The sequence below is a fragment of the Pseudophryne corroboree genome, chromosome 4 (assembly GCF_028390025.1).
Source record: "Pseudophryne corroboree isolate aPseCor3 chromosome 4, aPseCor3.hap2, whole genome shotgun sequence".
Classification (NCBI taxonomy): domain Eukaryota; kingdom Metazoa; phylum Chordata; class Amphibia; order Anura; family Myobatrachidae; genus Pseudophryne; species Pseudophryne corroboree.
Window position 1 is genome coordinate 168,727,547 of NC_086447.1, and position 72,089 is coordinate 168,799,635.

At 47.5% G+C, this 72,089-nt stretch overlaps 1 long non-coding RNA gene across 1 annotated transcript; it reads left to right on the forward strand.

The window, feature by feature from the left end:
* The first annotated feature begins 18,504 nt into the window (after positions 1-18,504).
* Positions 18,505-21,742, forward strand: LOC134911213 (uncharacterized). Its single transcript, XR_010176407.1, has 3 exons — positions 18,505-18,828; positions 19,847-20,488; positions 21,626-21,742. It is a non-coding gene; the product is annotated as an uncharacterized LOC134911213 (long non-coding RNA).
* The last annotated feature ends 50,347 nt before the right edge of the window (positions 21,743-72,089 follow it).

Below are 72,089 nucleotides of genomic sequence, written 5' to 3' on the forward strand. Positions count from 1 at the left end.
GTTTGGACCCCCACCAAAAAAGAAGCAATTAATCTCTCCTTGCACAAACTGGCTCTACAGAGGCAAGATGTCCACCTCATCATCATCCTCCGATTCATCACCGTGTACATCCCCCTCCTCACAGATTATCAATTCGTCCCCACTGGAATCCACCATCTCAGCTCCCTGTGTACTTTGTGGAGGCAATTGCTGCTGGTCAATGTCTCCACGGAGGAATTGATTATAATTCATTTTAATGAACATCATTTTCTCCACATTTTCTGGAAGTAACCTCGTACGCCGATTGCTGACAAGGTGAGCGGCGGCACTAAACACTCTTTCGGAATACACACTTGTGGGAGGGCAACTTAGGTAGAATAAAGCCAGTTTGTGCAAAAGCCTCCAAATTGCCTCTTTTTCCTGCCAGTATACGTACGGACTGTCTGACGTGCCTACTTGGATGCGGTCACTCATATAATCCTCCACCATTCTTTCAATGGTGAGAGAATCATATGCAGTGACAGTAGACGACATGTCCGTAATCGTTGTCAGGTCCTTCAGTCCGGACCAGATGTCAGCATCAGCAGTCGCTCCAGACTGCCCTGCATCACCGCCAGCGGGTGGGCTCGGAATTCTGAGCCTTTTCCTCGCACCCCCAATTGCGGGAGAATGTGAAGGAGGAGCTGTTGACCGATCAAGTTCCACTTGACTTGATAATTTTCTCACCAGCAGGTCTTTGAACCCCTGCAGACTTGTGTCTGCCGGAAAGAGAGATACAACATAGGTTTTAAATCTAGGATCGAGCACGGTGGCCAAAATGTAGTGCTCTGATTTCAACAGATTGACCACCCGTGAATCCTGGTTAAGCGAATGAAGGACTCCATCCACAAGTCCCACATGCCTAGCGGAATTGCTCTTTCTTAGCTCCTCCTTCAATGTCTCCAGCTTCTTCTGCTAAAGCCTGATGAGGGGAATGACCTGACTCAGGCTGGCAGTGTCTGAATTGACTTCACGTGTGGTAAGTTCAAAAGGTTGCAGAACCTTGCACAACGTTGAAATCATTCTCCACTGCGCTTGAGACAGGTGCATTCCACCTCCTTTGCCTATATCGTGGCCAGATGTATAGGCTTGAATGGCCTTTTGCTGCTCCTCCAACCTCTGAAGCATATAGAGGGTTGAATTCCACCTCGTTACTTACCACTTCTTGCTTCAGATGATGGCAGGGCAGGTTCAGGCGTTTTTGGTGTTGCTCCAGTCTTCTGTACGTGGTGCCTGTACGCCGAAAGTGTCCCACAATTCTTCTGGCCACCGACAGCATCTCTTGCACGCCCCTGTCGTTTTTTAAATAATTCTGCACCACCAAATTCAAGGTATGTGCAAAACATGGGACGTGCTGGAATTTGCCCAGATATAATGCACGCACAATATTGCTGGCGTTGTCCGATGCCACAAATTCACAGGAGAGTCCAATTGGGGTAAGCCATTCTGCGATGATCTTCCTCAGTTGCCGTAAGAGGTTTTCAGCTGTGTGCGTATTCTGGAAAGCGGTGATACAAAGCGTAGCCTGCCTAGGAAAGAGTTGGCGTTTGCGAGATGCTGCTACTGGTGCCGCCGCTGCTGTTCTTGCGGCGGGAGTCAATACATCTACCCAGTGGGCTGTCACAGTCATATAGTCCTGAGTCTGCCCTGCTCCACTTGTCCACATGTCCGTGGTTAAGTGGACATTGGGTACAACTGCATTTTTTAGGACACTGGTGAGTCTTTTTCTGAGGTCTGTGTACATTTTCGGTATCGCCTGCCTAGAGAAATGGAACCTAGATGGTATTTGGTACCGGGTACACAGTACCTCAAACAAGTCTATAGTTGGCTCTGCAGTAATGATGGATACCGGAAACCACGTTTCTCACCGCCCAGGATGCCAAGGCCTCAGTTATCCGCTTTGCAGCAGGATGACTGCTGTGATATTTCATATTCCTCGCAAAGGACTGTTGGACAGTCAATTGCTTGGTGGAAGTAGTAAAAGTGGTCTTACGACTTCCCCTCTGGGATGACCATCGACTCCCAGCAGCAACAACAGCAGCGCCAGCAGCAGTAGGCGTTACACTCAAGGATGCATCGGAGGAATCCCAGGCAGGAGAGGACTCGTCAGAATTGCCAGTGACATGGCCTGCAGGACTATTGGCATTCCTGGGGAAGGAGGAAATTGACACTGAGGGAGTTGGTGGGGTGGTTTGCGTGAGCTTGGTTACAAGAGGAAGGGATTTACTGGTCAGTGGACTGCTTCCGCTGTCGCCCAAAGTTTTTGAACTTGTCACTGACTTATGATGAATGCGCTGCAGGTGACGTATAAGGGAGGATGTTCCGAGGTGGTTAACGTCCTTACCCCTACTTATTACAGCTTGACAAAGGCAACACACGGCTTGACACCTGTTGTCCGCATTTCTGTTGAAATACTTCCACACCGAAGAGCTGATTTTTTTTGTATTTTCACCAGGCATGTCAATGGCCATATTCCTCCCACGGACAACAGGTGTCTCCCCGGGTGCCTGACTTAAACAAACCACCTCACCATCAGAATCCTATAACCCGTGTAAAAAGGCTGAAGTTCGGGGGGGTTCGGATTCCGAGGAACCGAACCCGCTCATCTCTAGTTCCTGATAGTCAGATTGAAGATGTCATTGTTGAAGTACACCAGGATGAGGAGGATATGGGTGTTGCTGGCGCTGGGGAGGAAATTGACAAGGAGGATTCTGATGGTGAAGTGGTTTGTTTAAGTCAGGCACCCGGGGAGACACCTGTTGTCCGTGGGAGGAATATGGCCATTGACATGCCTGGTGAAAATACCAAAAAAATCAGCTCTTCGGTGTGGAAGTATTTCAACAGAAATGCGGACAACAGGTGTCAAGCCGTGTGTTGCCTTTGTCAAGCTGTAATAAGTAGGGGTAAGGACGTTAACCACCTCGGAACATCCTCCCTTATACGTCACCTGCAGCGCATTCATCATAAGTCAGTGACAAGTTCAAATACTTTGGGCGACAGTGGAAGCAGTCCACTGACCAGTAAATCCCTTCCTCTTGTAACCAAGCTCACGCAAACCACCCCACCAACTCCCTCAGTGTCAATTTCCTCCTTCCCCAGGAATGCCAATAGTCCTGCAGGCCATGTCACTGGCAATTCTGACGAGTCCTCTCCTGCCTGGGATTCCTCCGATGCATCCTTGAGTGTAATGTCTACTGCTGCTGGCGCTGCTGTTGTTGCTGCTGGGAGTCGATGGTCATCCCAGAGGGGAAGTCGTAAGACCACTTTTACTACTTCCACCAAGCAATTGACTGTCCAACAGTCCTTTGCGAGGAAGATGAAATATCACAGCAGTCATCCTGCTGCAAAGCGGAAAACTGAGGCCTTGGCATCCTGGGCGGTGAGAAACGTGGTTCCGGTATCCATCATTACTGCAGAGCCAACTATAGACTTGTTTGAGGTACTGTGTCCCCGGTACCAAATACCATCTAGGTTCCATTTCTCTAGGCAGGCGATACCGAAAATGTACACAGACCTCAGAAAAAGACTCACCAGTGTCCTAAAAAATGCAGTTGTACCCAATGTCCACTTAACCACGGACATGTGGACAAGTGGAGCAGGGCAGACTCAGAACTATATGACTGTGACAGCCCACTGGGTAGATGTATTGACTCCCGCCGCAAGAACAGCAGCGGCGGCACCAGTAGCAGCATCTCGCAAACGCCAACTCTTTCCTAGGCAGGCTACGCTTTGTATCACCGCTTTCTAGAATACGCACACAGCTGAAAACCTCTTACGGCAACTGAGGAAGATCATCGCAGAATGGCTTACCCCAATTGGACTCTCCTGTGGATTTGTGGCATCGGACAACGCCAGCAATATTGTGTGTGCATTAAATCTGGGCAAATTCCAGCACGTCCCATGTTTTGCACATACCTTGAATTTGGTGGTGCAGAATTATTTAAAAAACGACAGGGGCGTGCAAGAGATGCTGTCGGTGGCCAGAAGAATTGCGGGACACTTTCAGCGTACAGGCACCACGAACAGAAGACTGGAGCAACACCAAAAACGCTTGAACCTGCCCTGCCATCATCTGAAGCAAGAAGTGGTAACGAGGTGGAATTCAACCCTCTATATGCTTCAGAGGTTGGAGGAGCAGCAAAAGGCCATTCAAGCCTATACAACTGACCATGATATAGGAGGTGGAATGCACCTGTCTCAAGCGCAGTGGAGAATGATTTCAACGTTGTGCAAGGTTCTGCAACCTTTTGAACTTGCCACACGTGAAGTCAGTTCTGACACTGCCAGCCTGAGTCAGGTCATTCCCCTCATAAGGCTTTTGCAGAAGAAGCTGGAGACATTGAAGGAGGAGCTAACACAGAGCGATTCCGCTAGGCATGTGGGACTTGTGGATGGAGCCCTTAATTCGCTTAACAAGGATTCACGAGTGGTCAATCTGTTGAAATCAGAGCACTACATTTTGGCCACCGTGCTTGATCCTAGATTTAAAACCTACGTTGTATCTCTCTTTCCGGCAGACACAAGTCTGCAGGGGTTCAAAGAACTGCTGGTGAGAAAATTGTCAAGTCAAGCGGAACGCGACCTGTCAACATCTCCTCCTTCACATTCTCCCGCAACTGGGGGTGCGAGGAAAAGGCTCAGAATTCCGAGCCCACCCGCTGGCGGTGATGCAGGGCAGTCTGGAGCGACTGCTGATGCTGACATCTGGTCCGGACTGAAGGACCTGCCAACGATTACGGACATGTCGCTACTGTCACTGCATATGATTCTCTCACCATTGAAAGAATGGTGGAGGATTATATGAGTGACCGCATCCAAGTAGGCACGTCAGACAGTCCGTACGTATACTGGCAGGAAAAAGAGGCAATTTGGAGGCCCTTGCACAAACTGGCTTTATTCTACCTAAGTTGCCCTCCCACAAGTGTGTACTCCGAAAGAGTGTTTAGTGCCGCCGCTCACCTTGTCAGCAATCGGCGTACGAGGTTACTTCCAGAAAATGTGGAGAAGATGATGTTCATTAAAATGAATTATAATCAATTCCTCCGTGGAGACATTCACCAGCAGCAATTGCCTCCACAAAGTACACAGGGAGCTGTGATGGTGGATTCCAGTGGGGACGAATTGATAATCTGTGAGGAGGGGGATGTACACGGTGATGAATCGGAGGATGATGATGAGGTGGACATCTTGCCTCTGTAGAGCCAGTTTGTGCAAGGAGAGATTAATTGCTTCTTTTTTGGTGGGGGTCCAAACCAACCCGTAATTTCAGTCACATTCGTGTGGCAGACCCTGTCACTGAAATGATGGGTTGGTTAAAGTGTGCATGTCCTGTTTATACAACATAAGGGTGGGTGGGAGGGCCCAAGGACAATTCCATCTTGCACCTCTTTTTTCTTTCATTTTTCTTTGCGACATGTGCTGTTTGGGGAGTGTTTTTTGGAAGGGCCATCCTGCGTGACACTGCAGTGCCACTCCTAGATGGGCCAGGTGTTTGTGTCGGCCACTAGGGTCGCTTATCTTAGTCACACAGCTACCTCATTGCGCCTCTTTTTTTTCTTCTTTGCGTCATGTGCTGTTTGGGGAGTATTTTTTGGAAGGGACATCCGGCCTGACACTGCAGTGCCACTCCTAGATGGGCCAGGTGTTTGTGTCGGCCACTAGGGTCGCTTAGCTTACTCACACAGCTACCTCATTGCGCCTCTTTTTTTCTTTGCGTCATGTGCTGTTTGGGGGGTGTTTTTTGGAAGGGCCATCCTGCGTGACACTGCAGTGCCACTCCTAGATGGGCCAGGTGTTTGTGTCGGCCACTTGGGTCGCTGAGCTTAGTCATCCAGCGACCTCGGTGCAAATTTTAAGACTAAAAATAATATTGTGAGGTGTTCGGTGTTCAGAATAGACTGAAAATGAGTGGAAATTATGGTTATTGAGGTTAATAATACTTTGGGATCAAAATGACCCCCAAATTCTATGATTTAAGCTGTTTTTTAGGGTTTTTTGAAAAAAAACACCCGAATCCAAAACACACCCGAATCCGACAAAAAAAATTTGGTGAGGTTTTGCCAAAACGCGTTCGAACCCAAAACACGGCCGCGGAACCGAACCCAAAACCAAAACACAAAACCCAAAAAATTTCCGGTGCACATCTCTATCAGGAACTGTACTGCGGGTGCTCCTTCCAGCACTTGCAGGGGGCGTGCAAATGGTGGAAGGCGCATGCTCTTCACGTCCAGTGTTGGGAAGGTCAGGCATCGCAACCGACACAATTGGACTCTCCTTGTGGATTTGTTATTTCGAAGAACGCACAGTTCTTTGCTGTGCTTTTGCCAGCTTAAGTCTTTTCATTTTTCTAGCGAGAGGCTGAGTGCTTCCATCCTCATGTGAAGCTGAACCACTAGCCATGAACATAGGCCAGGGTCTCAGCCGTTCCTTGCCACTCCGTGTGGTAAATGGCATATTGCCAAGTTTACGCATCTCCGACGACGATTTTATTTTAGATTTTTGAGTCCTTTTTTTACTGATATTTTGTGTTTTGGATTTTACATGCTCTGTACTATGACATTGGGCATCGGCCTTGGCAGACGACGTTGATGGAATTTCATCGTCTCGGCCATGACTAGTGGCAGCAGCTTCAGCACGAGGTGGAAGTGGATCTTGATCTTTCCCTATTTTTGGAACCTCAACATTTTTGTTCTCCATATTTTAATAGGCACAACTAAAAGGCACCTCAGGTAAACAATGGAGATGGATGGATACTAGTATACTTATGGATGACGAGTGACTGACGACACAGAGGTAGCTACAGCCGTGGACTACCGTACTGCGTCTGCTAGTATAGAGATGATAATGATATAAAAATATATATCACTACTGCAGGTATATATATATAATATATAATGACGGACCTGCTGGACGCTGTCAGCAGACTGCTGAACTACTAGTATGAAGAAGATAGAAAAAAAAACCCCCACCACAGGTAGGTATACAATTATGGACGAACACTGACGACACAGAGGTAGCCACAGCCGTGGACTACCGTACTGCGTCTGCTAATATAGAGATGATAATGATATAAAAAATATATATATATCACTACTGCAGGTATATATATATAATATATAATGACGGACCTGCTGGACGCTGTCAGCAGACTGCTGAACTACTAGTATGAAGAAGATAGAAAAAAAAAACCCCCACCACAGGTAGGTATACAATTATGGACGAACACTGACGACACAGAGGTAGCCACAGCCGTGGACTACCGTACTGCGTCTGCTAATATAGAGATGATAATGATATAAAAAATATATATATATCACTACTGCAGGTATATATATATAATATATAATGACGGACCTGCTGGACGCTGTCAGCAGACTGCTGAACTACTAGTATGAAGAAGATAGAAAAAAAAAAAACCCACCACAGGTTGGTATACAATTATGGACGAGCACTGACGACACAGAGGTAGCCACAGCCGTGGACTACCGTACTGCGTCTGCTAATATAGAGATGATAATGATATAAAAAATATATATATATCACTACTGCAGGTATATATATATAATATATAATGACAGACCTGCTGGACGCTGTCAGCAGACTGCTGAACTACTAGTATGAAGAAGATAGAAAAAAAAAACCCCACCACAGGTAGGTATACAATTATGGACGAGCACTGACGACACAGAGGTAGCCACAGCCGTGGACTACCGTACTGCGTCTGCTAATATAGAGATGATAATGATATAAAAAAATATATATATATCACTACTGCAGGTATATATAATATATAATGACAGACCTGCTGGACGCTGTCAGCAGACTGCTGAACTACTAGTATGAATAAGATAGAAAAAAAAAACACCCACCACAGGTAGGTATACAATTATGGACGAGCACTGACGACACAGAGGTAGCTACAGCCGTGGACTACCGTACTGCGTCTGCTAATATGGAGATGATAAAGATGATAGAGATAAACAAAAAATATATAACACTACTGCAGGTAAATATTTATATAATATAATGAATGACGGACCTGCTGGACACTGTCAGCAGAATGCGTTTATAGAATAAAAAAAAAAAACACCACAGGAGTGTTTAACTTTTTCAGGCAGACAATATACTGGTGGTCAGTGGTCACACTGGCAGCAAAAGTGTGCACTGTACTCCTGCTATAACTGCTCCCCAGTCTCCCCCACAATTAAGCTGTGTGAGCAGCACTGGCAGTGAGCACTCAGCACAGTCAGATATAATACATACATAGATGATATATTATCATGATCATATTATCATGCAGCACACTGAGGCTGAGCACAGATATGGTATGTGACTGTGTATCGTTTTTTTTCAGGCAGAGAACCGATTAAAATTAAACTGGTGGTCACACTATCAGTATCAGCAAAACTCTGCTGCACTGTACTGAGTACTCCTCCTAATGCTCCCCAAATTAGTAAATCAACTCAAGTGTCTCTGACTCTCTAATCTAATCTAAACGGAGAGGACGCCAGCCACGTCCTCTCCCTATCAATCTCAATGCACGTGTGAAAATGGCGGCGACGCGCGGCTCCTTATATAGAATCCGAGTCTCGCGAGAATCCGACAGCGGGATGATGACGTTCGGGCGCGCTCGGGTTAACCGAGCAAGGCGGGAGGATCCGAGTCTGCTCGGACCCGTGCAAAAAAAGGCTGAAGTTCGGGGGGGTTCGGATTCCGAGGAACCGAACCCGCTCATCTCTAGTATATATCTGTGTATAATATGTGTGTGTTTATGTATGTATGTGCCCAAATGTGTTATAATCTATATATATATATGTATGTATGTATGTATGTATGTATGTATGTATGTGTGGTGGTGGTGGTTGTGGGTGGGGGCACCGTGACATGACCCTTCTCTGGGTTTCATGTCTCCAACAACGCTACGCCTCTGACTCCATGCATCAAGCATACTGTATAACATACCTCCCAACTTTCCCAATTTCAGCAGGATAGTCCAATTATTCTGGGATGGTACCACTGTCCAACCCATGGGCCTCACGGTCCTGCAGGCGAGGGGTAGTTGGGAGTGGTGGCATTCTGACACAGCTACAGAACAGTGGAGAATGGATGACCGGCACATGCGCCCATCATCCACACACACTGTGCAGACTCTGAAGAGAGGCTGAGGGTGTCTAGCAACTCCCGGAGGGCTGGGCAAGCCAACAGCATGATGAAACAAGATCAGTATGATGACTGATGGGATCCCGGCGGTGGTAATATTAACGCTAGAATCCCAACAGCCAGAATCCCAACCTCGAGCGCAGCGTGTCCCCTCATGGGTTCGCTACGCTCGCCGCGCTTTTGGCCTGGTGGCGACCAAGGTTCTATTCCACCTCGGGTGGTGGAGTGGACCACCACCCAAGTGGGGTTTCTGGCCGGTGGTCAGGATTCTGACCATCGGCATTTCAATGGCTGTCGGGATTTTGGCACCAGGATTTCAACCGCTGGGATCCTGACAGCCGGGAATATAACTGCATATCGATGAAACCATGGGCAAGGCTCACTGATTCAGCATTCCTGTGAGCAGAGGTGCCACTTACTATAGGTACACCCGGTGTGGCGCTGGGAAAAGGGAGCGGGGCTTCACAGAAAAGGGAAGGGGCTTTGTGGGATGGGGCGTGGTGTCGAGTCCTGATCCCCATTTTTTCGGCACTCTGGGGGTTCAGCAGGGGGTCTGCCCGCAGGGGAGTGCTGTAGCTGCAGTGACAGCTCCTACACAGTGCCAGGAGCCGAATGCTGCACATAATGTAACAGTGCAGCACTTGGGTCCTGTCATTGAGCACCCCCCTGCGTGACGCCACTGCCTCTGAGGCCCCATACCCTTGTCACTAAACCATGATACCTAATTTTAGGCCCACCCACTACAGAAAAGTTGGGAAGTTGGCAAATGACGGGTAAAAATGCTAGTTTGTTTGCATTATTGTGGGACACTGGCACAAGAAGGAAAATTAGTGAGAGGTGAGAAAAATGTGACATAACAATTACATCATCAACAATGTAATATGGCGCAATATGAAGTGGATGCACTATAGTGTGGCACAGTATGAACTGAGGCACTATAATGTGGCACAATATGAACTGGGGCACTGTAACTTGGCACAATATGAAGTGGAGTCACTATAGTGTGGCATGATATGAACTGGTGATATTGTAATGTGGCATAATATGAACTAGGGACACTGTATGTTACAATACGAAATGAGGGTACTCTGTTGCATAATGGACCTCAATCAGGTCCGGTTGTTCTTGCGCTCTGATGCGCAAAGTACCTATGTTCAGTACTTTGCGCATGCACAGGAATCTTTCTGTGCATGTGTGAACGGGTCCTGCAACGAAGGACAGAAGGACAGCATCAGACTGTCAGTGCTTGATAGTTTGATGCTGTGTGTGGGTGCGAAAGGAGTGGTGACAGTCTCCGTTTATAAAAATGGAGGCATGTTACCACCGTTTATGGGGAAAGAAGAGGCCAGGGATCTCCATCGCTGCACAGAAATTTTTTGCCCACTGTGATGAGCCAGCTTCGCAAGCCACCCGATGGTGCCAGGGAAGATCTGATACTGCATCCTTCAGATCAGTAATGAAGCAGGGAGCATGATGCCTCCTGCTGCATTACCATAGTAATCTCTGCTGCTTCCACTTAAGCAGCAATGATATCAACTCAAACCAGGGCCAGATTAAGACTTTGGGGGCACCTAAGATGGCGGGAGACCCGGGGAAAAAGGGGGGTATATATTGTTATGTGCATACTTCCCAACATGACCAATTCCAGAAGGGACAAAATGCTCTCTACCTAGACTACCCTCTTAATGTATGATTGGTGTCACCTGAATTGAACTATTTATTTGATAAGAAAGGTATTTTAACACAAGTGATTGCAATCATAAATTAAGAGGGAAGTCCAGGTAGAGAGCATTTTGTCCCTCCTGGAATGGGTCATGTTGGGAGGTATGGATTGTGCATATTAAATTTAAACCAATGGTGTATATTAGATTTAAACTAATACTGTAGTTTAATAATGCCTGGGTACTGTTTATAGCAACCCCTATTTGCGAGACAATTATTTTAGAAAGTTTTCTTGTAGTGGAACAAAGACAATTTAAACAACCTTACAATACACATAGAAAAATGAAATCTATAATGTATCTTGTCACATACAAGTATAGCAGCAGCCTCTGTATTACTTACACACTGGGACAGGACTTAGGAGAACTACCTGTGTGTGTTTCTTTCTCTGAAACCTGATACTCACTTTGTCTCTACCTGCACTGCATACTGTCCTGTTTGCATTCTGTCTGCCTAGTTCTGCTTCTGCACAACAGGTAGAGCTATTGTGCTCCGGCTGGGGGGGGGGGGGTGCTTGCTGACAGAGGGGGGCACTTGGGTACAGTATGACCTTTGCCCCCCCCCCCCCCCCCTTTAATCTGGCTATGACTCCAACCACATCTGAATTAGCCCCATTGTGTACTGGCAGCCCTACAACATGACATAATGTGAACTAAGGCACTTCTATGGTGCATAACATTAAAAGTAGGCACTACAGGGTGATTCAAAAGTCATAGTACACTCTTTTGTTTCAACATCTGTGCAGGAAATGGAAAAACTGAATACTCCAGTAAGGTATGGGTGAGCTGGGCTATCTTTTAGGGCATATACCGAACATGCGCGCCATCTTGAAATCTCCCATCTTGAATCTAAGTCAGTTTTCATGTCAAACAACATTAGATTTTGCTGAAAAGTTTATTGCTGCAAACAGATTTGAAATAGCAGTTATGGTTCAAAAGTTACAACACTTTTTTGTTGCAGGTAACTGAAGATGGCTTTGACAAAAGAGGAGAGAATTGAGGTTATTTTGATGTCTGGAGAATTAATTTTCTGTGTCATAGCTGCAGATTTTAACAACTGGCACCTAGAAAGGCCTCCAATTTCACATAACACTGTCAGGTGCCTCATTTCCAAATTCCGCGAAGCTGGGACTGTGGCTGACAAGTCACGGAGTGGTCGTCCAAAAAGTGCTACTGGTCTTTCTGGGTGCCGATTGTTAAAATCTGCAGCTATGATATTACTATGAAGCCCACATACTGTAGTCCTGGCTACACCCCTGTATATGGTAAAATCAGATAATATAATATTACATTATATAATCAGAGAGGGGAGACCTTGACATGCTTTCCTTGCTAGTGCAACATAGTCTCAAGCCTACAGTGCCATAGTGCCAGCACTATTAGTAACTTAGGGCCTAATTGTTTGTAAGTCAAGCAAAAAAAAAAAATAAAGTAACTTTGTGTCTGTAACAAACCATGTTGCCATGCAAGGGGAGCAAATACATTTATATTTTTTCTGTGCATTGTAAATACTGGCTGCTTTTGCATGTAGCCTACAAATGTTAGCTTTACTTTTACGCTGCAATTTAGATTTCAGTTTGGACATACCCCACCCAAATCTAACTCTCTCCCATCTGCAGTGCTGCATGGTTTTGCTCAGTTGCTTCTGTTTTTGCTTTACTTACAACATGAATTAGGTGATGCCATGGTGTATAACGCACTCATGTTTGCACTCAAAAAAATTCAAAGATATCCTCTTCCTAAAGATCCACTGTTACAGAGCATTACTCAATGCTGGTTAGTGTACTCCTTATTGCAGGCATGGGTTCTAAATAACTGACAGCTCTGTAGAAAATGGCAATGAAGAAAAATAAACATGTTTAATCTCAATTGCAATGTTTTTTTGCTGTCTAAATCCTGAAGCTAATACATAAATTATAACAATATTCCCTCAAATGCAGTAGCATTTCACTAACCCACCCTCTTCTTGGTTGGTGGCACTTGGAAGTAATTCCCAGTGTATTGTGTGCTATCCCATTCCACCTGCAGTAATTATTAACTGACCTCTTCTCTTGCGGTCAGTGTAATGATCAATAGAGTACCCTTCTGTGCTGGGGAAACTATGGCCCTCATTCCGAGTTGATCGCTAAGAGTCTTCGCAACGCAAATGTACGAAATGTAAGTATCTGCGCATGCGCAAATGCGTGATTACGCATGCGCGAGTATATACGTACGACAACTGGGCAAAATTACTCAGAAAAAAAAAAGCCGTAACTGGCAAACGAAAACGAGGAGTGGCGTGGGCGTGGCGGAGGCGAGACTTCGCAATGCTCCGACATGGGCGTGAAAGTGGGCGTACAGTGTGGGAGTATGCAACTCGCAATGGGCGTGTTTTTCGCAAATAAACATTGTCGCTGTTAAAACTAACATAGGAAACCGTAGCAACATTCACGCAGCAGCCGAGTAGGTCTGCAGTTACTCTACATTTGCGAAGTACTGGTACAAGTGTGTATGCAGTAATTAGCAGTTAATTGGATATCACATTCATCTGATGTCCAATTACTTGTTAATTAATGAGCAGATGAAAGTTACCAACCAGCAATTGTCTGAACACACATCACATGTTTATTCTACTCACATATAAATCTCACACACTGCCAAATAAGGGTGTGATTTTTGTTGAATTTGTTGTGTAAGCATTTGTAAAACTTGTTTTAATGTGTGTAAGACTCCCAAATACAAGCAAGTGAAAATATTTGTGAAAGTGTTTGAAATCTGCAACATTTTTTACAAATAAACCAACACCCACATAATGCAGCATACACTTTAATTTAGTCTTAAAAGTCACAATAATATTTGATTATAATATCTGACAATGTTTGAAATGATGTCCTGTTGACCATAGATATTTATAAAAAGCGTCGTGTCTGTTTACTTAATATGGACATTAAAGTGTGGTGCAAAGCATACCTTTTTTTTGTTTTTATTTTCAATTTTTAAGGAGAATTAGCAGATTGGTCTACAAGTGTCTATATGCTGACCTAATCTTTCTTGAACTGCATTACCTTGAAGAAACTGCTCAAATTTTTTAAATATATTTTTTATTACTATAATAATATTTCACAACATTTAAACATGGCTCCACGTGAGTCGCACAGGCAGAGATGGACCAAGCAGCAAGCAGATGGCACTGACAATCATTAGATAGCAGAACTCAGTACTCTGCAAAATTCTGCTTCTGACAAAAGTATATTTTTAAAGCATAAATAAAACATGACACACCCTGCCACACACAAATTTTAAACCAAATGAGAAAGAATTAGGATCCACCACACAAACACAACAATACATAGCACACTAGTAAGAGGAAGATGGCTCTGGTGTTTATACACATAAACTCACAGGCTACAATACATCCAAACAGAAAGAATACATTTCACTAAGAGGGAGTTATCCATTCTGGTCACACAAGCCAACTCCAAAAATACATAGAGGCAACATCAAAAACATGGGTGCTGCCCATCTGGAGAGACATCATTTTCTTCTTTTTCTCCCCGCCTGAGGCTGTTCTTCTTTGGAAGGTCTGCGGAGCGACCTTCGTTGGGCCTGCCCAGTGGGCTGTTCTTCCTGGGCAGGGGCAGGGGAGGGAGCCGATGTGGGTGGCTCTCTGCCACTGTGGGCAAGGGAGACAGCGATGGCCTGGAGCCCTTGCAAGATGTTATTTGCAAGGGTTTGGAATGAGGAGGCAAGTTGTTCTTGGCCCTGCCTGATCTCTGCCAGACCTTGGCAGAGTTGAGCAACACCTTGCTCAACACAGGTTCGGTGCTCAGTGAGCCGGACAGCTATCTGGCTTACCTCCCGGATGACCCCGTCTTGAAACCGATTTAGGCTCTCACCATACCTAGCGATTTCAAGCAGGATCTCCGGGATAGCAGAGGGTTGGGTGGGGGGGCCAGTAGGAACCTGCAGAGGTGGGATTTGTTGGCCCACACTGCCAGACTCACTAGGTCCCTCCACCTCAGCCTCAACCACATAACCGTCCTGTGACTCAAACGGATCACCCCCCTGTGCTGTGTTTTGTGGCAAGCAAATAGAAGAATGTGTGGGAAAAAAGTAGGATACAAAATTAGTTTATTATTATAAATACTGTCAAAATTACAGACAACTAAATGTGTAAACTTACCTTCCAAGTCATGTCCCGTCAGGATCTCAGGCAGGTCCGTGTCCATATGAGACACCCCTTGGCCCTCCTCATAACTGACACAGGGCATCGCCATCTCCTCCAAGTCAGTATACTCCACAGCGACAGGTGCTCCTCCACCTGTAGCCCTTGAGGCATTCCACTCCGCAGCCCTCTTTGCCTTCAGGCGGGATTTGAAGTCGGCCCACCTACATATGTATTGTGAAAGAGGGACAAAGTAGAGTCTTATTATTTGTCTAAGCTAATATATAGGACACGTGTTCTGCTTGTGTTTGCTAGACATAACATCACATGTAACTACATTTTTTAGTCAACTTAGCACAGAAAAAGGACTGTCAATATGCACTTACCGTCGTCTCACTTCCTGTGATGTTCTGACGACAGAGCCAACTTCATTCACAGATTTTGTGATGTCTCTCCAGATTCGTTCTTTTGAAGCAGCCCCCATGTTTTTTGGCCCTCTATGGATTTTGGACATGGCCTGCGTGACCAAGACACGCAACTCCCTCTTAGTGAATGCAGGCTGTCTTTTCTTCCGTCTGGAGGTAGCCTGTGAGGTTTCTTCTTGTTGGTCATCACCATCTTCCTCCTCACTAGCAGCTTCTGTCTGTTGTGTTTGTGTGGCTAAAGCCAATTCTCCCTCAGTTTGGTCACTTTGTGTGTGTGGCAGGGTATCCCCAGTCAATTGTTGTGGTTCAGAAGCAGACATTTGCAGAGTACTAGGTCCTGCCTCTTCAACATCCGCAGAGGCGGATTCCAACATGCGCCTTTGGCAATCTAGGCGTCTTTTCCGCAATGCCATCTCCTGCTCTGCAATGCGGTCCATCTCTGCTGCGATTTGCTCACGAGAAGCCATGTTTGTGATGACGTGTGTACGCCGAGGTGTGTGCTTATATACCTACGTGCGTAGCGTTAATTCACACAGGTGTACACTGTTAATCTGATTAATGATTGCACTGCTTATTTAAGGGCCTACTTTGCACGCTGTGAGTGTAGGTAGTTTGGAGTTTCACTTGAGTTTGTTGGCTTGTGCGTGAAGGTGCTATAGGAATTTTCAGAGTGAGTAATTGTCAAGCATACATTTGTCCTTTCGTTTGCGTTTAGAATATAGTCAGTGTAGCATTTTGTCTGCGATTTTTCGTTTGTGAGTATTCTGGAATTCGTCTTGTTGTTCATTTTTTGATTTCAAAGTGTTTATTTTATGTTGATTGTTTGTTATTCTTTTTTACACATATATATTTAGCTAGTCCATTTTTGCAAATAAACCTGTGCTTAATTGCTTTTACTGACATTTTTGTTCTCTTGTAGGAGATTTTTTTGGGGAGACGTAACCCTAGTTGATTTTGTTTCTTTGGTGTGCTGTATAACACAGAGTTCCTTTCTTTATTTTGGATCAGGTAAGTTCCCTGGGCCTGTGTTGGTGCCTGTTTTGTTTATTGGTCTGTATGTTGTTTTTGACTGTCATATTTGCTCTCTTGTAGGAGTTTTTTTTTGGGTGACGTAACCCTAGTTGATTTTGTTTCTTTGGTGTGCTGTATAACACAGAGTTCCTTTCTTTATTTTGGATCAGGTAAGTTCCCTGGGCCTGTGTTGGTGCCTGTTTTGTTTATTGGTCTGTATGTTGTTTTTGACTGTCATATTTGCTCTCTTGTAGGAGTTTTTTTTTGGGTGACGTAACCCTAGTTGATTTTGTTTCTTTGGTGTGCTGTATAACACAAAGAGTTCCTTTCTTTATTTTGGATCAGGTAAGTTCCCTGGGCCTGTGTTGGTGCCTGTTTGTGTTTGTTCAAAGTGTTTTGATTATGTTTGTTTTCCATCTTGATAATAAATGTTATGTTTTGTACCGGGATTGATCAGCAAAGTAGTGTTGTTCTTGGCTGGGCTAGCTACTAAAGGGCTAACTTTTTTTTTTTATAATTTAATTTTTTTTAACCAATTATTCTTAATTTTGTAGTAGTTGTTTGTGATGTGTTTGATGTTCTGTTTTTTTAAATAATAGTATTTTTAACAATTACAATTTAACATATGTAGCTTTCATTATAAATTTTTTTTTTTTTTATAATATTCTTTTTGGTCCTGAATTGAACCCAGAAAAAATGTCTTACGCTCCTGCAGTAAGTTGACACACCCTTTTTGTAATAATTTTTTGTTTGCATATTTTTTGGACTTTGTTTTTGTCTTATTCAATTTTTTTTTTGTTTTTATAAAAGTGTGTGATGTCTATATTTATCGCAGCAGAAGCCCTACCTCCCCAACCCACGCCAGCACTCCCACCCCAACCGCCAGCCCCACAACCACAACCGGCTCCTCATCAACCAAGGCAACGGAGGCGTGCTAGGCCACCAATTTTCCGACCCCGTGTCCTACTTTTTGGGATGCCAGATGATGTGGTTGTACGTAGATACAGGCTGCCACCACATCTAATCCTAGACACTCTCTCCATAATAGAGAGTGATCTGGAGTCTGAAATTCGGTATCCTACAGCAATACCACCATTGACACAATTCCTTGCTGTGTTACATTTTTTGGCAACAGGGTCTTACCAGCATGTGGTTGGAGACCTGGTTGGCATGTCGCAGGGCCAGTTCAGTAAGGTCCTGCGGCGTGTCTGCCAGGCTTTCCTCAAGCGTGTGAAGCAATTTATTGCTATGCCTTTGGATGTTGGTGCCCTAGATGTGGTGAAGCGGCAATTTGCGGAAGGTGGTAGTCGCTTCCCACATGTTATTGGGGTTGTGGATGGCACACATGTAGCTATTCAGCCACCAAAACATAATGAAGAAATTTATAGAAACAGGAAACTGTTTCATTCTCTGAATGTAATGGTTGTTTGTGGGCCATCCCTCCAGATCCTTTCCCTGAACGCAAAGTTTACTGGAAGTTCCCATGATGCGTATGTCATTAGACAATCAGGGATATGGCACAGATTAAGATCAAGTCAACGAGCAGACATGTGGTTATTGGGTGAGTTGTTGCACATATTTTGTTCTTAATTTTGTATATTTTTCCAAATTGACTATTTCTATTTTTTTTTTTTTGCCTCAAACAGGAGACCGTGGATATCCTTGCACCCCCTGGCTCATGACTCCTTACCGTAATCCCAGGCCAGGACCACAGACGGCATTTAACTCCACGCTTACTGCCACTAGGCAGCTGGTGGAGCGCACAATTGGGGTCCTTAAAGGGCGGTTTCGTGTGCTCCACCGCACTGGTGGCGACATCATGTATTCGCCGGAGATGGCAAGTAAAATAGTGGTCCTGTGCGCTATACTCCACAATATCGCGGTAAGGAGTAGCGTAGAGCTTCCTCAGACAGAGGAATTGCCTGATGAGGAGCCAGGGGTTGTCCGACACTTCGGTGGGGGGAGTGTTACAAGGAGGGGGAGCCAAGTCAGGGCAAGCATTGTTGCGGAATTTTTCAGGTATAGTGTTTTTTTTTACTCTATTGTTACCAAAATAAAAGCACAGTATGCATCATTTTGTATTTAAATGTAGAAATTGTGTTTGCTATTGTAAGGTCATTGTGTAATGCTTTTTGTGTGTTTGAATCTGTTTTTTTTTTTAACTTCAAAAAACAATAACACGTTAAGCTGACAATTTAATTTTGTGTCAAACAATACTGTGATGTTGCTAAATAGTGTCCTTATTTTTTTACTATTCTAACATCATGATTATTTAAACAAAAACACAAACAAATGAAACTGAATGTTGCCCACTTTGTGAATGTCCAGCTGAAAGACCACACAAACTGAGGTGAGTACTCAGATATGTTTATAAATTGATCTAAAACTGTGTGTGTGTCTGTGTCTGTGTTTTTTTGTTTTAAATTTTATGGTTGTGTTTTGCTTAAAATTTGCTTATGCGAATGCGTAGTTCCGCTCGTGCGAAATAACACTCTGCTCTTCACAGCATTGCAAAGATCAATAAAGTTATTATAAATGACATATGACAGCATAGATTGTGGACCAATCACATGCTAACAGACATTATAAATATATGCCCAAATAAGGAAAACGCCATTGCCATGATGCGTGCGGCACCTTTCACCAGGCGGGAGCTCCGCGTCCTGGTTGCGGTGATGGACCGCCGCGTAGGCCGCGTTGGGCGATTCATCCCCAATCGTGTTAAGCGCGAGGCCTACGCGGAGGTCCGTCGCCTGCTGCGGTCTCGCGTCCGCAGCAGGCGGACCATCATCCAGTTAGAGCGGAGATGGAGTGATCTCCGAAGGAGGACTCCAGAGCTGTTGGCGGAGATCCGCCAGCAAATCCGCACTATGCATGCACGCAGTAAGTAACATTACATAAGATTATTAGCATAAATAGTGCAAATTTTCACTAAGTGGTAGGCTAATTGCAACACTGAGTGAACATTTTGAAAAAATTGGACAGTGTGTGTGGTTAGGGCAAACATTACTGACTGTAGCAAAGTGTCCCTAAACAAGTGCATGTTTTACATAATTAGTAACCAGGCAGGAAACTGTACCAAAAAACTTGATCAGTGCTGTCTATATAATAAGGTAGCTTGAATAGTGATCTGGTGATGTTGGCTAGACAAATCAATATGTCTCAATGAAATAGATACAGGAATGACCGACAAAATTTTTAAAATTCATAATTTTGTTTGCAGTGGGCAACATGAAGAGGTTTGAATAATTATTTTTTTAAAATTCTTACAAAAACTTTCTTTTACATGGAACCGAACAGTGAAAATTACAATTGATTAGTATGTAATTTAACATGCAAATTGAAATATATTTTACCAATCATTCTAGGACGACCACAACGGCAAGCACCACATGATGCACCAGCTCAGCACCCTTCCCCTTCTCACTCCCCCTCCACTTCCCAGTCCCCCTCCCCTTCTCACTCCCCCTCCCCTTCTCACTCCCCCTCCCCTTCTCACTCCCCCTCAGCTTCCCAATCCCCCTCAGCTTCCCAATCACCCTCAGCTTCACAATCCACCTCAGCTTCCCAGTCACCCTCAGCTTCCCAGGCCCCCTCAGCTTCCCAGGCCCCCTCAGCTTCCCAGGCCCACTCCACTTTCCACTCCCCTTCTCAGCCAACCTCTCCTTCTCTTTCTGTGACCCCTTCTCCTCCTTCCCATACCCCTTCTCCTTCTACTTCCAACTCACCTTCTCAGCCCCCCTCACCCTCTATTGGCCTAACATTTTCACCGCCCCCCTCGCCCTCTCAATCAGACCCACCCTCTGAAATTACATCCCCAATCCAACCTCCTTCCCCCATCCAGCCTCCTTCCCCCATCCAGCCTCCTTCCCCCATCCAGCCTCCTTCCCCAATCCCTCCTCCTTCCCCCATCCAGCCGCCTTCCCCCATCCAGCCGCCATCCCCACCCAGTGAATGGGCAGAGGAAGCCCCTGAAGACAGTTCAGGGAGTCTTCATGTTGCCGAGGAAAGTAAGTGTTTTAACATTTTGTTAAAAATGATTACCTACTTACACTTACAATGACAAAACATGCAGTGTTGTACTGTTGGAATTCTTGTACCAAGGAAAATTAAATGTGTTTTTCTTCATGGTGTACATGTTGCATTTACATTTATTTGAGTGTCATTATATGTCCAGTGTTTATGTGTGCCATGTTTTGTGTGTCCACTCTAGGTCGACACTCATTAGGTCAACAGGGTTGGCAGGACAACAGGGTTTATATGTGTTAGGTTTTCTGGGAAACAGTTAGACCTGAGTGGAGTTTAGTATGTTGTTGTTCTTTTACACTTGTGCCTGTGTATTCTTAATATTTACACTTACAAATCACATGCTTCACTTTGTTAGGCAGCCTAACGACCCAATGATTTGTGGTGTGAAAGTTACACTCACAAAATGATTATTGGATAAAGTCAAACCTGTTTGACCTTATTTAGTAAGGGCAGCTTTCATGGAGTGTGGGCATGCTAGGATATGTTGTCCTTCTGAAGATGTTGATATGCAGTGTGATGATGCAGGACCAACACCCTAAAAAAAAAAAAAACAATAAAAAAAAAACCAAATGGGAATGAATGCCAACATGGTGTAACATTGACGAAGATGGTAGTTATCTTTAACATGGGATGTCGGCCATAGCAACCAATAAGATTATACTTTAAAAATTGGGAACCACTTCTACAATATAATAATCATATTTTTGCTTGTTTGCTATGGGCAACGTTCCATCTTAAATATAACTCACATAGTAGTAAATGTAACCCATGGTCTGGAACACTTTAAAATCTTAAAAAAAGGCTGAGCAGGCTTGTGTGTTGTTCTGCTAATGATTGTACCATAAAACAGGCAGGATGTAGTAACTTTGCCATTAAAGCAGGCCTGTCCAAACTGCGGCCCTACAACTGTTGAGAAACTACACATCCCAGCATGCCCTGACACAGCTTTGGCATTCCCTGACCACAAAACTGTGTCAAGGCATGCTGGTATATGTAGTTTCACAACAGCTGGAGTCCAGCAGTTTGGACATGCCTGCATTTAAGTGTGCTTTGCGCCTTGCTTGGATAATAAGTAATGTAATTAAGTTATTAATGTTTGTGTTGCATCTTAATTTCAGATGTTGCAGTTGGAGATCCTACAAGTTTTGGAGGCATCCTTTACACCATGCGCCAACACCTGCAAGGATTAATGCATTGTGTTGAAAATTTGCAAAAATTTGCATGATTTTGTTTATTTTAAGATAAAAAAAAATGATTTATTTTAAAAAATAAAATAAAAAAAGTTGATTAAAGTTAACCGGGTGTTGTGCTTATTAATGCAAAAAAGGATCAGCTGATTGGCAGGCAGAAATTGTTTGCAAAAAACATTACACACATCTTACGTTAGATTATTAACAAAAAAAACAGGAGATTATTGTGTTAAGAAACATGTAAACACCTTCATTCACAAACAACACCTTTAAAAACAAACAAAGGGGAAAAAAAAAAATATACACTTTTACATGTTGATGGGCAATTATGGCAACAAAGTGTTAATCTGGTTTGTTTTGCAGACTTAATTGTTTAGGAACATTATCAATCATTACACTAATTGGATTCGTTATTGAAAAGGGCTTGTTGACTTTAAAAGGAATGGTGTAATTTCACTTAATAGCTTTAAAAAAACATTTTTGAGCGTTTTTCCTTAAAAGTGTGCACTTTTACGGTAAAATGTGTAAATCTACTAAAACTTAGTATTTTTACGATTAAGTATGTGTTATTGCGATGGATTCGCAATGCTGCGATGGTTTCGCATTACTGCGATGTCATTTGGCGTACGCCCACTTTATGTAATACTGCGTACGAATGTGCAAAAATACGTTGGGGGCGGAGGTTCGCATATTTACTACATTAACGCAACTTTGCGAATATGTTGTGCGACCGAAAAACTTAGCGATCAACTCGGAATGAGGGCCCATATATTTATAGATATGACTTATACATTAAAGGGGGTAAGTACCCATTAGTTCGTCCCTGTTAAAGTAATATGGTGCCAGAGTTGCGTTCCTGTGTTGAGTACCTGTTGTTCAGCATTGGATAGTGGCACTGTTGGATAATGTCATAAACCTCCTAATGATAATGTGTGCACCCTTATTCAAAAAGTAAAGCATTCAATACCTTTAATACCAAGAAATAATGACACAGAGACTTGAATTTGGCAGAAAATTGTTAGCTATTTATTGTACCCTAACCATTAGAAAAAACCTGTAAAGTAAAATTTAAGTTAACATGCCGATTCAGCCGGCATATGGTGGCAGAAAATAGAACGGCTATAGTCCACTGACGATAACCTCAAAAAACATTAAAACCCAAACGATCCTAATTTATCACAAACCATACATAGGTAATAGGTGCCCGACTCAGACCTCCACGCTGACTGCCCACCCTGATGGGTGATGACGCTGCCCCCTGATGGGTGATCTAGCGGCCTTAAAAGTCAATGGAGGTGAGTGCACCTAAACCACACCAATACTGATAAACAACTGTAACTAACAAGTCAAACTACAACCTGCCGTTCTTTTCCGCCAACAAATAGCCAACGATAAACCACAACTAACAATTTAGAGCCAAGGCACTCCGTGCCAAAAGCTCTACCAAATGGGGTGGGAGGGCGGAAAGGCAAACCAGCAGCAAGAGAGACTTAGCTAGCCTATACATCCCTATATATACAGATCCCTCCCCTCTCTACCATTGGCTGTACTTTTCACAACAGTTAGGTCCACCCCTCACAGGAGGTTTAACTCTCTCCATTCCTATGCCTGTCATTTCGCTCTCCTAAACCTCCTAATGATAATGTGTGTACCCTTATTCAAAAAGTAAAGCATTCAATACCTTTAATACCAAGAAATAATGACACAGAGACTTGAATTTGGCAGAAAATTGTTAGCTATTTATTGTACCCTAACCATTAGAAAAAACCTGTAAAGTAAAATTTAAGTTAACATGCCGATTCAGCCGGCATATGGTGGCAGAAAAAAGAACGGCTATATTCCACTGACGATAACCTCAAAAAACATTAAAACCCAAACGATCCTAATTTACCACAAACCATACATAGGTAATAGGTGCCCGACTCAGACCTCCACGCTGACTGCCCACCCTGATGGGTGATGACGCTGCCCCTTGATGGGTGATCTAGTGGCCTTAAAAGTCAATGGAGGTGAGTGCACCTAAACCACACCAATACTGATAAACAACTGTAACTAACAAGTCAAACTACAACCTGTCGTTCTTTTCCGCCAACAGCGAAATACTCTTCCCCACAGTCTTCGCACCGCCACCATACCCTCAACCTAACTCCTGCAACACCAGAAACAGATCCTCCAGGAAAAACAACATCCCTTCCTTGGACAGATGCACACCATCAGGCCGAAAAAGGTGACTGGCACGAAACCGAATACTAGGGTGGCGAACCACTTTCCCTCCGTGAGCCAACACCCACTTCGCCACCGCCGCATTCACCTTTTGCCTGGCCTCATCAATCGGCAACCGTCCGCCACTCTTCGCCAACGCAACCTTGGCACAATCATAGAGAACACCAAAACACAATTGGGCCACGCTGCGGCCACACTGGCCAGATCCTCCATCATGGCCCATCGCAGCTCCAAAGATGCCCTCTTCCCCAGATCGTTGCCACCCAAATGGACAACCAGCACCCTAGGGACTCCATGCTCGCTGACCTGAGTGACCAATCTACTCTTCAGATCTTGCCACATCATCCCCCGCCAACCAAGCCAATGAACGCCATGAGCCCAAGGAAAAAACTGCGCTCCCTCCGAGGCCAAAAACCTGGCTGCCCAGTAAACATAAGAGTGGCCAACTACCCAGATTGCCAAATCGTCTTCTACCCAACCTGAAGAGAAGGAAAGGAGTAAAAATCGGTTAATAAGTATCCTAACATAAGCTTATTGAATGCATTAACCTGAAGGATCTGCCAAAAGAAAAAAGGGGGGGTTTTCGTGTCTTGCATAAGTCACGGCCTTCGCGATGCCATTCCTCAGGCCACGAGGCCACGCACCAAGATCCCTCTAGGTATCAACCGAACCCAGAGGAACCCGCCGCGTCGGTAAACAGCTGTAACCTAGCATTGTCGATCATTGGGCCAGCCAGATACGCACCCCATTGAAGTCCTCCAGGAACGAGGCCCAGACGGCCAAATCCTTCTTAATCTCGGAGGACAAGCGAATGAAATAATGTGGCCTGGCACACCCCGCCGTCGCCCTCTCCAGCTTTCGGCAGAAAACCCTGCCCATCGGGATCACCCGGCAAGCAAAGTTCAAGAGGCCCAGCAAGGACTGCGCCTGCCTCAGCGTGACTTTGCGCGACATCACGAACTGGCAAATAACCTCGCGGAGCTTCGCGACCTTGGCCTGAGGAAGGCGACACGATCCCGCCAAGAACGACAAACAGGAAACCGGCCCATCCGTTTTATCCTCGGCCACAGGAACGCCAAAGTGATAAAACAACGCTCGGATGCTGAACAGCAAGTCGCTGCAGCGCGGCAAATTCGCCGGTCCCACACACAGGAAATCATCGAGGTAATGCGCAACTCCATGACCCCCTGAAGAAGACTCCACGCACCAATGCAAGAATGTGCTAAACCTTTCAAAAAACGAGCACGAAACGGAACATCCCATCGGCAAACATTTGTCAATGAAATATTCCGCTCCGATTCGAAAACCCATAAAACTAAATGAGTCCGGATGCAACGGGAGCAACCGAAATGCGGATTCAACATCGATCTTAGCCATCAGAGCTCCCGGGCCGTAACTACGAACCAACTCCAGCGCCTCGTCAAACGACTGGTACACCACTGAGCAGTGTGCCGGTGGTATCGCGTCGTTGACCAACGACCCTGACGGGTAAGAAAGATGTTGAATGAGCCGAAAGGCACCCAGAGTCTTCTTGGGGACTACCCCCACTGGGGAAATGACCAAGTCATCCACTGGGGGCGAGCTAAACGGGCCCTCCATCCTACCCATTCGCACCTCTTTATCAACTTTCTCACGCAAAACAGATGGCAAGGCGCGAGTGGACTGAAGATTCTGGAGAGCCTTGACCGATACTTCGCCTGCAACTGGCAAGCGGAAACCAAACTTAAAACCTTGAAACAAAAACTGAGCGTCCGTACTATTCGGATACCAATCCAACCATTTGGACATGGCGTCCAAATTAATTGGCGTTGGGGCCCTGTGGAGCGATCCCGCTCGCGCCGGGTCTTGCGTAGCTTTGCTTTCCCCTCGGGCCTTGCCGATTTCCTTTAAAACAGTTGGAGGCCGGGTGGAAGCCGCTACATTGCAAGCACGAATGTCGAAACCGACACTGCTTGCCGAAGGAACAGGTCGCATTATTAAATGCGAAGCACTTCCCCCTCGCGGCGGCCTGCCCTCCCCCGCGGATAGCCAACCTACCTCTCCTACCCGGTCCCCCTTCCGCGCTACTCCCCTGGGCGGACGACCCTGCGCGTTGCCCGTCCGCCCCCGGAATCCGGGGCTCCTTTGCGGGTTGAGAAGCCCGGGTGACCTGGAGCCAGACCTCCACGACCTTGCAACCAAAGTCAATAATCTGTAAGCAGTCCTGCTTCTCTCGGAACTTCTCATCATACATCCGCCATTCGATTCCTGACGATGCAGGTATCGTATGACGTGTATCAAATGCAGGTATCGTATGACGTTCATATGTTCCTCAGGCCTATCTTCCAGATAACACGCCGCAAAGACTCAAAAACCGGCCAGCCAGCTGTCGAAAGTACGGAAAGCTTTAGCTCCAATGCCTTTCTTAGCTGTCACTGCCTTATACTCCCTCTTCGCGTCCTTAGTCAGCACAAACATATCAACGTAATCGCCTCTGCAGATCTTCCTACGGCAGCTATCCCGCAACCCCCTCAACACTGCCGTATAATCACAGTGGACTACTCCCGGCAAATCGCGGCGCTTCTTGGCCCTGCGATCGTCCTCGCTAAGCCGCTTGCGTCTCTTCCGCCTCTCCTGTTGCCCTGCCGCCCTCTTAGCGTACTTCGTCGCACGCTTTTTTGCCCTAGTCGTGCTACTGACGTCGGACGCTTGCGACGACAGGGATGAAGAAGAGGAGGAACTGAGAGAACTGGAGCGCGCGCTGGAGCCCGACGCCGACTGCTCAACCTCACCTGACGCTGTCGACTGTTCGGACTGGAAGTCCTCCGGTGTGGAAACTTCAAAATCCTCCTCATCGCTCACGTCCACCTCAACATCTCCGCGTTCACCTGAAGAAGAAGACAAAGCACGGGACCCGGAAACCACTCCCGGGGCCTGCCTAGCACTCCGGGGCAAAGACGTCCCCACCTCGCGTCCGTGCTCCGTCCGTACTGGACGGTGTCCCAACTGCGCCGCGGCCGCCCCCAGGTCACGGCAAGCGCACGTTATTCGCTAAGCCGCTGACCCCGGCTGCGTACCGGACGCCCTTGCTTCTGCGCGTGCGCTGGAATGCCTTGCTGCCCCCGGGGATGCGGCCGTGGCCAATGGGCCCAATGCCGCCACCACCGTCGACAGAGCCGACGCCATCTCTCCGGAAGCCTCCTGACTTCTCCAAAAGTCGGCGCACCTCTCCTGGCCCGTCAGCCGGCAGGCGCCGATAAGGGACCCGACGGCCAATGCCCCGCCTGGCCTGCTGGTGATCTGCTGGCCCTCCTGACCACAATTGGCGTGGCCCCCCACCAATCATCTATCCTATCCTGCGCCTGCTGGCCCTCACTATCGCTGCTGTGCCTGCCACCGCCCCCCCCCCCCCCGCGCGTGCCCTCCCCCCGCAGGCCGGAGCTCTCTCGGTCTGCAGGGAAGGCACCTCTGCGGGGCTCAATGCTGCCGCGCCCTATCCTGGGACACCCCCCCCCGCTGCCGCTCCCCGCCGTACTCCGGCTGTAAGGGAGGCAGCAGGGGAGACATTGAAACTGGCGCGAACGGCGCCACTGGCTGAGAGCGCGGGCATGTGCGCACCCCGTGTGCGTGGCCCGCCGCTTCCTGCCACCCTCTTTCCAGCGTCTGGGCCACCGGAAAGGACCGCCGGACGAGACCCCGCGACAGGCCTCGTCCGACCCGCCGCGGCTCTCCGCCCACCCCGACCCCCTCGCCCGGCATCACCCCGCGGCTGTGACAAGGGGGACGGGTGGGGAGATGGGATGGGAGCCCCCATAAGCCGCCTGCTCTGGCGCGCACGCCCGCGGGTGCCTGCTCCCGGCAACGGCGCCTCACCCTCCAGAGGTGGAGGTGAAGGCCGTCTCCCCCGTGCCCCCAGCCCCCCCTGCCGCTCGCGGTCGGAGGTTAACACCGGACCCGAAACCAAGGGCAGGGAAGACCGGGTCCGTCCAGCAACCGCCGCGCGGGCACCCGCGTCGGCGCCGGTGGACGGGGAACGGGCAGATGAGCCAGCAGGCCCATCCGCGGACCCAGCTTCACCGCCTGGTGAGCGGTAACGAGCTGGGGTCCCGGCAGAACGGAGGGGGCGAGAGGCGGCCATTATCCCAAAGCAGTATGTGGTGAGATGAGAGAGGAGGGTGAAGCTATAACAGTACAGTGCAAACCTGAATACTCTAACTAGCCTAGCTAAAACACTAGTGAATATGCAATTCAGCAACACTCACCAGAAGGCAAACCAGCAGCAAGAGAGACTTAGCTAGCCTATACATCCCTATATATACTGATCCCTCCCCTCTCTACCATTGGCTGTACTTTTCATAACAGTTAGGTCCACCCCTCCACCCCTCACAGGAGGTTTAACTCTCTCCATTCCTATGCCTGTCATTTCGCTCTCCTTATTCCAGTCTCACTGCATGTCAAGCAACCAGGTTAAAGGCCCCAGCGCTAATATAAGGTTTGTTTTATAATTTAAACCCACCACATCAGCATACTGGGGGAAGGGGTCAAATACATTTTACAGCCCACTTTACTGGTATATATTGTGGCAGGATATAGGATTGTATAAGAGTTATATCATAGTAGTGCATGCAGGCCAATCTAGCAGCAGCGATAGCGATGTGCGGGGCCGCGCATCGCTATCGCTGAGGGGGCTACACACGGAGCGATGTTGCTGAAAATCTAAGCAATCTAGTCAGATTGCTTAGATTATCGCTCCGTGTGTACCCCCCTTTAGGCGTTCATTGGCCTTCAGCTAAGCCCATTATTAAGTGATAACTACGCATACGTGCTATATTGTATGTGAACTAACACATGTCCAAAAGTACCTGGATGAATCAATCACTATATCTTGGTAGATAAGATCCTGTGTAAGCTTGGGAAAACGTAATTTTACCTGCAAAGTAATTAATTTGCCTCCAAGCGACTATTTTTAGTGATCTATTAATAGGGAGGGAATAAAGTAATAACATATATATATATTAAAAACATTTTTTTTTTCAATTGTATGTAAATTATTGCTGATATTCAAAGTTTTATTTCTGCTGCATAATTATTTTTCCTTTTTCTTTGATTTAAATGAAGAAAGTTCCTTTTGAACTGCAGGAATCTGGTTTCTGCATTTGACTCAACAGCGTCCCACAGCCTGTTTAGAATGGCTTTGAATTTGTAACTGTGATTAAAGTACTGTTATCACATATTTCCCTTCAAACACATTGCACAAGCCAGCAAGTATCTCAGCATTTGGTCCACTGCCACTAATCATCTACTTATAGAACACCTTACACGCACATATATATATTATATAAAATATAACTTTGTACAATATAATATACTGTATTTGTGTATCTATACTCTACATCTTCTAAATGAGAACTTCTGTTTGTTTGTCTGATTGCCGTAAACTCTGAACCCACTGAACCAATTGCGATTCAGTTTTCACCATTCTGTAGGTCATTGTCCCAGACAAGTTTTAGGCTAAGTATCATCACGACTGGTCATCAATTTCAAGGCTTTCAGCTAATAAGCACTCCCCCATAGACTTCCCTCTAGTGCTAACACAGCATTGAAGATCCGTGGTTTATGTCCTCCTCCATTGCCAGTCTCCGGGTTCAGCAGTGGTCAGTAGCTGCTGCCGTTGGTATGCTGTCACCACTCCTGCAGCCAATTATACAGATACAGTGCAGCCAGCAAATATTGGGATATATCTCAGGAAGCAAAGATCGGGACACAGCATTAATAAGAACTGTCAAGACTATACCCTGGGGATGGAGTCCGGGGGCAAGGTATGGAATCACTGCTAATGAATAGGAGACTACTACTACCCCTGTATCCAGGGACAAATTTAGTGATGGGTGACAGGGGCGGCTGTCCCAGGCCCGCACACATTAGAGGCCCCCACACATTGCATTTCAATCAAAATAGTCTACCTCTGGTGGCTCAGCTGTTTATTAGCAGCGACCATCGAGGAGCTCCTTCGTGTACAGTCTTGTGGTCAGATAGTGAAGGGGAATCCCACAAGACACTGAAGGGGAGATGTGCTAAGCCTTGAAAAGTGATAAATTGCTCAGTGATAAAGTACCAGCCAATCAGCTCCTAACTGTCATTTTACGGGCTGTGTTTGCAAAATGACAGAAGCTGGTTGTGTGGTACTTTATACCGTGCAATTTATCACTTTTCAAGGCTTAGTATATCTGGCCCTGAATATGATCTGCAGGCATCTGCTGCTCTAGTGTATTGTCCCTGCTGCTCTGTGACATCCAGGTAGTAGTGTGTGTGTGTGTGTGTGTGTGTGTGTGTGTGCGCGTGCGTGTCAGGAACACTGTGCTTTGTCAGCAATTAATTTTAGTAGTGGGGCCCCCACACCTTAATTGCCCTGGGTCTCCACCATCCTTAATCCGTCTCTGCCTTTATCTGTACATACTACCTCTGTGCTTGTACCTGCTACCCCTGTGCCTATACCTACTGTACTACCGCTGTGCCTGCTACCCCTCTGCCTATACCTACTGTACTACCGCTGTGCCTGCTACCCCTCTGCCTATACCTACTGTACTACCGCTGTGCCTGCTACCCCTCTGCCTATACCTACTGTACTACCGCTGTGCCTGCTACCCCTGTGCCTATACCTACTGTACTACCGCTGTGCCTGCTACCCCTCTGCCTATACCTACTGTACTACCGCTGTGCCTGCTACCCCTCTGCCTATACCTACTGTACTACCGCTGTGCCTGCTACCCCTGTGCCTATACCTACTGTACTACCGCTGTGCCTGCTACCCCTGTGCATATACCTACTGTACTACCGCTGTGCCTGCTACCCCTCTGCCTATACCTACTGTACTGCCGCTGTGCCTGCTACCCCTGTGCCTATACCTACTGTACTACCGCTGTGCCTGCTACCCCTCTGCCTATACCTACTGTACTACCGCTGTGCCTGCTACCCCTCTGCCTATACCTACTGTACTACCGCTGTACCTGCTACCCCTCTGCCTATACCTACTGTACTACCGCTGTGCCTGCTACCCCTGTGCCTATACCTACTGTACTACCGCTGTGCCTGCTACCCCTCTGCCTATACCTACTGTACTACCGCTGTGCCTGCTACCCCTCTGCCTATACCTACTGTACTACCGCTGTGCCTGCTACCCCTCTGCCTATACCTACTGTACTACCGCTGTGCCTGCTACCCCTGTGCCTATACCTACTGTACTACCGCTGTGCCTGCTACCCCTCTGCCTATACCTACTGTACTACCGCTGTACCTGCTACCCCTCTGCCTATACCTACTGTACTACCGCTGTGCCTGCTACCCCTCTGCCTATACCTACTGTACTACCGCTGTGCCTGCTACCCCTCTGCCTATACCTACTGTACTACCGCTGTGCCTGCTACCCCTCTGCCTATACCTACTGTACTACCGCTGTGCCTGCTACCCCTCTGCCTATACCTACTGTACTACCGCTGTACCTGCTACCCCTCTGCCTATACCTACTGTACTACCGCTGTGCCTGCTACCCCTCTGCCTATACCTACTGTACTACCGCTGTGCCTGCTACCCCTCTGCCTATACCTACTGTACTACCGCTGTGCCTGCTACCCCTCTGCCTATACCTACTGTACTACCGCTGTGCCTGCTACCCCTGTGCCTATACCTACTGTACTACCGCTGTGCCTGCTACCCCTGTGCCTATACCTACTGTACTACCGCTGTGCCTGCTACCCCTCTGCCTATACCTACTGTACTACCGCTGTGCCTGCTACCCCTGTGCCTATACCTACTGTACTACCGCTGTGCCTGCTACCCCTCTGCCTATACCTACTGTACTACCGCTGTGCCTGCTACCCCTCTGCCTATACCTACTGTACTACCGCTGTACCTGCTACCCCTCTGCATATACCTACTGTACTACTGCTGTGCCTGCTACCCCTGTGCCTATACCTACTGTACTACCGCTGTGCCTGCTACCCCTCTGCCTATACCTACTGTACTACCGCTGTGCCTGCTACCCCTCTGCCTATACCTACTGTACTACCGCTGTGCCTGCTACCCCTGTGCCTATACCTACTGTACTACCGCTGTGCCTGCTACCCCTCTGCCTATACCTACTGTACTACTGCTGTGCCTGCTACCCCTCTGCCTATACCTACTGTACTACCGCTGTGCCTGCTACCCCTCTGCCTATACCTACTGTACTACCGCTGTGCCTGCTACCCCTCTGCCTATACCTACTGTACTACCGCTGTGCCTGCTACCCCTCTGCCTATACCTACTGTAGTACCGCTGTGCCTGCTACCCCTCTGCCTATACCTACTGTACTACCGCTGTGCCTGCTACCCCTCTGCCTATACCTACTGTACTACCGCTGTGCCTGCTACCCCTCTGCCTATACCTACTGTACTACCGCTGTGCCTGCAACCCCTCTGCCTATACCTACTGTACTACCGCTGTGCCTGCTACCCCTCTGCCTATACCTACTGTACTACCGCTGTGCCTGCTACCCCTGTGCCTATACCTACTGTACTACCGCTGTGCCTGCTACCCCTCTGCCTATACCTACTGTACTACCGCTGTGCCTGCTACCCCTCTGCCTATACCTACTGTACTACCGCTGTACCTGCTACCCCTCTGCCTATACCTACTGTACTACCGCTGTGCCTGCTACCCCTGTGCCTATACCTACTGTACTACCACTGTGCCTGCTACCCCTCTGCCTATACCTACTGTACTACCGCTGTGCCTGCTACCCCTCTGCCTATACCTACTGTACTACCGCTGTGCCTGCTACCCCTGTGCCTATACCTACTGTACTACCGCTGTGCCTGCTACCCCTCTGCCTATACCTACTGTACTACCGCTGTGCCTGCTACCCCTCTGCCTATACCTACTGTACTACCGCTGTGCCTGCTACCCCTGTGCCTATACCTACTGTACTACCGCTGTGCCTGCTACCCCTCTGCCTATACCTACTGTACTACCGCTGTACCTGCTACCCCTCTGCCTATACCTACTGTACTACCGCTGTGCCTGCTACCCCTCTGCCTATACCTACTGTACTACCGCTGTGCCTGCTACCCCTCTGCCTATACCTACTGTACTACCGCTGTACCTGCTACCCCTCTGCCTATACCTACTGTACTACCGCTGTGCCTGCTACCCCTCTGCCTATACCTACTGTAGTACCGCTGTGCCTGCTACCCCTCTGCCTATACCTACTGTACTACCGCTGTGCCTGCTACCCCTCTGCCTATACCTACTGTACTACCGCTGTGCCTGCTACCCCTCTGCCTATACCTACTGTACTACCGCTGTACCTGCTACCCCTCTGCCTATACCTACTGTACTACCGCTGTGCCTGCTACCCCTGTGCCTATACCTACTGTACTACCGCTGTGCCTGCTACCCCTCTGCCTATACCTACTGTACTACCGCTGTGCCTGCTACCCCTCTGCCTATACCTACTGTACTACCGCTGTGCCTGCTACCCCTCTGCCTATACCTACTGTACTACCGCTGTACCTGCTACCCCTCTGCCTATACCTACTGTACTACCGCTGTGCCTGCTACCCCTCTGCCTATACCTACTGTACTACCGCTGTGCCTGCTACCCCTCTGCCTATACCTACTGTACTACCGCTGTACCTGCTACCCCTCTGCCTATACCTACTGTACTACCGCTGTGCCTGCTACCCCTCTGCCTATACCTACTGTAGTACCGCTGTGCCTGCTACCCCTCTGCCTATACCTACTGTACTACCGCTGTGCCTGCTACCCCTCTGCCTATACCTACTGTACTACCGCTGTGCCTGCTACCCCTGTGCCTATACCTACTGTACTACCGCTGTGCCTGCTACCCCTCTGCCTATACCTACTGTACTACCGCTGTGCCTGCTACCCCTCTGCCTATACCTACTGTACTACCGCTGTACCTGCTACCCCTCTGCCTATACCTACTGTACTACCGCTGTGCCTGCTACCCCTGTGCCTATACCTACTGTACTACCACTGTGCCTGCTACCCCTCTGCCTATACCTACTGTACTACCGCTGTGCCTGCTACCCCTCTGCCTATACCTACTGTACTACCGCTGTACCTGCTACCCCTCTGCCTATACCTACTGTACTACCGCTGTGCCTGCTACCCCTCTGCCTATACCTACTGTACTACCGCTGTGCCTGCTACCCCTCTGCCTATACCTACTGTACTACCGCTGTGCCTGCTACCCCTCTGCCTATACCTACTGTACTACCGCTGTGCCTGCTACCCCTCTGCCTATACCTACTGTACTACCGCTGTGCCTGCTACCCCTGTGCCTATACCTACTGTACTACCGCTGTGCCTGCTACCCCTGTGCATATACCTACTGTACTACCGCTGTGCCTGCTACCCCTCTGCCTATACCTACTGTACTGCCGCTGTGCCTGCTACCCCTGTGCCTATACCTACTGTACTACCGCTGTGCCTGCTACCCCTCTGCCTATACCTACTGTACTACCGCTGTGCCTGCTACCCCTCTGCCTATACCTACTGTACTACCGCTGTGCCTGCTACCCCTCTGCCTATACCTACTGTACTACCGCTGTGCCTGCTACCCCTCTGCCTATACCTACTGTACTACCGCTGTGCCTGCTACCCCTGTGCCTATACCTACTGTACTACCGCTGTGCCTGCTACCCCTCTGCCTATACCTACTGTATTACCGCTGTGCCTGCTACCCCTCTGCCTATACCTACTGTACTACCGCTGTGCCTGCTACCCCTCTGCCTATACCTACTGTACTACCGCTGTGCCTGCTACCCCTGTGCCTATACCTACTGTACTACCGCTGTGCCTGCTACCCCTCTGCCTATACCTACTGTACTACCGCTGTACCTGCTACCCCTCTGCCTATACCTACTGTACTACCGCTGTGCCTGCTACCCCTCTGCCTATACCTACTGTACTACCGCTGTGCCTGCTACCCCTCTGCCTATACCTACTGTACTACCGCTGTGCCTGCTACCCCTCTGCCTATACCTACTGTACTACCGCTGTACCTGCTACCCCTCTGCCTATACCTACTGTACTACCGCTGTGCCTGCTACCCCTGTGCCTATACCTACTGTACTACCGCTGTGCCTGCTACCCCTCTGCCTATACCTACTGTACTACCGCTGTGCCTGCTACCCCTCTGCCTATACCTACTGTACTACCGCTGTGCCTGCTACCCCTCTGCCTATACCTACTGTACTACCGCTGTACCTGCTACCCCTCTGCCTATACCTACTGTACTACCGCTGTGCCTGCTACCCCTCTGCCTATACCTACTGTACTACCGCTGTGCCTGCTACCCCTCTGCCTATACCTACTGTACTACCGCTGTGCCTGCTACCCCTCTGCCTATACCTACTGTACTACCGCTGTGCCTGCTACCCCTCTGCCTATACCTACTGTACTACCGCTGTGCCTGCTACCCCTGTGCCTATACCTACTGTACTACCGCTGTGCCTGCTACCCCTCTGCCTATACCTACTGTACTACCGCTGTGCCTGCTACCCCTCTGCCTATACCTACTGTACTACCGCTGTACCTGCTACCCCTCTGCATATACCTACTGTACTACTGCTGTGCCTGCTACCCCTGTGCCTATACCTACTGTACTACCACTGTGCCTGCTACCCCTCTGCCTATACCTACTGTAAAACCGCTGTGCCTGCTACCCCTCTGCCTATACCTACTGTACTACCGCTGTGCCTGCTACCCCTGTGCCTATACCTACTGTACTACCGCTGTGCCTGCTACCCCTCTGCCTATACCTACTGTACTACCGCTGTGCCTGCTACCCCTCTGCCTATACCTACTGTACTACCGCTGTGCCTGCTACCCCTCTGCCTATACCTACTGTACTACCGCTGTACCTGCTACCCCTCTGCCTATACCTACTGTACTACCGCTGTGCCTGCTACCCCTCTGCCTATACCTACTGTAGTACCGCTGTGCCTGCTACCCCTCTGCCTATACCTACTGTACTACCGCTGTGCCTGCTACCCCTCTGCCTATACCTACTGTACTACCGCTGTGCCTGCTACCCCTCTGCCTATACCTACTGTACTACCGCTGTGCCTGCAACCCCTCTGCCTATACCTACTGTACTACCGCTGTGCCTGCTACCCCTCTGCCTATACCTACTGTACTACCGCTGTGCCTGCTACCCCTGTGCCTATACCTACTGTACTACCGCTGTGCCTGCTACCCCTCTGCCTATACCTACTGTACTACCGCTGTGCCTGCTACCCCTCTGCCTATACCTACTGTACTACCGCTGTACCTGCTACCCCTCTGCCTATACCTACTGTACTACCGCTGTGCCTGCTACCCCTGTGCCTATACCTACTGTACTACCACTGTGCCTGCTACCCCTCTGCCTATACCTACTGTACTACCGCTGTGCCTGCTACCCCTCTGCCTATACCTACTGTACTACCGCTGTGCCTGCTACCCCTGTGCCTATACCTACTGTACTACCGCTGTGCCTGCTACCCCTCTGCCTATACCTACTGTACTACCGCTGTGCCTGCTACCCCTCTGCCTATACCTACTGTACTACCGCTGTGCCTGCTACCCCTGTGCCTATACCTACTGTACTACCGCTGTGCCTGCTACCCCTCTGCCTATACCTACTGTACTACCGCTGTACCTGCTACCCCTCTGCCTATACCTACTGTACTACCGCTGTGCCTGCTACCCCTCTGCCTATACCTACTGTACTACCGCTGTGCCTGCTACCCCTCTGCCTATACCTACTGTACTACCGCTGTGCCTGCTACCCCTCTGCCTATACCTACTGTACTACCGCTGTACCTGCTACCCCTCTGCCTATACCTACTGTACTACCGCTGTGCCTGCTACCCCTCTGCCTATACCTACTGTAGTACCGCTGTGCCTGCTACCCCTCTGCCTATACCTACTGTACTACCGCTGTGCCTGCTACCCCTCTGCCTATACCTACTGTACTACCGCTGTGCCTGCTACCCCTCTGCCTATACCTACTGTACTACCGCTGTACCTGCTACCCCTCTGCCTATACCTACTGTACTACCGCTGTGCCTGCTACCCCTGTGCCTATACCTACTGTACTACCGCTGTGCCTGCTACCCCTCTGCCTATACCTACTGTACTACCGCTGTGCCTGCTACCCCTCTGCCTATACCTACTGTACTACCGCTGTGCCTGCTACCCCTCTGCCTATACCTACTGTACTACCGCTGTACCTGCTACCCCTCTGCCTATACCTACTGTACTACCGCTGTGCCTGCTACCCCTCTGCCTATACCTACTGTACTACCGCTGTGCCTGCTACCCCTCTGCCTATACCTACTGTACTACCGCTGTACCTGCTACCCCTCTGCCTATACCTACTGTACTACCGCTGTGCCTGCTACCCCTCTGCCTATACCTACTGTTGTACCGCTGTGCCTGCTACCCCTCTGCCTATACCTACTGTACTACCGCTGTGCCTGCTACCCCTCTGCCTATACCTACTGTACTACCGCTGTGCCTGCTACCCCTGTGCCTATACCTACTGTACTACCGCTGTGCCTGCTACCCCTCTGCCTATACCTACTGTACTACCGCTGTGCCTGCTACCCCTCTGCCTATACCTACTGTACTACCGCTGTACCTGCTACCCCTCTGCCTATACCTACTGTACTACCGCTGTGCCTGCTACCCCTGTGCCTATACCTACTGTACTACCACTGTGCCTGCTACCCCTCTGCCTATACCTACTGTACTACCGCTGTGCCTGCTACCCCTCTGCCTATACCTACTGTACTACCGCTGTGCCTGCTACCCCTGTGCCTATACCTACTGTACTACCGCTGTGCCTGCTACCCCTCTGCCTATACCTACTGTACTACCGCTGTGCCTGCTACCCCTCTGCCTATACCTACTGTACTACCGCTGTGCCTGCTACCCCTCTGCCTATACCTACTGTACTACCGCTGTACCTGCTACCCCTCTGCCTATACCTACTGTACTACCGCTGTGCCTGCTACCCCTCTGCCTATACCTACTGTAGTACCGCTGTGCCTGCTACCCCTCTGCCTATACCTACTGTACTACCGCTGTGCCTGCTACCCCTCTGCCTATACCTACTGTACTACCGCTGTGCCTGCTACCCCTCTGCCTATACCTACTGTACTACCGCTGTGCCTGCAACCCCTCTGCCTATACCTACTGTACTACCGCTGTGCCTGCTACCCCTCTGCCTATACCTACTGTACTACCGCTGTGCCTGCTACCCCTGTGCCTATACCTACTGTACTACCGCTGTGCCTGCTACCCCTCTGCCTATACCTACTGTACTACCGCTGTGCCTGCTACCCCTCTGCCTATACCTACTGTACTACCGCTGTACCTGCTACCCCTCTGCCTATACCTACTGTACTACCGCTGTGCCTGCTACCCCTGTGCCTATACCTACTGTACTACCACTGTGCCTGCTACCCCTCTGCCTATACCTACTGTACTACCGCTGTGCCTGCTACCCCTCTGCCTATACCTACTGTACTACCGCTGTGCCTGCTACCCCTGTGCCTATACCTACTGTACTACCGCTGTGCCTGCTACCCCTCTGCCTATACCTACTGTACTACCGCTGTGCCTGCTACCCCTCTGCCTATACCTACTGTACTACCGCTGTGCCTGCTACCCCTCTGCCTATACCTACTGTACTACCGCTGTACCTGCTACCCCTCTGCCTATACCTACTGTACTACCGCTGTACCTGCTACCCCTCTGCCTATACCTACTGTACTACCGCTGTACCTGCTACCCCTCTGCCTATACCTACTGTACTACCGCTGTGCCTGCTACCCCTGTGCCTATACCTACTGTACTACCGCTGTGCCTGCTACCCCTCTGCCTATACCTACTGTACTACCGCTGTGCCTGCTACCCCTCTGCCTATACCTACTGTACTACCGCTGTGCCTGCTACCCCTGTGCCTATACCTACTGTACTACCGCTGTACCTGCTACCCCTCTGCCTATACCTACTGTACTACCGCTGTGCCTGCTACCCCTGTGCCTATACCTACTGTACTACCGCTGTACCTGCTACCCCTCTGCCTATACCTACTGTACTACCGCTGTGCCTGCTACCCCTCTGCCTATACCTACTGTACTACCGCTGTGCCTGCTACCCCTGTGCCTATACCTACTGTACTACCGCTGTGCCTGCTACCCCTCTGCCTATACCTACTGTACTACCGCTGTACCTGCTACCCCTCTGCCTATACCTACTGTACTACCGCTGTGCCTGCTACCCCTCTGCCTATACCTACTGTACTACCGCTGTGCCTGCTACCCCTGTGCCTATACCTACTGTACTACCGCTGTGCCTGCTACCCCTCTGCCTATACCTACTGTACTACCGCTGTGCCTGCTACCCCTGTGCCTATACCTACTGTACTACCGCTGTGCCTGCTACCCCTCTGCCTATACCTACTGTACTACCGCTGTACCTGCTACCCCTCTGCCTATACCTACTGTACTACCGCTGTGCCTGCTACCCCTCTGCCTATACCTATTGTACTACCGCTGTGCTTGTCCCTATTACCGCTGTGCCTGCTACCCCTGTGCACATGACTGCTACCCCTGGGACCGTACCTACTACATCGCTGTTCCTGTGCCTGCTACCCCTGTGCCCTGGGCAGCAATATAAACCTCTGCATGGCAAAAAGACTATATACATGTACAGGTGGGCTCTGTACATGTATATAAAAGAGCCCCCGCCATATTTTACTAAGTTTGAGCGGGTCAGAAGCCCGCCGCCGAGGGGGCGGGGCTTCTCCCTCAGCACCAGCGCCATTTTCTCTCCACAGCACTGCTGAGAGGAAGCTCCCCGGACTCTCCCCTGCTTACACACGGTGAAAGGGTGCTTAAAAGAGAGGGGGGGGCACATAATTGGCGGTTTACATATTATACAGCGCTGCTGGGGGAAAACATTTTGTGTTGGTCTCCAGGGTTATTGCGCTGGGGTGTGTGCTGGCATACTCTCTCTCTGTCTCTCCAAAGGGCCTTGACAGGGATACTGTCTTCAGGAAAGGGGTTCTCTGTGTGTGTGTGAAGTGTGTCGGTATGCGTGTGTCGACATGTTTGACGAGGAAGGCTCGCTTAATGTGGAGGGGGAGTGCTTGAATGTCAGGTCGCCGTCGGCAACGCCGACACCGGAATGGGTGGATATGCTGAATGTCTTGAATGCAAATGTCAATCTATTGCATAAAAGATTAGACAAGGCAGAAGCTAGGGATCAGTCAGGTAGCCAGTCCATGCCTGTCCCTGGGGCGCCAGGTCCTTCAGGGTCTGAGAACCGCACCATATCCCAGATTGATGACACAGATACCAACACAGATACTGACTCTAGTGTCGACTATGAAGATGCAAAATTACAGCCGAAGGTGGCTAAGGGTATACGGTAGAGATGTGCACCGGAAATTTTTCGGGTTTTGTGTTTTGATTTTGGATTCGGTTCCACTGCCGTGTTTTGGATTCGGACGCGTTTTGCCAAAACCTCCCTGAACATTTTTTGTCGGATTCGTGTGTGTTTTGGATTTGGGTGTTTTTTTTTTACAAAAAACCCTCAAAAACAGCTTAAATCATAGAATTTGGGGGTCATTTTGATCCCATAGTATTATTAACCTCAATAACCATAATTTACACTCATTTTCAGTCTACTCTGAACACCTCACACCTCACAATATTATTTTTAGTCCTAAAATTTGCACCGAGGTCGCTGGATGACTATGCTGAGCAACCAAAGTAGCCGAAACAAACACCTGGCCCATCTAGGAGTGACACTGCAGTGTCAGACAGGATGGCAGATTTTAAAAATAGTCCCCAAACAGCACATGATGCAAAGAAAAAAAGAGGTGCACCAAGGTCGCTGGATGGCTAAGCTAAGCAACCCAAGTGGCCACACAAACACCTGGCCCATCTAGGAGTGGCACTGCAGTGTCAGACATGATGGCACTTCAAAAAATAGTCCCCAAACAGCACATGATGCAAAGAAAAAAAGAGGTGCACCAAGGTCGCTGGATGGCTAAGCAAAGCAACCCAAGTGACCGACACAAACACCTGGCCCATCTAGGAGTGGCACTGCAGTGTAAGACAGGATGGCACTTCAAAAAATAGTCCCCAAACAGCACATGATGCAAAGATAAATGAAAGAAAAAAGAGGTGCAAGATGGAATTGTCCTTGGGCCCTCCCACCCACCCTTATGTTGTATAAACAGGACATGCACACTTTAACAAACCCATCATTTCAGCGACAGGGTCTGCCACACGACTGTGACTGAAATGACTGGTTGGTTTGGGCCCCCACCAAAAAAGAAGCAATCAATCTCTCCTTGCAGAAACTGGCTCTATAGAGGCAAGATGTCTACCTCCTCCTCATCGTCCGATTCCTCACCCCTTTCACTGTGTACATCCCCCTCCTCACAGATTATTAATTCGTCCCCACTGGAATCCACCATCTCAGGTCCCTGTGTACTTTCTGGAGGCAATTGCTGGTGAATGTCTCCACGGAGGAATTGATTATTATTCATTTTGATGAACATCATCTTCTCCACATTTTCTGGAAGTAACCTCGTACGCCGATTGTTGACAAGGTGAGTGGCTGCACTAAACACTCTTTTGGAGTACACACTGGAGGGGGGGGAACTTAGGTAAAATAAAGCCAGTTTGTGCAGGGGCCTCCAAATTGCCTCTTTTTCCTGCCAATATACGTACAGTCCGTACGTACTTGGATGCGGTCACTCATATAATCCTCCACCATTCTTTCAATGGTGACAGAATCATATGCAGTGACAAAAGACGACATGTCAGTAATCGTTGGCAGGTCCTTCAGTCCGGCCCAGATGTCAGCACTCGCTCCATACTGCCCTGCATCACCGCCAGCGGGTGGGCTTGGAATTCTTAGCCTTTTCCTCGCACCCCCAGTTGCGGGAGAATGTGAAGGAGGAGCTGTTGATGGGTCACGTTCCGCTTGACTTGACAATTTTCTCACCAGCAGGTCTTTGAACCTCTGCAGACTTGTGTCTGCCGGAAAGAGAGATACAACGTAGGTTTTAAATCTAGGATCGAGCACGGTGGCCAAAATGTAGTGCTCTGATTTCAACAGATTGACCACCTGTGAATCCTGGTTAAGCGAATTAAGGGCTCCATCCACAAGTCCCACATGCCTAGCGGAATCGCTCTGTTTTAGCTCCTCCTTCAATCTCTCCAGCTTCTTCTGCAAAAGCCTGATGAGGGGAATGACCTGACTCAGGCTGGCAGTGTCTGAACTGACTTCACGTGTGGCAAGTTCAAAGGGTTGCAGAACCTTGCACAACGTTGAATTCATTCTCCACTGCGCTTGAGTCAGGTGCATTCCCCCTCCTTTGCCTATATCGTAGGTAGCTGTATAGGCTTGAATGGCCTTTTGCTGCTCCTCCATCCTCTGAAGCATGTAGAGGGTTGGATTCCACCTCATTACCACCTCTTGCTTCAGATGATGGCGGGGCATGTTCAGGAGTGTTTGCTGGTGCTCCAGTCTTCGGCACGAGGTGACTGAATGCCAAAAGTGGCCCGCAATTCTTCGGGCCACCGACAGCATCTCTTGCACGCCCCTGTTGTTTTTAAAAAAATTCTGCACCACCAAATTCAATGTATGTGCAAAACATGGGACGTGCTGGAATTTGCCCACATGTAATGCACGCACAATATTGATGGCGTTGTCCGAGTTTCCGTAAGAGGTTGTCAGCTGTGTGCCTCTTCTGGAAAGCGGTGATACAAAGCGTAGCCTGCCTAGGAACGAGTTGGCGTTTGCAATATGCTGCTACTGGTGCCGCCGCTGCTGTTCTTGCTGCAGGAGGCAATACATCTACCCAGTGGGCTTTCACAGTCATATAGTCCTGAGTCTGCCCTGCTCCACTTGTCCACATGTCCGTGGTTAAGTGGACATTGGGTACAACTGCATTTTTTAGGACACTGGTGACTCTTTTTCTGAGGTCTCTGTACATTCTCGGTATCGCCTGCCTAGAGAAGTGGAAACTAGATGGTATTTGGTACAGGGGAACATACTAACTCAATAAATTTTCTAATTCCCTGTGAATTAACGGTGGATACCGGACACACGTTTAACACCACCCAGGCTGCCAAGGCCTGAGTTATCTGCTTTGCAGCAGGATGACTGCTGTGATATTTCATCTTTCTCGCAAAGGACTGTTGGACAGTCAATTGCTTACTGGAAGTAGTACAAGTGGTCTTCCGACTTCCCACTCTGGGATGACAATCGACTCCCAGCAGCAACAACAGCAGAGCCAGCAGCAGTAGGCGTTACAGTCAAGGATGCATCGGAGGAATCCCAGGCAGGAGAGGACTGGTCAGACTTGCCAGTGACATGGCCTGCAGGACTATTGGCTTTCCTGTCTAAGGAGGAAATTGACACTGAGGGAGTTGGTGGTGTGGTTTGCAGGAGCTTGGTTATAAGAGGAAGGGATTTAGTTGTCAGTGGACTGCTTCCGCTGTCACCCAAAAATTTTGAACTTGTCAATGACTTCTGATGAATGCGCTCCAGGTGACGTATAAGGGAGGATGTTTCTAGGTGGTTAACGTCCTTACCCCTACTTATTACAGCTTGACAAAGGTAACACACGGCTTGACACCTGTTGTCCGCATTTCTGTTAAAATAATTCCTCCTACTATATATACTGCGCACAACTAAAATGCAGCACAGGTATGGATGGATAGTATACTTGATGACACAGAGGTAGAGCAGTGGACTACTGTACCGTACTACTATATATATACTGGTGGTCAGCAAAATTCTGCACTGTCCTCCTACTATATATACTAAGCACAACTAAAATGCAGCACAGGTGTGGATGGATAGTATACTTGACGACACAGAGGTAGGTAGAGCAGTGGACTACTCTACCGTACTGCTATATATATATTGGTGGTCAGCAAAATTCTGCACTGTCCTCCTACTATATATACTGTGCACAACTAAAATGCAGCACAGGTATGGATGGATAGTATACTTGACGACACAGAGGTAGGTAGAGCAGTGGACTACTGTACCGTACTGCTATATATATACTGGTGGTCAGCAAATTCTGCACTGTCCTCCTACTGTATATACTGCGCACAACTTAAATGCAGCACAGGTATGGATGGATAGTATATTTGACAACACAGAGGTAGAGCAATGGACTACTGTACCGTACTGCTATATATATACTGGTGATCAGCAAAATTCTGCACTGTCCTCCTACTATATATACTGTGCACAACTAAAATGCAGCACAGGTATGGATGGATAGTATACTTGACGACACAGAGGTAGGTAAAGCAGTGGACTACTGTACTGTACTGCTATATATATACTGGTGGTCAGCAAAATTCTGCACTGTCCTCCTACTATATATACTGCGCACAACTAAAATGCAGCACAGGTATGGATGGTTAGTATACTTGACGACACAGAGGTAGGTAGAGCAGTGGACTACTGTACCGTACTGCTATATATATACTGGTGGTCAGCAAAATTCTGCACTGTCCTCCTACTATATATACTGCGCACAACTAAAATGCAGCACAGGTATGGATGGATAGTATACTTGACGACACAGAGGTAGGTAGAGCAGTGGACTACTGTACCATACTGCTATATATATACTGGTGGTCAGCAAAATTCTGCACTGTCCTCCTACTATATATACTGCGCACAACTAAAATGCAGCACAGGTATGGATGGATAGTATACTTGACGACGCAGAGGTAGAGCAGTGGACTACTGTACCGTACTACTATATATATACTGGTGGTCAGAAAAATTCTGCACTGTCCTCCTACTATATATACTAAGCACAACTAAAATGCAGCACAGGTGTGGATGGATAGTATACTTGACGACACAGAGGTAGGTAGAGCAGTGGACTACTCTACCGTACTGCTATATATATACTGGTGGTCAGCAAAATTCTGCACTGTCCTCCTACTATATATACTGTGCACAACTAAAATGCAGCACAGGTATGGATGTATAGTATACTTGACGACACATAGGTAGAGCAGTGGACTACTGTACCGTACTGCTATATATGTTGGTCAGCAAAATTCTGCACTGTCCTCCTACTATATATACTGCGCACAACTAAAATGCAGCACAGTTATGGATGGATAGTATACTTGACGACACAGAGGTAGGTAGAGCAGTGGACTACTGTACCGTACTGCTATATATTACTGGTGGTCAGTAAAATTCTGCACTGTCCTCCTACTATATACTACAATGCAGCACAGATATGGAGCGTTTTTCAGGCAGAGAACATAGATATTTTCAGCACACTGAGCACAGATATTTGCAAGCATACTGAGCACAGATATTTGCAGCACACTGAGCACAGATATTTGCAGCACACTGAGCACAGATATTTGCAGCACACTGAACACAGAAACTGATAGAACGCTGCACGTCCTCTCGCTATCATCTCCAATGCACGAGTGAAATTGGCGGCGACGCGTGGCTCCTTATATAGAATCCGAATCTTGCGAGAATCCGACAGCGGGATGATGACGTTCGGGCGCGCTCGGGTTAACCGAGCAAGGCGGGAAGATCCGAGTCTGCCTCAGAAGCGTGTAAAATGGATGAAGTTCGGGGGGGTTCGGATCTCAAGGAACCGAACCCGCTCCTCACTACTGGAAATGAGTGGAAATGGTTAACAATACTGTAGGAACAAAATTACCCTCAAATTCTGTGATTTTAGCTGGCTTTATGTTTTTTTTTTTTTTTTAAATCATCCAAAACCAAAACACGAAAGTGTGGTTTTGGCTAAACCAATCCAGATCCAAAACACGAGCATGGAACCAGCCATCGCTCCTCCCCTGTTATGAGAATGTATTCAGGAGCTGCTCCGACAAGCACCAGCGCCACCCGCTTTCGATGTCCTCCGGCAGGCAGCCGCCTCCTACTACAGGTACCGAGTCAGCACTGCCTCCGCTGACAGCTACAGCTGCTTGCGCTAGCCACACACTCTGCCTCCTGCTTCATGCCCGGCATCCGCTACAACCACTGAGCCTCAGCCGCCACTGTGAATGGCACTGCACAGCTCTTTTAGCAGCGGTGCTGAGGTCTCAGATGATGTGCGCTAATGCCCTGTCTCAGCTACAACTACTTAGCCTCAGCCGCCGCTGTGAATGTTCACGGCTCAGCTCTTTTAGCAGCGGCGCTGAGGTCTCACTACCATGGGGATCTGTTGACTGACTTGTTCCGGCGGGGAGCGCCTTTTATATTCTCCCCATTACTGGTGCGTGGGTCCCCCTCTCAGGGCCGCCATCAAGGGGGTGCCCTGTGTACAGTTGTCCCGGGACCGGCCACTGTTACAGAGTGGAGGGCCTGGGCTGCACACACAGCCAGCCATGGCTATTCCCGGCGGCGGCCACCGCCGGTGACACTGACTGCGGCTAGCTGGCTGCCCCTTCATATCCCGGAATCAGTACGAAATCCCGCTGGACCGGATCCCGGCGGTCAAAATACCGACACCAGAATCCTGACCAGCAGAATCCCGACAGGGGTGGCGAGCGGAACGAGTGGAAATAGTCCCTGTTGGTCGGCATTCTGACAGTTGGAATAGTGAGGGGGCGGGATGTTGGTGGAGATCATGTGATCATCGGTCTACCGACCGCCGGTCACATGATTACCACCTGCAGACACACCAGGCAGTCCCATTTAGAGGTATTTTCCTCCCTCTGAGACTGCCAGACCGGGCTGCAAAAAGCCTCACTGCTTTTGGTGCAACCCAATCAGATCCAGCTTCTGTGGGCTGCTTCCGATTCCATTGCGCAAGTGCAGGGATCCAGGGCTGGTGGCTGGCTGTTTCCTCTCCCTGCCATGGGGGTAGCGGCAGCCCTCCTGCTGAATGTAAATAGGAGCCACCACTGGCTGGAAATTAATATATTGAGGTTAATAATACTGTAGGAACAAAGTTAATACAGATCCAAAACCAAGATTGGGGGTTCGGCGCACATCTCTACTGCTACTAGCAACATGGTATCTAATCCTATCAGGGCACTATATACATACAGTAGATTTTGTATGTTCTTTACTTGTTTCTTCAAACAAGCCTGAAAATATACTTGTAGATTGTCAGGGCCTGATTCTGAGATGCAGGAAATGTTGATGCCAGACACAGCTGAACATTTATTTTCTACTGTGCATGCATCTAAGTCGCACTGCCAATTTGCCCGGAGTGTGTGCGCAGACTCCCAGTTGTGATTGAGATGCACATCTCATGAATGTCTTGAAAATGTATTAGGCATCGATAGGTGATGAGTGGGAGGTGAGAGGCCGATGGCTCTATGCGGATACACCTGCATGGCATGTCTTATGAGCGCATTATGGGAGTGTCAAGGCGTGTCCGTGTGTGGTCGCAAATTCAGACACATAATCATTCACATCGGAGGCCATACTCTGCAGAAAATTCTACACCTAGCATGAAGCTGGTGCAAGTATCCATGCTGTGACCATTGGCGTATTTATAATTGGTGCAGAGTGTGCGGTGCACACCCTGCACCCATTGTTTTCAATACTTACTCTCCAGACTCCTGCAGCACAGCAGCAACTGTGCAAAAATCACTTGGAAAATGGTGTAGTGGCCATTTTCCCTGTGATCTGCGCATGCAATTTCGACTCTGGGACAGCGCTAGGACGCAGAGCTACAGCACTGCCGGCTAGAGAAGAGGGTGCCAATATGGAGCGTGCACACGCGCCTCCTCCTCTCTAGATGCGCCCTTGACTATGACTGATAATTGTGTCTAAAGATGCTCAAAGTGGCGTCTCAGTCTTTGCACATTTACACTAGTACATCGGGGAAGAGCTTGCAACAGCAGCTGTATATAGTTACAAAAGCATGACTTGCAAAAAGATGCACACACAGTCACTGCAGCATCTGACTCAGAATCAGCCATTAGTGTGTATTTGTATGGTAGATCATTTTTAGCAGTGGCGTCGGAATAGGGGGGGGGGGCAAGAGGGCAGCATGCCTCCCCCCTTCCAAACATGCAGAGGCGTGGGGATGGGAGCGCTTACCCCCAGATCACCGTGGAGACTCTGACTTCAGAACTCCGGCGCTGCAGCGTGCTGCCCCGTGGCCTGTCTTGAGTCTTGACGGCTCTTCACAGACTCAGAGGCATTACAGGGAGGCGGCATGGATGTCCCAGCAGGTTCAGCATGGCCACCCCTCCTCCCAGTAATGCATCTGTGAGAGCCAGGGCTGGCTCCAGGCACGTTCGAATTGAGCGGCCGTGCGGGGCGCCACCCTTAATGGGCGCCGCGCGCTGGCGCCGCCATTTTCGTTCCTGGAGCCGGCCCTGTGCTGCGCTGCCCTGCCTATTGTGTCCTTGTGCGCTGTGCGGCGCCGGCATCTGACGTCAGACGCCAGCGCAGCGCACATAGCGCACACCACCCGCACCGCCGCCACACCGCCCGCGGCCCTGCTCCCTCAGACAGCAGCACTCCTCTCCCTCCCAGCGCAGCAGGTATTGGGGGCATTATGGATGGCATTATGTGGGGGCTGCACTGTGGGGTCATATCTGCACTGTGGGGGCATTCATTTATCAGGCACTGTGCGGGCACTTATTTATCAGGCACTGTGGGGTCATATCTGCACTGTGGGGGCATTCATTTATCAGGCACTGTGCGGGCATTTATTTATCAGGCACTGTGGGGTCATATCTGCACTGTGGGGGCATTCATTTATCAGGCACTGTGGGGGCATTTATTTATCAGGCGCTGTGGGGGCATTTATTTATCTGGCACTGTAGGAGCATATCTGGCACTGGGGGCATTTATTTATCTGGCACTGGGGGCGTTTATGTATCTGGCACTGTGGGGGCATTTATGTATCTGGCACTGTGGGGGCATATCTGCACTGTGGGGGATTTAATGTATCTGGCACTGTGAGGGCATATCTGGCACTGGGGGCATTAATGTATCTGGCACTGTGGGGGAATATCTGGCACTGGGGGCATTAATGTATCTGGCACTGTGGGGGCATATCTGGCACTGGGGGCATTAATGTATCTGGCACTGTGGGGGCATATCTGGCACTGGGGGCATTAATGTATCTGGCACTGTGGGGGCATATCTGGCACTGGGGGCATTAATGTATCTGGCACTGTGGGGGCATATCTGGCACTGGGGGCATTAATGTATCTGGCACTGTGGGGGCATATCTGGCACTGGGGGCATTCATGTATCTGGCACTGTGGGGGCATTAATGTATCTGGCACTGTGGGGGGCATTAATGTATCTGGCACTGTGGGGGGCATTAATGTATCTGACACTGTGGGGGGCATTAATGTATCTGACACTGTGGGGGGCAATAATGTATCTGGCACTGTGTGGGCGGGCACTTATGTATCTGGCACTGTGTGGGCACTTATGCATCTGGCACTGGGGGCATTTATGTATCTGGCACTGGGGGCATATATGTATCTGGCACTGGGGGCATTTATGTATCTGGCACTGGGGGGGCATATCTGGCACTGTGTGGGCACTTATGTATCTGGCACTGTGGGGGCATTTATGTATCTGGCACTGTGGGGGCATATCTGCACTGTGGGGTCATTTATGTATCTGGCACTTTGGGGGCATTTTTGTATCTGAACTGTGGGTGCATATCTGGCACTGTGTGGCCATTTATGCAGCTGGCACTGCTGGGGGGGGCATGTCACGTGTAGCTGGCACTGCTGGGGGGCATGTCACGTGTAGCTGGCACTGCTGGGGGGCATGTCACATGTAGCTGGCACTGCTGGGGGGCATGTCACGTGTAGCTGGCACTGCTGGGGGGCATGTCATGTAGTGTTCCCGCTAGGCGTCTGTGGCTAGGCAATGTGTCTCAGTGCTCTCCCTGGTGCAATGTGTCTCAGTGCTGTGCCTGGCGCAAAGTGTATAGGAGGTTCTACCTGGTGCAGTGTGTATTAGCTGCACTACTGTGTGGTGTAATGCAAATTGCCACTATTATGTGGCCACGTACCTTCCCCACGAAGTAACTCCCCTTAATTTTTGCTGCGCGCCTTCGGCGCGCACTGTCCATGCTTTGGCATATAGGTATGGGAACAACAAGCAGTATGTACATCATTTTGCCCTCCTAACTTAAAAATGTGCCCTCCCTGTGATCAGCACCATGCCCTAAAAAGTGAACACTATCATGTGTAGCTGGCACTGCTGCGGGGCATGTCATGTGTAGCTGGCACTGCTGCGGGGCATGTCATGTGTAGCTGGCACTGATGCGGGGCATGTCATGTCTAGCTGGCACTGCTGCGGGGCATGTCATGTGTAGCTGGCACTGCTGGGGGGCATGTCATGTCTATCTGGCACTGCACATTATGTGTATCTGGCACTATACTGGAGACATTGTGTGTAAGGAACACTACTGTGGCTATGTGTAAGGCTGCTAATTGTGTGAAAATATATTTATAGTTTGATATGAAGTTACGAGACCACGCCCACTTTTCCAGAGGCCACGCCCACTTTTTCGGGAGCGTGCGCGCATTCGGCGCGCGCATGGGGGGCGCTTTTAAATTTTATCGCTCAGGGTGCTAGTAGGCCTGGAGCCGGCCCTGGTGAGAGCCGGCTAGGAGAGGACACGGGGCAGCACGCTGCGGCACCGGAGTTTTGAAATCAGATTCTCTGCGGTAATCTTGGGGGGTAAGCGGACAAAGCGCTCCCCGCAGGGAGTGGGTAATCGTGCGGGGAGCACCAAAATTTATGTTTATCTATGCCCCCCCTTCCCCCCATCCACAACCCGTTCTGGCGCCCCTGATTTTTTGTGTAAGTGCTATGGTTTCAAAGACTGACATTAATGGTCCATCAGAAGAGTGCAATAGTGAGAAAGGTAAGGGTTAATAAATAGACTCCCAGATTTCCCCTGAGCTGCCACCTTAGCTGGATCTCAGTCTTTTCCTCCTGATCAGTTTCTGGCTAGCATAGAGGGGAAAGAAGTCAAGTCTTAAAGGTTATTAATTTGTCTTCAGCTTTTCTGAACACTGAGCAAATAGAAATCTTGAAGCGAGGCTCGACTTCTCTTCCAACAGTCAATTTGGACAAGTTTGAATTGTTGAAGGATTTAAGTTTGTTTGCCAAGAAGGTAATTAACCAAAAAGTAAAAGCATTCCCAATTACTGATGTTCCTTCGTTAAAAATAAAAAAATAAAGATGCTTTACAAATCTAGAGAATTGTGATGAGATAAACTGAAATTTTTCCCTGATTTTTGTCATGTGCATGATTTAATAATGTAAACACTGCCAAGAAATGAGAGGAGGTTCGTTATAATTGCATTTTAAAGCTAATTGCTAACTAATGCTTTAGTATTTTTTTCTGTGTGCTGTACGGCATCTAGCCATACAAAGACTTGCATCTGACTTCACCAATTAGAAGATGCCATATTCTTGCTTGTTATACAGTATTTGCTCTATGTGCAATTACCATAAACGTGCTATCCCTGATTCAGCAAATTATATTTTGTGCACAATCCACTGAGGGATGCCCAAACATTTTGGTACCGTAATTTGGATCCATTATCTATGGAATCCAGAGGAGATCGCTTTTAACACATACCCCATATTTTGTAGATAACAAACAAAAAAAGTAGCCATCACCCTTACAGTTGTTTGGTCTGAGTGCTGTCTGATAGCTCAGAAGGCGGAAGGACAATGGGTTTGCGTTTGCAAACAAACAGGGCGGGGTTGCGTTGTCTCCAGCTGTATTGTGTAGTGTGTATGGCGATGTTATACATCACATTGCCACATTGCTGAGCCGGCACATCATTCAGGCATGCACCTTACTTTCTTGTCAGCAGGCTGAGGAGAAGCTCCCTTTTCCTAAAGTGGCATTTGCCCAAAACAATAGTAAAAACCACTTAGGTCCTTTAGGAGGGGTGATGCCATCTTCTATAGAGTGGAGATGGGTAGAAAGGCGGCTCCAGAGTGAGTATGATATCATGAGAACACAGCAGCAGAGAATAAAAAGTGAAACTGCTGTCTCAATCTTATAGACATCCCAAGTGAGAGAAAGAGGACGGATGGCAGGACAAGTTGCAGAGAAGTGATGAGCTGTGTAAGTTTGGAACCTTCATGATTGTCCACCTAAGGGGTACATTTACTAAGCAGTGATAAGAGTGGAGAAGTGAGCCAGTGGAGAAATTTCCCCATCAACCAATCAGCACTGAAGTAACATCTATAATTTGCATACTATAAATTTATACAGAGCTGATGATTGGTTGATGGGGAAATTTCTCCACTGGCTCACTTCTCCACTCTTATCACTGCTTAGTAAATGTACCCCTAAGCCTGGAATCAGAGGGGAAGCTCTCTCCGCAACACGCTGCTTGGTAAGAAAGTTCCAGTTGCTATAATATATGTTTTCAAGCCATACTTACTAGAGATGAGCGCCTGAAATTTTTCGGGTTTTGTGTTTTGGTTTTGGGTTCGGTTCCGCGGCCGTGTTTTGGGTTCGAACGCGTTTTGGCAAAACCTTACCGAATTTTTTTTGTCGGATTCGGGTGTGTTTTGGATTCGGGTGTTTTTTTCAAAAAACACTAAAAAACAGCTTAAATCATAGAATTTGGGGGTCATTTTGATCCCAAAGTATTATTAACCTCAAAAACCATAATTTACACTCATTTTCAGTCTATTCTGAATACCTCACACCTCACAATATTATTTTTAGTCCTAAAATTTGCACCGAGGTCGCTGTGTGAGTAAGATAAGCGACCCTAGTGGCCGACACAAACACCGGGCCCATCTAGGAGTGGCACTGCAGTGTCACGCAGGATGTCCCTTCCAAAAAACCCTCCCCAAACAGCACATGACGCAAAGAAAAAAAGAGGCGCAATGAGGTAGCTGTGTGAGTAAGATTAGCGACCCTAGTGGCCGACACAAACACCGGGCCCATCTAGGAGTGGCACTGCAGTGTCACGCAGGATGGCCCTTCCAAAAAACCCTCCCCAAACAGCACATGACGCAAAGAAAAAAAGAGGCGCAATGAGGTAGCTGTGTGAGTAAGATTAGCGACCCTAGTGGCCGACACAAACACCGGGCCCATCTAGGAGTGGCACTGCAGTGTACATACAATTATGGACGGGCTGCCGAGTGCCGACACAGAGGTAGCCACAGCCGTGAACTACCGCACTGTACTGTGTCTGCTGCTAATATATAGACTGGTTGATAAAGAGATAGTATACTCGTAACTAGTATGTATGTATAAAGAAAGAAAAAAAAACCACGGTTAGGTGGTATATACAATTATGGACGGGCTGCCGAGTGCCGACACAGAGGTAGCCACAGCCGTGAACTACCGCACTGTACTGTGTCTGCTGCTAATATAGACTGGTTGATAAAGAGATAGTATACTCGTAACTAGTATGTATGTATAAAGAAAGAAAAAAAAACCACGGTTAGGTGGTATATACAATTATGGACGGGCTGCCGAGTGCCGACACAGAGGTAGCCACAGCCGTGAACTACCGCACTGTACTGTGTCTGCTGCTAATATATAGACTGGTTGATAAAGAGATAGTATACTCGTAACTAGTATGTATGTATAAAGAAAGAAAAAAAAACCACGGTTAGGTCACTGGTATATACAATTATGGACGGGCTGCCGAGTGCCGACACAGAGGTAGCCACAGCCGTGAACTACCGCACTGTACTGTGTCTGCTGCTAATATATAGACTGGTTGATAAAGAGATAGTATACTCGTAACTAGTATGTATGTATAAAGAAAGAAAAAAAAACCACGGTTAGGTCACTGGTATATACAATTATGGACGGGCTGCCGAGTGCCGACACAGAGGTAGCCACAGCCGTGAACTACCGCACTGTACTGTGTCTGCTGCTAATATATAGACTGGTTGATAAAGAGATAGTATACTCGTAACTAGTATGTATGTATAAAGAAAGAAAAAAAAACCACGGTTAGGTCACTGGTATATACAATTATGGACGGGCTGCCGAGTGCCGACACAGAGGTAGCCACAGCCGTGAACTACCGCACTGTACTGTGTCTGCTGCTAATATATAGACTGGTTGATAAAGAGATAGTATACTCGTAACTAGTATGTATGTATAAAGAAAGAAAAAAAAACCACGGTTAGGTCACTGGTATATACAATTATGGACGGGCTGCCGAGTGCCGACACAGAGGTAGCCACAGCCGTGAACTACCGCACTGTACACTGGTTGATAAAGAGATAGTAGTATACTCGTAACAACTAGTATGACGACGGTATAAAGAATGAAAAAAAAACCACGGTTAGGTGGTATATAATACAATTATGGTTGGACGGACTGCCTGCCGAGTGCCGACACAGAGGTAGCCACAGCCGTGAACTACCGCACTGTACACTGGTTGATAAAGAGATAGTAGTATACTCGTAACAACTAGTATGACGACGGTATAAAGAATGAAAAAAAAACCACGGTTAGGTGGTATATAATACAATTATGGTTGGACGGACTGCCTGCCGAGTGCCGACACAGAGGTAGCCACAGCCGTGAACTACCGCACTGTACACTGGTTGATAAAGAGATAGTAGTATACTCATAACAACTAGTATGACGACTGTATAAAGAACGAAAAAAAAACCACGGTTAGGTGGTATATATTATAATACAATTATGGATGGACGGACTGCCTGCCGAGTTCCGACACAGAGGTAGCCACAGCCGTGAACTACCGCACTGTACACTGGTTGATAAAGAGATAGTAGTATACTCGTAACAACTAGTATGACGACGGTATAAAGAACGAAAAAAAAACCACGGTTAGGTGGTATATATTATAATACAATTATGGATGGACGGACTGCCTGCCGAGTTCCGACACAGAGGTAGCCACAGCCGTGAACTACCGCACTGTACACTGGTTGATAAAGAGATAGTAGTATACTCGTAACAACTAGTATGACTATGACGACGGTATAAAGAAAGAAAAAAAAAAACACGGTTAGGTGGTATATAATACAATTATGGATGGACGGACTGCCTGCCGAGTGCCGACACAGAGGTAGCCACAGCCGTGAACTACCGCACTGTACTGTGTCTGCTGCTAATATAGACTGGTTGATAAAGAGATAGTATACAATACTACTAATATACTGGTGGTCAGGCACTGGTCACCACTAGTCACACTGGCAGTGGCACTCCTGCAGCAAAAGTGTGCACTGTTTAATTTTAATATAATATTATTTATCATGTACTCCTGGCTCCTGCTATAACAACCTGCAGTGCTCCCCAGTCTCCCCCACAATTATAAGCTTTATATACAATACATTGATGTGCAGCACACTGGGCTGAGCAGTGCACACAGACTGAGTCACTGTGTGACTGTGTATCGTTTTTTTCAGGCAGAGAACGGATATATTAAATAAAACAAACAACTGCACTGTCTCTGGTGGTCACTGGTCACTGTGGTCGTCAGTCACTAAACTCTGTCTGCACTCTGCACTCTCTTCTAATCTACAGTATCACAGCAATCTCTCTCTCTCTCTCTCTCTTCTAAATCTAATCTAAATGGAGAGGACGCCAGCCACGTCCTCTCCCTATCAATCTCAATGCACATGTGAAAATGGCGGCGACGCGCGGCTCCTTATATAGAATCCGAGTCTCGCGATAGAATCCGAGCCTCGCGAGAATCCGACAGCGTCATGATGACGTCCGGGCGCGCTCGGGTTAACCGAGCAAGGCGGGAAGATCCGAGTCGCTCGGACCCGTGAAAAAAAAAGTGAAGTTCGTGCGGGTTCGGATTCAAAGAAACCGAACCCGCTCATCTCTAATACTTACCTCCCCTACCGGAACGGCCGGGAGGCTCCCATTTATTGGGCGGTACTCCCAGCCTCCCCCCACCTCCAGAAATACGAGCAAGTCTCCCGCATCCACCACCAGCCGCTCACAGCCTCCCACACCCACCCTTGGCCGCTTACTTACAGAGCACAAGTGGTCTGAATTGTGTAATTGTAGCTCCAGCCCTTCTACACTGTATAGCGGGGTGCGGAGCTAAGATGACGCAATTTTGCCCCCCCCCCCCTTCTCCTGCACGCAGTCTACCTTCATGCCCGCCACACCCCCTATGCGCCGACCGGATTGCCCCCTCTTGGAGGAGGGAGCAGCAAAGTCAGTAAGTATGATTTAAGCTCCATGTAGTAACCTACACTTCAGAGACACTAACTAATACCAGCCAAGGGTGTCACTACTACAAATGTAGCTATGCTCAGCTTTGCTGCGATGTGTATACTGTATCTTAAGGCAAAGTGATCACGAAAAATGTGACCACGAATGGGCGCGTGCATATGTTCGCCCACACATTTCCATATGAAACTAATGGTGCGATTGCGGGTGTGACTGTTTGCACCTTGGCGCACAAAATCACTGTCACGTTACGTGCGTACGTACGTGCATATGCATCACAGCAAAGCTGAGCATAGCTACAGCTGCACTGTACATCTTAATCGAGTGATGATGTCTGTGACTTGTGTTCTTGTTAAAATGCAAGCATTACTCTCTTATGCTAGCCATCGTTTACTGTGTGCACCAACTGGCCACAATGAGTATTCTTATGCTGTATACTAGAGAGAATATCTCTTGAATAATTGTTCAATTTACTATTTTCATCTAGGATTTTATTGTCATCTAATTGATGCATTGTGGGATATAACTTACAGTATATATAGTAATTGGAATAGGCCTTATATCGGATTGCATACTAACCCATTTTATTTCTTTGCATATCCGTGTCCCTATCTCTATCCTACATCAAGTCACCTTCACACAGTACACATTGCACTGAATTCACTCCACAACTAGGTAAATGTGTGAATATACAATTTTTTTCAATACACACTTCTTTAGAACAAAAAGCGCAAATGTACTTGCAACTCTACGGCAGGACCAATTTATGTGCCACAGTTTTGACTCCAAATAAATAAATAAATAAAAGGTTACAGTCTTTTTTGTTTGTTTGTTTGTTTGTTTGTTTGTTTTATTCTGTTCCTTTCATTCTCTATCCTGTGTCTCCATTCTTTTCTTTTTCTGCATATTCACTTTTATTCAATTGTCTTTCTAGTTTTTACTTTTCTAGTCTTCTCTCTCTCTCTCTCTCTCTCTCTCTCTCTCTCTCTCTTTCTCTCTCTCTCTCTCTCTCTCTCTCTCTCTCTCTCACTCTCATGCAGCGGGGTATAAAGTTGGATCTTGATCCGAGGCACCAACAGGCTAAAGCTTTGACTGTTCCCACCACCTCCTCTATAGCCCCGCCTCCAGGCACTGGAGCGCAGTTTGTAAGTTGGTGCCTGCAGTGCAGGCAGCTAACAGGTGGGGCTGCGATAGGCAGCCATGAAAAGAGCTTTTTAGAAGACTTCAAGGGCCGCAGCACTTTCTATGTCTTTATGACATGCTGTGCTGCGGCTCCATCACCTCCCTCAGCGGTGCTGCATACTCCTGCGGCCTGGTTCCCGGGTACTTGCAGCGGAGACATACCGTTTTTTCAGGCACACCACCGCTGTCATTCTCCAGGATCGCGTGGCTGCACTAGAAGGGGGGAGGTAAGGTAAATCGCAATCTGGTCGCAGTCCCAGGAGACGGACCGCACCACTGGCGTGGACACTGTGATGCACAAGGACCCCACTATATCCACCAGGGCAAGGCGTACAGGTCGGATTTGTTAAACATCCGTTTTACATAGGCTCCACAGTACCTGATGGTGAAGTCCAGCAGAGGGGATAAGGCGCTGATCTGTAGCAACTCCCCCAGCTCCGGGCGCCATCTACTGCTGGTCTTCCCTGCCTGAGCTGCATTTCACTCTCCCTCACTCCCTGACATAGATTTTGGCGCCATCTTCACTACTAGCTGGGCTGATCTCTGGGACTGCACGGCACTGTCTCCTCTGTAAAGCCGCCTGTCTCATCAGCGCTGTGCTTTTACAGACACTTAAGTATTCTATTCTACATGTCATTTTAGACAGTGTTAGTTAAGAACAAGTGTACTGCTATATGAATATTTAGTACAAGTATTCTGTGATATACATCCAGTATCTACTGTGCATTGTTATATCTATACTCATGCATAGTAAGTAATATGTAAATTACTTGTCCAGTGCAGTTTTACTGTTTATACGTAATAACTTCTACATTGTACATGTGACTGTGTATGCCTGGAGCTGTTGTGTGGATTCCATTCTTGTGTATCACACTACTCGTTATCACTATATTCTGTACCCTGGGAGGCTAGGTGCGTCAGGTCTCATATATATATATATATATATATACACTGTAGTACTACACAGGATATACTACTTTGTATTTTTCTCTGTGTGTTTCAGACACCTCATACCACTAAAATCCTCTGTTTGTGCTCGGTATTTACTGTCACATAACACAGGGAGTTATTTGCAGGTATTATATTTGTTTGGCTATATTGTACTGTCATGCTCTAAGGCTACATTCCTTATAATGTCTGCTACACAGGGCGGGAAATCCACAGATGCTCCTGCATCATGCAGTGCTTGCACCACGGATTTACCTGAGGGGGAAGTTTTAGCTACTGGTTCAGGCACTATGTGTCATATACTGTATCTCCCAGCCAGCCCGCAGCACCTGTGGCTACTCAGGAACCACCCTGGGAAGAATTTTCAAAAATGCTATCTACACTAGTACGCATCTCACACCCCCTATGGGTCCTCCTGTGCCATTACAGACACATATTGTTCCTGTGGTGAGCCTGCCATGGGCGGATTCACTATCTACTCAGGTGCAAAAATTATATCAATCTTTGATTGCTCAACCTAAACCTCGCCCCTCGAAAGGGGCCAAGGTAGTTTTGTTCATACGTTTGTAGATCCAGTCATCAAGACACAGAGACATGTGAGTTCACTGCTGTGCTGCTTTATTCCCCACCAACTCCAGGCACACTGCACACTGGATCACCCACTTCCCATCATTTCCCTGGTCCCAGGGACCATCACTGAAGATACAGGCTTACAAACATTAGTAAGGGAGTGTGTACAAATATTAAGCATTCTAATACACTAACATCACATCCTCTTTTCTTTAACGATAAGCCCTGTACGCTTCAATGCAACAATTAACAACGTCATATTAAGAACATCATCTAACACGTTTCAATGAGTCTCTCAGGTCTGCATATTTCCCTTTTGGGTCTTTCATACACAGTCTGTGTTTCATCGACCATGTTGGACCTTTCTAGAATCGTGGTTTGTTCACCATTATGAGGATCATCATACATGTCAGATGAAGGGTATTCTTCAGTCATGTTGTCTTCATTATGGTTAGGTTGAGATCTTAAATCCACCCGATTTCTTCTTACTTCCATTCCACGCTCTGTACGTATAGTATAAGATCTTGGTGCTACTTGTGCTTGCACAATACCTTTCTGCACCCAAATACCTTTCTTGTGATCTCTGAGACGGACTTGGTCACCCGATTTTAGATCAGATAAGCTTTTTGTTCGCCTGTCATGGAACAGTTTCTGTTTCGCCTGTTGACGTTCCTTACTCAGTCTGACCAACGCTGAGTTATGTGTATTAAGCAGTTCATCATGTATCGGGAGATTTGCTCTAATCCTCCTTCCCATCAGCATTTGTGCAGGAGAAAGTCCATTCTGTAAAGGTGTACTGCGGTAGATTAAAAGACTTTTGCAGATATCTTCTTTACCTTCTTGAGCTTTTTTCATGAGACTCTTTTCAGTTTTTACTGAACTTTCCACCAACCCATTTGAACGTGGATAGTGGGGACATGACGTAGTATGGACAAATTCCCACTCATCAGCAAATTGTCTAAATTCAGCACTGGAAAACGGAGGACCGTTGTCAGTGAGCACTTCCATAGGAACACCATGCCTTGCAAAGATTGACTTCATGCAATTGATTACGGCTTTACTAGTAGTTGTATGTAGTGTCTTCACCTCAGGGTAGTTAGAGTAATAATCAGTCACGACAATGTACATTTTCCCATTACAATCAAACTAATCTGCGCCAACTTTCTGGTACGGTCTCTCTGGTACTGCGTGAGGACTCAGTGGCTTGACTTGTTTCGGTCTATACGTAAGACATAATTCACATGTAGCTGTAGTCTGTGCTATGTCTTGGTTCATTCTTGGCCAATACATAACTTCACGTGCTCTCCGCTTACATTTTTCTTCTCCTAAGTGGCCTTCATGTATCTTGCACAGCATAGTTTTTCTTAGTCATGCAGGTATGACAAACCTATTGCCTTTGTAAATAATACCATCAACAACTGTAAAGTCACTGCGGTACATCCAATAATCATGGATAGACAGCGGGCACGCATGTTTTTCTGCTGGCCAACCTTTCAGAATGATATCTTTCAACACTTTCATTGTGTCATCTGTCTCAGTTTATTTCCTAATCTGTTCTTGTCTTGCAAGAGACACTGGTAGAGAAGCTACGATCAAATTAACATAGGCTTCTATCTCTTCATCCATCAGACTTTTGGAACCTTCACTTTTGTCCACAGCATGAGAAAGTGTATCAGCAATGTACATGTATTTGCCGGGACAGTACAGCAAGTGTACATCATATTTCTGCAGTCTGATAAGCATTCGTTGAATTCTCATGGGACAGTCATGTAATGATTTAGTCATGATAGCTATCAATGGCTTGTGGTCAGTTTCCACTGTAAATGTTTGACCATACAAAAACTGATGAAATCGCTCACATGCATATGTGATCACTAGAAGTTCTTTTTCTTTCTGAGCATACCTTGTTTCAGCACTTGTCAGTGCTCTTGATGCATAGATTACTGGTTGCCATGTATTCTCATGTTCTTGTAACAGCACTGAGCCTAGGCCAAATTGTGAAGCATCTGCTGAAATTCTTATTCTTTTCGCAGGATCAAATAATTTTAGCACTGGTTGCTCTGTAATGATCTGTTTCAAGTTTTGCCAACTTTTCTCTTGTTCATGTGACCACATTCACTCGTTATCTTTGTCCAACAACCATCTAAGAGAGGCTGTTCGTTCAGAGAGTTGAGAAATAAACTTTCCTAAGTAAGTAATCATTCCTAGGAATCTTCTGACGTCGTCTTTGTTGTTAGGACGTTCCATGTTCACTATGGCTGATATTTTCTTGGGTCTGGTTTTCCATTACTTGTCTCAATCTAGAATCATGTACTTCCTTTGTAGATCCCCAGACAATAATGTCATCCATCATTGTTTCAACACCTGGAATATGTTCAAAAATCATGTGTATCTTTTTGTGATATACTTCTGGAGCAGACAATATTCCATATGGTAGTCGAAGAAATCTGTATCGACCTTCTGGTGTATTAAATGTACAAAGCTTTGAGCTGGCCTCATCTAGCTTCATTTGCCAGAATCCTGAAGATGCGTCCAATTTACTGAACCATTTTGCTCCCGCAAATTGCGACATGATTTCATCTCTGGTTGGTAGTTTGAAATGTTCTCGTTTAATACCTTTGTTTAAATCTCTGGGGTCTAGACATATACGGAGTTGTCCATTTTTCTTTTCAACAATTACTAAGGAGCTAACCCATTCAGTAGGCTCATCAACTTTCTGTATCACACCCAAGGCTTCCATGCAATTTAACTCTTGTTTCAGTTTTTCTCTCAGCGCAAACGGCATTTTTCTACAGGGGTGTATCACTGAAGAGACTTGCGTGTCTATATTTATTTTATGCTCTCCAGGCAAACAACCTAGACCATCAAACAAATCTCTGTATTCTGTAAACATCGATTTGCAGTCATCTTCTACTTGTGATGTCACCATAAAAACTTTCTTTAGCAAGCTTAGTTTCTCACAGGAACTTAATCCTAGAATCGGTTGCACATTTTTATCCACAATCAGTAGAGATGTTTTAAACTGTTGTCCCTTATATTTCAGTGTCGCTAAGCATGTATCTCTCACAGGAATTTCCTGCCCAGTGTACCCTGTAACTTTAACTTTGGCTGGGTGAATTTTAGGTTTTACTCTAGAAGTCTTATAGTCTTGAAATGATATTAAATTCACCTGCGCACCAGTATCAAGATTAAAGGGAATGACAATCTCGTTCACAGTTAAAGGGACAATCCATTCTTTCTTATCTGCACTGCAAAGTTCAATGTAATCCAGAATTAATCTGTTTGTTTAAGAGCATGCACTTTGGTTGTTTTACTTTTAATTTTACAGCATTTGGCAAAGTGATTAAGTCTACCACATTTCATGAAGGTTTTACCATAAACAGGGTACATTTTAGGATTGTGAGCATTTCCACATCTACTACACATTTTCTTGTTAGACTGTGGCTTAGACTGCTTCATTCTTAAGAATTTAACATGTGCAGAGAGAGTTAGATTTGGGTGGGGTGTGTTCAATCTGCAATCTAATTTGCAGTGTAAAAATAAAGCAGCCAGTATTTACCCTGCACAGAAATAAAATAACCCACCCAAATCTAACTCTCTCTGCACATGTTACATCTGCCTCCCCTGCAGTGCACATGGTTTTGCCCAATTGCTAACTAAATTCCTGCTGCGATCAACTTGGAATTACCCCCATAGTCACTGCCTTTTCTAGTGTTAGGTCCTGCTCTCTCAGCAATCACTCTCTGAGTCCATTATCAGGTATTCCACAGACAATATGATCTCTAATCAGTGAATCCTTTAAATCACCAAACTCACAGGTTTTACTGAGTGATTGCAGCTCTGTAACATACTGATCAAATCCATCTACAGACTTCTGATCACATGTGAAAAACTTATATCTTTCATATGTCACATTTTTCCTTGGCACAAAGTAATCTTCAAACTTTAGCATTATAGAAGATAGCACCATATTCTGCCCCTCAGCAAACTGAAACTATTATAAATGTTCAGCACATCCTCTCCTATCACATGGAGGAAAATGGATGCCTTCGTTTTGTCAGCCTCTGAATCAGCTCCACATGCAGCAAGATATATATTAAACCTTTGCTTAAATCTTTTCCAGTTTTCAGACAAGTTACCAGACATCAGCATGCCGGTTGGAGGAGCTAGTTTATCCATGGTTACTCACTGTTTGAAGATAGGAGCACACGGCAGGTTTTGCAGACACAGAGTATCACAGCCACAGACTTCTGCTAGATTCTTTCACACTCTGAGAGCACTAGCAGTCCAAGTTAAACTTCTTCTGACACCATGTTTTGTTCATAAGTTTGTAAATCCAGTCATCAAGACACAGAGACATGTGATTTCACTGCTGTGCTGCTTTATTCCTCACCAACTCCAGGCACACTGCACACTGGACCACCCACTTCCCAGCATTTCCCTGGTCCCAGGGACCATCACTGAAGATACAGGCTTACAAACATTAGTAAGGGAGTGTGTACAAATATTAAGCATGCTAATACACTAACATCACAAAAGTGTCCTCCAAGTGGGCCATTTCTTCCTCCCAATCCACTAATATTTTGGATAATTCTTCTGATGAAGATGGGGAATATACTAATCTGTTAGACACTGATACAGTTGCTTCTGATGAGGATTCTATAACACAGGTTGATGTTCCTGATCTAGTGGAGGCTATTAAGCTATTTAATTCCAAATGGAGGATGACGCTGAACCCACTTCTACATCAAAGAAATCTGATAAATTCAAACGTCAGAAGGTTGCTAAGGTAGTCTTACCACACTCTGACCATTTAATTAACATACGTCAGGAATCCTGGGCATCTCCAGGAAAGAAGTTATCCCTGTCTAAGAAGATGCTAGCTCGTTACCCTATCCCTGCGGAGTTGAGTAACAAATGGGAGACTCCACGGCCGGTGGACTCTCATGTGGTGTCCTCGACTCTGCCTGTCACCACCGTCACCTCGCTGAAGGAACTGACGGATAAGCATGTGGAGGGTTGACTGAAGTCTATTTACACTCTTACCGGTGCTGTGCATAGACCCACTATGGCAGCCTCTTGGGCAGCAAAAGGAATTGAAGATTGGGTTCAGGCAATTGAAGATGAGCTGCCCCAGGATTTTTCTGTCACTGACATACAATATCTGTCTTATATTACCACAGCCTCCCATTATATTCAGGAGGCGGCCTCTGGCACAGGAGTAATGGCGGCCAAGGCATCTACCATGTCTATCCTAGATCATCAAATTATGTGGTTGAGGTCCTGGAAGGTGGATCTGGACTCCAAAAAGAACTTGGAGGTGCTCCCTTTTGAGGGAGACATCCTATTTGGGGAGGATCTGAACAAGATTGTAACTGACTTGGCTACCGCCAAGACTGTGTGTCTCCCAAATACTAATCCTTCTGCTCCGAAGGCTAAAATCACCACATTTTGTTCTTTTTGACCTCCAGGGAAGAAAGCAAAGGGTAAAACGTATCCGTGACAGGCTCGTGCTTCCAAAACCGCTAAGCCTAAATCTAAACAATCCTGGGCCGCCCGTCAGCCTGCTTCCAAACAAGACAAGCCTGCTGCATGACGAGTCGGGCCTCCCCCTGGGAAACCCCAGGGTGTGAGACCGACTTCTGCAGTTCAACCAGGCCTGGTTAAAGACCACTTCAGATGCCTGGGTGCAGGACGTTGTCTCTCACGGGTACGCGATCTCTTTCAAGAGACGTCCCCCTCGCCAGTTCTGTTCAACAGTAATCCCCTCGGATCCAGTGAAAGTGCAAGCTCTACACCTGGTTGTACAATCCCTCCTGGAAACAGGAGTCGTAGTGCCGGTACCTCTGTCCCAGATAGGCAGGGATTACTATTTGACCCTGTTTCTTGTTACGAAACCAGATGGGTCTTTCCGGCCTATCCTCAACCTCACATCATTGAACAAGTTTGTGAGAGTGTCCAAATTCCGTATGGAAACCCTGTGCTCCATTGTGCTGGCCATGGAACCCGAGGACTATATGGTATCCCTGGAAATACAGGATGCTTACCTGGACATACAGTTGTGCTCATAAGTTTACATAGCCTAGCAGAATTTGTGATTTTCTGGCCATTTGTCAGAGAATATTAATGATAACTCACAAACTTTTTTTTCTCTCATGGTTAGTGTTTGGGAGAAGCCCTTTATTGTCAAACAACTGTGTTTACTCTTTTTAAATCATAATGACAACTGAAACTACCCAAATGACCCTGGTTTAAAGTTTACATACCCTGGAGATTATGGCCTGATAACATGCACACAAGTTGACACAAACGGGTTTGAATGGCTACTAAAGGTAACCATCCTTACCTATGATCTGTTTGCTTGTAATCCGTGTGTGTGTGTATAAAAGGTCAGTGAGTTTCTGGACTCCTGAAATACCCTTGCATCTTTCATCCAGTGCTGCACTGACGTGTCTGGATTCTGAGTCATGGGGAAAGCAAAAGAATTGTCAAAGGATCTGCTGGAAAAGGTAATTGAATAAAATAGGAAAGGGATATAAAAAGATATCCAAGCAACTGAGAATGCCAATCAGCAGTGTTCAAACTCTAATTAAGAAGTGGAAAATTAGGGATTCTGTGGAAACCAAATCACGGTCAGGTAAACCAACAAAAATTTCAGCCACAACTGCCAGGAAAATTGTTCGGGATGCAAAGAAAAATCCACAAATAACTTCAGCTGAAATAGAGGACTCTCTGAAAAAAAAGTGGTGTGATTGTTTCAAGATGCACAATAAGGAGGCATTTGAAGAAAAATGGGCTGCGTGGTCGAGTCGCCAGAAGAAAGCCATTACTATGCAAATGCCACAAAGCATCCCGCTTACAATACTCCAAACAGCACAGAGACAAGCCTCAAAACTTCTGGAACTGGGGCGTGGCCTGGACACTGCTCTGAGTGGATGTGCTGACACAGAGCTCTGTCTACTACGGGGTTAATATCACCCATTGCTGCCTGCCCCTGTGGCTATATCTACCAGCCCAGCCTTACCCACTGCTGTGGACGTTGCCCTGTGCTCGGGGATGCCGCCGGGTGCTTTTTCCGGCTGTTCTCTGCCTGAGGCCTACTTCTTGCTGTTAAGCCGGGGCCTCGAGTATAGAGCCTACCCGGAAACGAGCTCCGGGACCGGATCGCGGCCGAAACGGGACCCGCAGCTGCTCCCCCTCCTGCCTGAACTCACCCACACAGAGTCTCCTGCCTACATAAGACCCTCAGGTACCTTTGGAAGTGGGGAAGCACCCTCTCTGTTTGCTGTGGCCGCAGTTGCTGTGTGAAATCCCCTGCCTGTGCTCTCGGCGGCGGCCATCTTGGTACACCCTGGTCTGTGAGTATAGGAGATCTCCACTGTACCAGACCCTGACTCACGGCCCGAGCCCCTCCTCACCTTCAATTGCCTTACCTCCCCCCTCCAGTGTGCCTGCATACCTACCCCCCTGAGGCCCTGCACAGTTGTGACCAGAACCTGCGACCTAACTGCCCTGCGGCCTCCCAGAGCTCCAGTGCTGCGTCCTCCGATTATAGCTCCTACCCGCCGGAGACCTATAGCCGGCGCAGGGGGATTGGGGACTCTCTGCCTCTACCTGCTGCCGCTTGCACCTGGTGGGAAGTGGGCCCGCTGAATTTCACAGCTCACCACAGCGCTGCAAGAGCCTGCACTTCTACCTCCCGCAGGATTTCCATATACTTCCCCCTACCTCTTACGGCCCTTCTTTCTACTGGAAGCCGGAGTTTATATATTATCTGCCGCCCCTCGGAGAGCTCAGTACGGGAAAGTGGCCTAAATCACCTACGTCTTTGACCACATTTTCATGCTAACCGCCCTGCGACCTTGTGGGCTCCTGAAGGGGAAACCCTCCATAATGTGAGTGCGGCACACTCCCTCCACCGCCACTTCTGATTACCTAATTAACATGTATTACCTGCCAATGTGACTGAGTGCTCCTGTTTCACACATATCTTCTGTTCGGTCCCAGTTCTGTTGATACGCCTCTTCTCAATATCTGGATACCTCCCCGACGTTGAGGAATGCCTCCAAAAAAGAACAAGGACCAGGTGCCTCCCAAAATCTCCTCCCCCCCCCAGAAACCCCTCCAAATATCCCCTTTTCAAAGCTCCCTCTCTCCGTCTACCATACCGGACCCTGGGATGTCGAATCTCCTGCTCCCTAATCTCACAGTTACAGGAGTTGACTGCGAATCTGATGCTCCTTTGACAGTGAAATCCCTCTGCCAAATTTTGGCTGCTTTCAAGTCGGAACTCTCTAAAGACCTGGCCTCTGCTGTCCGTGAGGTTAAGACCGAGCTGGTAGCAATAGGGAACAGAACTGACCATCTGGAACGCAAGGTTGAAGAACTTGTCACATCCCATAATGAGCTAATCTCCTCCCATGATCTTCAGCAACGGGAGCTGGACCAGTTTAAGTCAAAGCTGGCGGATATGGAGGATAGATCGCGAAGAAATAACATTAAGATCAGTGGCATACCGGACTCGGTCACCAACTCTGAGCTAGAACCCTATGCCACAGTTCTATTCAAAAAACTCCTCCCCGCTGCGGACTCTGCAGAGCTCCTGATTGACCGCATCCACCGCCTTCCCAGACCACGCACCGTTTCTTCTGACCTCCCCAAAGATACCCTCCTCCGTGTCCATTACTTTCCCGTTAAGGAACGTATTATGAGAGCCGTTAGAGAATCCAAAAATTCAGATACCTTAGGGGGTCTTCAAATTTTTCAGGACTTCTCTGCTGCCACCATTGCAAAGAGGCGTGCCTTTGCACCCATCACTCTCGCCCTCAGATCACAAGACATCGTGTACCGCTGGGGACTCCCTGTTAAATTGATCATCACCTACGAAGATTACACCTACATCATATCCTCCCTAGATGCGGGAGTTAAACTGTTGTCGGACTGGTACATTACCGTTCAGAAGTCGGCTGCTCCGCCTCGTGCTACTGCTGTTCGTCACGACTGGTCTAATACCTGAGCTATGTAATAGTTGTGTTGTGTCCTTCCAATTGCTCTCTGGTCCTCTGAGGCTTTAGACCCCTTCCCCTCTACTGAGATGGGAAGCCCTTTGATGATGCAGCTCACTTCATTTGTCTTTTTTTATCCAGGTTTCTATGTTACAGGTTCACTCTCTTTTTTTTCTTTCTTGTTTTTCGTTGGTTATTCTATAATGCTACTAGTTGTTACTCAGATTTGCTTTATTTGCTTAGGGGCGCTACTATGCTTTAGTAATGTTTCCAGATGGCCTTGTGCTCTCGCCCCCTACGCTATTATGCATGTTTTTCCACATGATTTATTATACATGTTTAAATTTTTTCCAGTTGTTCTGATGAAGTGGCGGTGTCTGCTCCGTCAGCCCCCTCCAACTTTTTCCATACTACTGCAAGTTCCCACATTTTTGTTCTCCCTCCCCTGCAGTAGTCATGCAGGTCCAATATACCGGACGTCTTTTCTTTTTTTGTTTTTATTTCCCTAATCCCTGGTTTAGACAATTGCCCTTCTCCCTCCCGAGCTCCAGACTCCTCACTGCTCATCATTTACTATGGTACTCCGATTTTTTGCAAGCTTCCTCCTATAAGGCTTTGTATAGATTTCCTTTTTTCATTTCTGACATGTATTTCCAATGTTGAATCTCCTCTCACTTAATGTTAAAGGACTGAACTCACCTAACAAGCGCAGATTAGCACTCTCTTTCTTCCAACAACAAAAAGCTGATGTCGTTGCGCTACAAGAAACTCATTTTACCTCTGCTAACCCTCCCCTTTTTAAAAACGGCAACTTTCCCGTAGGATACTTTGCAAACGGCCCGTTCAAACGTAATGGGGTGGCTATCCTGTTTAGTAAACATGTTTCCGTTGTCCTCCACGCTCAGATCTCCGACAAAAGTGTCCGATACCTGATTTTAACAGGCCTACTTGATGACAAACCTGCTACGCTGGTTTGCCTATATGCCCCCAACTCTAACCAAGTACCATTTTTGCGCAAACTGTTCCTCACAATTCGTAAAACGCTTAGAGGTTCTCTGGTCATACTGGGGGATCATAATTTAGTTTTAGCCCCGAAATTAGATAAATCTCGTTTTCCCTCCCACCCCATCCCATCTGCTATATCTGGCCCCTCCCTGGCCTTCCGCAATTTGCTCACAGAATTTGATCTATACGATATATGGAGGACCCGTAATACCATGGGTCGGGAATATACATTCTATTCCTCAGTTAACAACTCCTATTCCAGAATAGATCTGATTCTGTGTGATAAATGGTCGCTACAGAGGACTAGGGATATAGATATCCTTCCAATCACCTGGTCCGATCACGCCCCCGTCCTCTGCAAATGGAACCTTCATGACACCCAGCACCCTTTGCGACAGTGGCGCCTTTATCCTTACCTCCTTAACAACCCCCTGTCTAAGAAACTTATCCTTGACTCCATACACTCTTATTTAGCTACTAATTCCCCTCTAGACACCTCTACTGTGAACCATTGGTGTGCTTTTAAAGCGGTTACTCGTGGCGCGGCGATTCAAGCTGGTGCCACCCTCAAAAAACAAGCCCTTCAATTGCAGTCGAAACTAGAAAGTGAACTGATTGATCTTGAAGCAGAGAATATAGCTAATCCTTCTAGACTTCTTAAAAAGGAAATATCTAATGTACGTAGTCGTCTCCAACAACTACTGCTTGCTCGTACCCAAGCGGCATTGAATAGGATGAGGCAAAATTTTTATCTCCTTGGGAATAGATCTGGTAGACTGCTAGCCCGCAAACTACGAGCCCAGCAGGCTAGAAACAAAATCAAATTCCTCTACTCCCCCTCAAAACAAAAGGTCTTAAACCCTAAGGATATAACAAACCTGTTTGCACAATACTATGCCAAACTTTATAACTTGCTGGCTGATTCCTCAACCCCCCAACCCACTCCTCTCTCTATCTCTTCTTTCCTGGATGATCTTCCCTTTCCCACTCTCACTCAAGAGCAGTTGTCCGCACTTAATGCCCCATGGTCCCCTGCTGAAATCTCTGACGCTATTAAAACCTCTCCCCGAAACAAGGCCCCTGGCCCGGACGGGTTTATTGCTGACTTTTATATTGCATTCCAGGACATCCTTACCCCCCACTTGACTGTCCTATTCAACGCGTTCTCGGGTCTGGGCACCCTCCCGCCAGAACTCTTAGAAGCACGTATAGTTACCATTCCCAAGCATGGCAAGGATCCGGCCTACGTACACAACTATCGACCTATAGCACTGCTCAGTTGCGACATTAAACTGTATGCCAAGTTGATTGCGACCCGGGTTAACCAATTTCTTCCATTGCTGGTGCACTCGGACCAAACAGGTTTTGTAACTGGGAGACAAGCGTCAGATAATACGTGCAGAGTCTTTAACTTGATCGACTCACTCTCAAATGGCCAGGGCCTTCTCTTGCTGTCCCTGGATGCTGAGAAGGCCTTCGATAGATTGAATTGGACATATATGCGTGAGGTTCTTCTTCGTTTGGCTTTAGAGATCGTATCTTGTCCTCTGTTTTGGCGCTATATAGTTCCCCCACGGCCCGGGTGCTCAGCAATGGATTCCTTTCCGACTCCTTCCCAATCACCAACGGTACCAGACAAGGGTGTCCTCTTTCTCCCCTAATTTTTGTCTTATCAATTGAACCTCTAGCCATCTCAATCCGGAATAATCCCCATTTTCCAGCATTGCAATTTGGATCTTCCCAACACAAATTAAGCCTCTTCGCGGATGATGTTCTCCTCTTTATTTCTGATCCTGTCAACACCCTCCCTCTCTTACACTTTACGTTAGATGCATACAGCCAGGCTTCTTACTATAAGCTCAATACCACTAAGACGGACGCCTTACCCATCAACCTTTCCCACTCCTTGCCAGCCCTCCAATCATCCTTCCCATATAATTGGCAGAATCATATGATTAAATACCTTGGTATTAACATCCCGACCCATACTCCCGATGTTTTCACTGCCAATCTTTCCCCTCTAATAGAGACGCTTGAGGCCCTGGCGAAATCCTGGGTCTCCTATGAGGTCTCCTGGCTAGGCCGTATGGCTTCATTTAAAATGTCTCTTCTCCCCAAACTAATGTACTTGTTCCGCACAATCCCATATAACTTTCCTAAGAAGGCCCTCCGGATCTGCTCCTCTCTAATGCTTAGATATGTTTGGTCCTCGAAGCCGCCTTCCCTGGCACATTCTAAAATAGCTCTACCTAAAGCACTAGGAGGTCTATATCTTCCTAACATCTCCCTATATCAAGAAGCCTGCCTCCTGGCTTCTCTTAAACACTATTTCAATGTTAACACCCACTTAGGTTGGGTGGACCTTGAGCAGACTCGAGCCCATCCGCTCCCTCTTGCAGATCTATTCCGCATACCCAAAACGCTCCGACCCACCTTCCCACACCTGCTTCCATCCACACAAGCTGCGCTAACGTCCTGGGACAGGCTACCTGCCACTCAACGGAACCCTACCTTCTGTTTTACTCAGATCTCTGTCACTACACTTACAAAGATGATACCACATCTGAACCTCTCTAAATGGAAACACGCAGGTATTTCATGTTTAGGTGCTCTACTTGATGGACTTTCTCTGTTGCCCTTTCCTGCTCTCCAACTTAAGTTCTCCTTACCCGCTTCGGAACTGTTCCACTACTTGCAAATTGCACATTGGTGGAGATCGATTCCCAATACCGCGTTGTCATCGGACACGACCTCACAACTGATTTTCTCCCGTCTCTCCTTAAATAAATCTAGAGGTGATATCACGTTCTGGTATAAACTGCTGATTACTCCTATTTCCCTCTCCAAATCTAACGCACAATTGAAATGGGAATCGGATTTGGGCAGAACATTATCTCCGACTGATTTGCGAAAAGTCTTCTTAGCCTCCCACTCCATGTCCCGTTGCTTGAACCACACCGAGATGCACATAAAACTAATCCACAGAATATATTTGACCCCCGACCGACTGCACAGATTTTGGCCCTCCTGCAGTAATAAATGTTGGAGGCTGTGCGGCTCTGTGGGACACATCTTCCACATATTTTGGTCCTGTCCACACCTTCTTGAATATTGGTCTGCAGTTTTTGACCTGATTAATAGAGTTCTCGATACTCACCTAACCCCGGACCCTGCCCTCGCGTTATTACACATTGTTCCCTCCTCTGTCCCCCTCTCTAGCAGATATGTATTAGGA